The sequence below is a fragment of the Oryctolagus cuniculus genome, chromosome 5, assembly GCF_964237555.1.
Source record: "Oryctolagus cuniculus chromosome 5, mOryCun1.1, whole genome shotgun sequence".
In the NCBI taxonomy this organism is placed as follows: domain Eukaryota; kingdom Metazoa; phylum Chordata; class Mammalia; order Lagomorpha; family Leporidae; genus Oryctolagus; species Oryctolagus cuniculus.
The window spans coordinates 39187488-39259576 of record NC_091436.1 but is presented as its reverse complement, the minus strand read 5'-3'; positions in this window follow the sequence as shown (position 1 = coordinate 39259576).

The window sequence follows — 72089 nt, the reverse complement described above, 5'->3', positions numbered from 1 at the left end:
ATGTGTCCACGCTTTTTCGCGTCTATATTTCTGTGGTTATTTGCTGGTTTTTATGGGGTCAGTCTTTGGTGCCAATGATTAGAAGAATAAGCCATCCCTATCACAAGATTTTGTTGGAAACTGATTTCATTTTTCTGTTTTACTGTGAATCATGATAAATTAAACATAGTTTTAGGCTTTTTTTCCCATTGGTGAAATAAGGTCCAAACCGCTCATTTAAGAGAAAATGCTTGCCCAAAAGAAGCCTATAAAACCAGATTGTGTTTTTTGTTAACTCACAGTAAAACATGAACTCTTTATTTCAGCTTGTGATTACACAGAAACACATTTTTATGTATCATGTTGAATAAGCTCTTCTTCCATTGGATGGTATTGAATTTAATTAGAAAAAAATCATCGTGAAAATAAAGTTTTAATGATATATGGTTGCATTTGAAGACCATAAGTCATCAGATCCTCTAGATGGTGGGATAATGAACCTGAAGCAAAGCACTCCAGGAGGAAAAATTAGTTCATTTGGCAATCTGTCTTTCTGTGGAAAATGTGTGCATTTTGATTTTTTATCTTCCTTGTAGTCTTACTTCCAATTTCCCATATAAAAGAAGATTCTCTTGTATGCCATTTTTTGATTTTCCTCTAGATTGAGAACAATTTTATGAAAACAAACGTGCTTATCTATAATTCAGAAATCAAGCAGTCCTGAATGAAAGTATTCTAAGACTGCACTCTTGGCTTCATTATAAACGTCCCTCTATCCATCCACCAGTTCACTCAGCCATTTACCAAAACCTGTATGTCCATTGGCCTCCTTGGACTGGGGCAACGTGAGTGGGGAAGACAGACTCACACCTTCAGTGATCAACAGGGGAGGAGGAAAAAACACTTGAATAATGTAGCAGATGGTCCTGGCTGAAAAGACCTGGATTTGGCCTGATGTCTGGTTATAGGCCTCCAAGTCAAGTGTTGTACACAGGTGCACAACCAAAGGAGTAGGTGAAAACTGAGGCAACCCACAAACTCATCGCTGGGTATAAGATTTTTTTTTCCTTTGAATTTATTTATTTTCATTTTATGTAAAAGGCAGAGATAGATGGAGAGAATTTTTCCAGTCACGGGATTACTCCCCAAATGCCTATATCAGCCAGGACTGTGTTAGACCAAAACCAGGAGCCAGGGACTCCATCTGATTCTCCCCCATGGATGGCAGGGACCTCAGTACTTGAGCCATCATCTACTGCCTCCCAGAGTACACATTAGCAGGAAGCTGGATCCTAAGCAGTGTAGCTAAGACTTGGACCAGGCACTCCAATATGAGATGCAGGCATCTCCGGTGGTGACATAGCTGCAGCGCCCCAGGCTCATCTCTCTTCTTTCACTGTTTAAATGACAGTGGACCCTTGTCAGGGTTTACCCAAGTCTGGATACTTCTTTAGGGACTGTGTATGTCCTTAACTCACAGTTCATTCTACACAAGAACTCATCTGAGTCTAGCGTCCTAAGACAGATCCTACTGTCTGGAGTAGTTTTTTTTTTTTTTTTTTTTTTTTTTTTTTTCAAAAGAAGCATTTTATTTAATGAGTACAAATTTCATAAGTACAACTTTAGGATATAGTGCTATTTCCCACCTAACCTCTCCCACCCCCATTCCCAACCCACACCCTCCACCTTCTCCCATTCCCATGTTCTCCATTAAGAAAAAAAAAGAAAAAATTGTTCACCAACAGTCAGGACAAGGGATGATCAAGTCATTGCTTATTATAGTGTCAGTTTCACTTCTATAGGTTTCCTTTTAAGTGCTCAGTTGTCACAGATCAGGGAGAACATACTTTATTTGTCCCTTTGGGACTGCCTTATATCACTAAGTATGCTGTTTTCCAGTTTCATCCATTTTGTTGCAAATGACAGAATTTCACTTTTTTTTTTTTACTGCTGTGTAGTATTCCATAGAGTACGCATCCCATAATTTCTTTATCCAGTCTTCAGTTGATGGGCATTTAGGTATTCCATGTCTTAGCTATTCTGAATTGAGTTGCAACAAACATGAGAATACAGATAACTCTCATTTGCGGATTTCATTTCCCTTGGGTAAATTCCAGGAATGGGATGCCTGGGTCATATGGTAGGTCTATATTAAGATTTTTGAGGTATCTCCAAATTGACTTCCATAGTGGTTTTACCAGTCTACATTCTCACCATCAGTGGATTAGGTTACCTTTTCCTCCACATCCTCACTAGCATTTGTTGGTTGTTGATTTCTGTATGAAAGCCATTTTAACGCAGGTGCGCTGCAACTGTATTGTGGTTTTGATTTGCATTTCCCTGACATCTATTGATCCTGAATATTTTTTTCATGTGTCTGTTGGCCATTTGGATTTCCTCTTTTGAAAAGTATCTGTTTAAGTCCTTTGTCCATTTCTTCACTGGGTTGTTTCGTGTTGTGGAGTTTCTTGAGCTCTTTATATATTCTGGTTATTAATCCTTCATCAGTTGCATTGTTTGCAAATAATTTTGCCTATTCTGTTGGTTGTCTCTTCACTTTCCTGAGTGTTTCTTTTGCAGTACAGAAGCTTCTTAATCTGATGTAATCCCATTTGTCAATTTTGGCTTCGATTGCCAGTGCCTCTAAACTCTTTTCCAAGACTCTTTGCCTGTGCCAATGTCTTACAGGGTTTCCCCAATGTCCTCTAATAATTTGGTAGTATCAGAAGTTATAGATTTAGGTCTTTAATCCATTTTTAATCAATTTTTGTGTAAGGTATAAGGTAGGGGTCCTGAAAAGGTGTCCTGGAACAAGCTGATGGAGTAGGGGTTTTAACTTCATTTTCCATTTTGCAGATGAGCAAACAGAAGCACAAAGAGCTTCGATAATTTAAGATCATGCAGCCTCAAGGGCATAGCCAGGATAAAACCCAGCGAGTGTGTCCAGAGCCCCTCCTGCAGTGACCACAGCCTGCCCTAAGGAGAGAGGAGCAGCAGGCAGAGGCTGTTTTCCCAAAGGACTGCATGAGACAAATGCAAAGATGACCTGGAATCTGCGAGAGCAAAGCTCACCCTGTTTCTAGATACTGATGGTGTTGGCAACCCTGAGATGGAGTCATCTCAACATGGATTTTATTTTCATTTAGGATACCAATGACTCTGAGATGTCCTCTGCTAATTGCAGAAGCCAAGGACAATGACAAAAGGGAGAGGTTCTGGGAGGAATCAGGGTATGGGTGGAGCAGAGAAAGACACTTAGTGGGGACTCTTCTGGGAACCTGGACAGCTCCTTACAGCTCAGGCTATTTGTATTCAGGGATCACTTGCCTGGCAAAAGTGTGAGATCATTGTCTTATTTGTTGTTGATTTGTTTTCCCAAGCATCCCTGAACCTTCCTCTGCTGCACAGCCACAAAAATGATAGGAGATTGGTGTTTTCTATTGCACTGATGATGGTTGGAATATGCCTGGGTTTGTATGACTTTGGAACTGAAAAAAATTTCTCTCAGAATTGGATGGATTGGGATAACTTCTAAGGCAATAATAGTACTATTTTCCAAGCTCATCATTAGTAGTGGAGTTTTACAACATGAATTATACTTTTCTAATATTACCGAGGCAAGAGAGAATCATCTGAAATCCGATTGAGCATTATTGTGTGGCTGGACCCAGAACAAGCATCTCGTGAGTGGACCCCGTATTCTCATCCCCAGTGTCTTTACCTTTAATGGAGAGATGAGGAAATTGCTTTTGGCTCATTTGACATGCAAGTGAATCCTCAGAAATGAGCAGATGTATTACTTGGAATGATTGATGGCCTTTTCCAAGACGAGCGGGTGCGGCAAGCATTAGACTTTGTGACTTTGGTTCTGCCAGAGGCTCTGACCCAGCTTTCCTCCCATCTCTGACCCTCCTCCATCTAGACTGCCACCTGATCCATAGAGGTAAAACAAATGTGATGACTTTTCCCATGGTAGGGTAGCGGAAGCCAAAGAGTTCATTTTTTCCCATTACCTAATAATATACATTACTGAGAGGAAAACGCTGGGCTAAATCTTCATGCAAATGTGTCAGCAAAGGGCCCCTGCCTTGGAAAATTCAGGGCCCACATGACTGTCTTGAAGTCTCTGAAGTCAAAACAGCTGCATACCTGTGGCTGCTTCACAGTGGCGGCTCCAGAATGATAGTCATACGGCCCCTTGAAACGTCATGTACCTGCTGCCCATGTGAGATGCTCTTTAGATACTTCTAGGAATAACAGGACCAGGTTCTCCTAAAGAGCTCCACTCCAAGGACTGCCACTGTGGTTCAGTGGGGTACGCCCAGCCTGCAGTGCTGAAATCCTATATGGGTGTCGGTTCAAGTCCTGGCTGCTCTACCTGTGATCCAGCTCCCTGCTGGTGCTCATGGGAAGCAGCAGAGGATGGCCTAATTCCCTGGGCCCCTGCACCCACATGGGAGACCCAGAAAAGGTTCCTGGCTTCTGGCTGCAGCCTGGCCTAGCCCCAGTCATTGCAGCCATTTAGGGAATAAACTTGTGGATAGGAAATCTCTCGGTCTCTCCTTCTCACTCTGTAACCCTTCCAAATAAATAAATCTTTTTTTTTTTTTTTTTTGACAGGCAGAGTGGACAGTGAGAGAGAGACAGAGAGAAAGGTCTTCCTTTTGCCGTTGGTTCACCCTCCAATGGCTGCTGTGGCCAGCGCACTGTGCTGATCCGATGGCAGGAGCCAGGTACTTCTCCTGGTCTCCCATGGGGTGCAGGGCCCAAGCACTTGGGCCATCCTCTACTGCACTCCCTGGCCACAGCAGAGAGCTGGCCTGGAAGAGGGGCAACCGGGACAGAATCCGGCGCCCCAACCGGGACAAGAACCCGGTGTGCCGGCGCCGCTAGGCGGAGGATTAGCCTAGTGAGCCACGGCACCGGCCCCCAAATAAATAAATCTTTAAAAAAAGGTCCCACTCTGCATCCAAGTGGAGACCCTCAAGGCTTTGAAATGTCTGTATCAAAAGGCTCACACAACCCAAGTGCCAGGGAGAAGGCCCACAGAGGCTTTTAGAGGAGGAACGCTCCAGAAGAAGAAATTTTTATGTGGGGCAAAAATGATCTAGGGAAGTAGACGGATGGGGTATTCAGGAGAAAGGGGCAAGAGGAAGGAGGGAGGTGTTGCCGGCAGTCAGGACAATATCAACACAGACACAGGGATGGGAAACCAGATGGAGGACATTGCAGGCTATGCAGAGGAGGTCCCCGTTGCTCCCTATCTAATCTTTATTGAGCACCTGCAGTATGCTTGGCCACGATTTCCCTTCCCCCCAACAGAGACAACAAAATATATCTGGTTCCCAAATCAATTTCAAAATTCAAGTTTAATTTTAGCACTGTATGGCTTGCCCTCAAGTATTTTTCAAATGTTTAAGTCACCTTGATCTGAATTAAATAATTCAGAAAAAAATCCATTTTCCTATTTATATTTGAAATCACCAAATGCAGATAATTACATTAGAAGTACAAACACACAAAAAAATTGCTGCTCAATTAAGTATTAAGCATTTGCTTGGTATTCTGTAACTTTCTGAAAGGAAAACATCTGTAATCATTCCATTTTAATAATAATACTTTGTGCTCTGTAGAACTGGAAAGTGTGCTGAAGCATTTGAAATACTATATGTCAATCTTCTTACAAAATGAATCTTACCTGTGGACTAAGTACAGATGATTTTTCTGTAACATTACTACTAACCTGAATGTTCCCATGGTAACAAGACATCCAAAGGAATATAAAGCAGGTAAGTTTCAATATTTAAACATAACTCATAAATAAAAACATATTTATAGCTGCATGATAGTTACACATTAATCCTACCTATCAGGAACATTAAATCTCCTTAGGAATCATATTTTTAAATTTTTATGTTACTTTTTATACCTAATTTCTGAATACAAAAGTAATACACACTTTTTGTATTGTAAAACCCATCAAAGAAAGAAAAACACCCTGAGATGATAACCACTAGTATTTGTTTTAATCATTTTTGTATGTTGTTTTTTATTTACAAGTCTTTCATTTATTTTTACTCATCTGCAAAGCAGAGTGTCAGAAAGAAAGACAGAGACTGAGGGAGATCTTCCATCTGCTGGTTCACACCCAAAATGCCCATGTTGGAACAGGCAGGTCTAAGCAGAAGCCAGGAGTTAGGAATTCCACCCAAGTTTCTCACATAGGTGTCAGGGAGATGAGACATCACCTGCCACCTAGTAGGGTATACATTAAAAAGAAGTTGGCGGGGGGGGGGGGCAGTGCTGTGGCATAGCGGGTAAAGCTGCCTGCAGTGCCGGGTAAAGCTGCCTGCAGTGCCGGCATCCCATATGGGCACTGGCACTGGTTCGAATCCTGGCTGCTCCACTTCCAATCCTGCTCTCTGCTATGGCCTGGGAAGGCAGTGGAAGATGGCGCAAGTCCTTGGGCCCCTGCACCCGCGTGGGAGACCTGGAGGAAGCTCCTGGCTCCTGGCTTCGGATTGGTGCAACTCTGGCCATTGCAGCCAGTTGGGGAGTGAACCAGCAGATGGAAGACCTCTCTCTCTGCCTCTCCTTCTCTATCTGTGTGACTCTGACTTTCAAATAAATAAATAAATCTTAAAAAAAAAGAAGTTTGGGAGGAAGCCGAGGTGGGACTCAATCCTAGGCACTCCAATGTGTGGACTCAGATTCTAAGCAGTGGTAGCTTAACCTGCGGTGCCACAACGTCCACTTGTGTAAGTTTTTAAAACAAAATGTGGATCAAAATGTAAAGTAAGTCATGTATGCTTCATTTTTTCACATCTCACATCATTTTTTAAAATATTTTATTTATTTAAGAGGTAGAGTTACAGACAGAGGGAGAGACAGAAAGTTCTTCCACTTGCTGGCTCACTCCCCAAATGGCTGCAATGACTGTAGCTGTGCTGACCTGAAGCCAAGAGCCAGGAGCTTCTCGCACAAGGGTACAGGGGCCCAAGCACTTGGACCACTTTCTACTGCTTTCCCAGGCCATAGCAGAGAGCTGGATCTGAAAAGGAGCAGCAGAGACACAACCACTGCCCAAATGGGATGCCAGCACTGCAGGTGGAGGCTCAGCCTACTAAGCCATAGCGATGGCCCCCATCATTATTTTTGAAATGCATTTTGCATGGGGTAGATTCAAGATGGTGTCTACAATGTAACTATCACTTCCCGCTTAGGGAATTTGTCTTGTCCACAATAAATCTAATACCTGGAGTCGTGAAGTCATACTCTATGGAATTAAATTTTGTTATATCCTTTTTGACTGATTTTATCAGGTGATCTTCATATGCATCCAAAACTGACTGAGGACGTTCGAGACTATTTAGCCTTTGTGAAAGACGCTTTTGTGTATGTGTGTAGCTAAAGCAGAGTAACTGAGAGCACTTGTAGAAATATAATCCTAAAACAACTAACTTCTGAAGGAGAATGAGGGGATTGATTGCCTTCAATTTGGGCAGGCCATGGAGTGAAAATTTTAAACAGCATGTAATATTTTAATACAGAAGGAAAAAAGTTATAGCCAGAAAATTGCCCTACATATGGATCATTTTTACTATTAATTATACCTGTATCTGCATTATTTTAACTGTGAAATAGTGTCAAATTATTAGACACCTGCAGATTATAAGTATCCTATTTAATAGCATAAGGACAGTAAGACCTGACAAACCAAATTAACTGGAATCCACCCTCGATGTTGTCTTTTTGTTGCAAATAGCAGCAAGGAAGAGAAATGTACAGTAGGTTAGAAAAAGCCTACCCCCAAGGGAAGTGTAATTGGACACCAGGAAGTGTAGGAAGGAGGAATGGAAAGAATTGGGAAAACAGGAAGTGCTTTCCTGTGCCAGAAATCTCATCCACTGGCTCCCTCCCACTGGGCTGGTGCTTCCCCTCTGCCTCTGGAGAGAGAGCCTCCACTGCTCCTCAGCCCACGGCATGACGGGAGACAGCTCTGCAGCCCTGAAACTCACAGGGAGATGCAACACATGCAGAAACGGCGTCTCTCTCAGGCCCGTTCTCCAAGCACTTGTCTCCGCCTGACTCCCGTGCCCCATCTTGTGCCCGTCAGCTGTGACCAGGGTGCAGAGTTACCCTGTCAAAACCTGGCGCTCTGATTCCTCACTCATTACTGAGGACGAGGCCAGCTGATGGCCGTGACTTGGGCTGCTATAATCAGGTGGCTGAACAGTAGCTTCTGAGTTCATACAAAGTATGCTTTTCTTTTTACTGTTTTTGTCTTCGTGATTATACTAGCAGTATATGAATACACCTCCTGTACTCAGTATGCAAACTTGCAGATCTTTTTCCATGGAGGATGATGCTCTAGGTATTGTTCTGCCTTTTCTATTGTCATATAACATGATGTCATGCATTTTTACATTTGAAAAAAAAAATACTTATTTATGAGAGAGCTATCTCATTCCCTTGGTTCACTCCACAAATATTGTTAGGGGCCAAAGCCAAAAGGCAGGAGCTAAATTCAGGTCTCCCATGTGGGTGGCAGGGACCCAATCACTTGACCCATCATCACTGCTTCCCAGGATCTGCAATAACAGGAAGATGGAGCTGGGTATTGAACACAGGCCCTCCAATATGGACAGTAGGTATCTCAAACGGATCTTACCCATGAGGTCAAACACCTGCCCCAGAGCTATATATATATTTATTGAACTTATTTTTATAGATATACAAACAAAACACTAATGCATTTTTATTGTAAGAAAAATCTAATAATACAGATCACACGGATGAAAAACAGGGTTTACAAAACTCAATTTTTTTTATATTTCTAGGATCATGATTTTTATATATTGCTCTACAACTTGAATCAATATATTAACATATTCACTGTTAAAATACATTCCTAAAATATTGTTTAAAATACATATATAGAGTAAATATAAAATGACCTTTCAATATCCTCTACCTGCCAAAATCAACTTGTTTTCCTTAAATTAACATTTATAGTTGTGGATTATTTTGGATTTTTCTGTGTATTTATATATACATTCATAAAAATGTATCTAGGGAAAAATAAAAAATATATCACTTGTGACTTTTTCTGTTAACCTAATGGGAATAAAAGTATAAAGATTAAACAAAAATTTGCTTTTTTAAAATTTACAGATATGTGGAGTGGGCATTGCGCCTCAGTGGGTTAAGCTACCACTTGAGACACCCACAGCCCATATCAGAGTGTTGGTTTGAGTCCCAGCACCTGTGGTTTTTTTTTTAAGATTTATTTATTTGAAAGTCAGAACTACACAGAGAGAAGGAGAGGCAAAGAGAGAGAGAGAAAGAGAGGTCTTCTATCCCCTGGGTCACTCCCCAGTTGGCCACAACGGCCGGAGACGCACCAATCCAAACCAGGAGCCAGGAGCCTTTGCCGGGTCTCCTACACAGGTGCAGAGGCCCAAGGATTTGGCCCATCCTCCACTGCTTTCCCAGGCCACAGCAGAGAGCCGAATTGGAAGTAGAGCAGCCAGGATTTGAACCGGTGCCCATATGGGATTCCAGCACCGCAGATGGTGACTTTACCCGCTATGCCACAATGCCAGCCCCGCACCTCTGCTTCTGATCCACCTTCTTGCTGATGCGCTGTAGGAGGCCGGAGATGATGGTTTAAGTGCTTGGACTCCTGCCATTCATGGGAGAGACTAGGATGGAGTTCCAGGCTCCATCTCTGGCCTGCAGACCTGGCTAATGCAGACATTTGAGGAGTGAACCAGCAAATGGAAGATCTCTGCCCCACTCTTTTCCTCTCTGTCTCCCTATCATTCTGCCTTTCAAGTAAATAGAGGGGGAAAAAACACAGATATGTGTTGTAGATGGCTCCATGTCAGTACATAGACTTACTAAATTTTGCTTAACATTCCATATCAAAGATGTAGCCTAACTTAACTCTATCTATTGGTAGATACTTGTTTTCAATCTTTCACTATAAAAATATTGTGATGGGGAATGGGTGTTTAGCCCGGCAGTTAAGATGCTCCCACTCCACATAAGAGTACCTGGGTTCGGTTTCCAACTCTGGCTCCTGACTCTTCCTGTCAAGGAAAACCTTGGGAGGCAATGGTAATATTGCAGATAATCAGGGTTCAGCCATTCATGGGCAAGACCTTGATTACATTCCTGGTTTCTGGCTTCAGCCAGGGCTCTTAAATAAAAAAAAAAAAAAAGATTTATTTATTTATTAGAAAGGCAGAGTTGCAGAGAAGCAGAGGCAGAGAGAAAGAGGGTCTTCCATCTGCTGGTTTGCTCCCCAATTGGCCGCAATGGCCGGAGCTGAGCTGATCCGAAGCCAGGAGCCAGGAGTTTCTTCTGCGTCTCCCACATGGGTGCAGGAACCCAAGGACTTGGGCCATCTTCTACTGCTTTCCCAGGCCATAGCAGAGAGCTGGATTGGAAGTAGAGCAGCTGGATCTTGAACCAGTGCCCATATGGGATGCCAGCACTGCAGGCAGCAGCTTTTCCCCAGTACGCCACAGCGCCAGCCCCTGCCAAGGCTCTTGGAGACATTTGGGGAGTGAACCATGGCTGAGAATGCACTCATGGTTGTATGTTCGCCCTCTCTCCCTCTCTCTTGTTCCGTCTCACTGCCTCTCAAATAAATACTGTCACGAATATATTTGTACATATTTCTTCATGTTCATATGAGCATATTTGTTCTTTGCAAAAGGAAAACAAATATTATGAAAGAATTCTTCAGAAAATGTTGTAATTATTTTTATCCCCTCCAATACTATAAGGAGAATGTCCATTTCCACACAATTTTGCCAACCCTGAGGATCAGCAATTTTAAAAAATTTATTTAAGCTATAGAAGTTTAATATATTTCACATATACAGATTTAGGAACACAGTGGCTTTTCCCCCTCCCTCTTGGCATTCCAGAAATCCTTTTTAATTTTTGCTAATCTGAAAGAAAAAAAAATTTCCTCTTATTATAACTTGTGTTTCTTGATCATTAGTGAGAGTGGACATCTCCTTATATGTTCACTTGCTAGCCATTTAGATCTCTTTTTGAGTTGTCTATTCATATATGTTCTTTTTTTCTTTTATATTTTCTATCCCACTTTAAATAATCAATTTATAGGAATTTATTAATCTATCATTATATATTTTATAAGTATTTCCCATTTTAACTTTTGTTCTTTTATCATAAGAAGTTTTAATTTAGCAAGACAACACTGTTGTTGTATTTCTTCATGGTTTATATATATATAACATATATATAATCTATATATTTATATATTAATATATTTATACATAATCTTTAGGGAAGTTTTTTATCATATCAAGATTATAAGTATTCACTAATTTGTTAATATATTGATATTTTTTAAACCTTCAGCTATTAAAAGAATTTAGAGTTAGTTGTGCATATATGTGCTATAAGCTGGGAGATATTTTTTAAATGTATAGCCAGCTATCTTATTTATACAGTTTTTACCCCACCAACTTGAAAATCTACCTTTTTTTAAAGATTTTATTTTATTTGAGAGTTAGAGTCACAAACAGTGAGAGAGAAAGAGAAACAGTGAGAGAGAAAGAGAGAGAGAGAGAGAGAGAGAGAGAGAAAGGTCTTCCTTCCGTTGGCTCATTCCCCAAATGGCTGCAACAGCTGGAGCTGCACCAATCCAAAGCCAGGAGCTAGGTGCTTCTTCCTGGTCTCCCACATGGGTGCAGGGGCCCAAGGACTTGGGCCATCTTCTACTGCTTTCCCAGGCCATAGCAGAGAGCTAGACTGGAAGAGGGGCAGCCGGGATTAGAACCGGCACCCATATGGGATGCCAGCACCGCAGGCGGAAGATTAACCTACTGCGCCATGGCACCGGCCCCAAATCTACCTTTTTTGTAAATCATATTTTCATACATAACTTGTCTTATTTTCTACTTCTTTTTTTTACTCTTATGACAATAATATAGCATTTAGTTGTCATAACTTTATTATTACATTATGATATGTAGTTGTTCTTTTTTAACATTCTTTTAATTTTTTTCTTCTAGAACTTAAATATCTTCCAGTCAAGTTCTGCAGAACAATTATGTTTAGATTCCTTTCCAAGTTCCTTCTGATTGTAGCAAAACATTTCCTCAGAAGGATTGGCAGACTCACCTTTAAGTTCACCCGGGGCTGGTACCCTTCTAGTATTGACCTCTGGCTTCCTATGTCCTCTAGTCATTGGTCTCCCAGTGAAACACAATCATTTGCATTGTTCAGACAGCCTTCCAACTAGATTTTCAAGTACATTTATGTAAAGAAGTGTTTCTCACTCATGTCTTGTCTCTCCCTTTTGTCTGAAATGGACGTAAAGATTTGCTCCCACTTCGTGGCAGCTGGATTCCTCTGAGGTGTGGCCAAGCAGCCCCATCTTCAGAATGAGACCTCACTGTGTACAAGGTGAGGCCGGCAGGGCATTCAGATTGCCCTGTTCCATTCAGGCCAGGAAGAAGTCAGGAAAGCTGGCTACCTCCCTTGGCCAGTCACCAAAATTAAGAGGGCTTTGGGCTGGGGTGGTTCCCAGGAGTCTCATTAGCCGCATGGCCCCTTATCTTCCCCCTGCATCTCTGGTGGAGTTCCAGAGGAGTCACCTTCAGTCTGCTCTGCTTCTCCAAGGTAGGGTAGCTCTCCGGGGAGCCTCACCCTCCAGAGAGGGTTTTCCTGACTTTATCCAGCAACAAACACTGCTAATCCCCACCACTCAGAGTAAGTGGAAAGGGCGAGAGAAATAAGGTGCCCAACTGGCCCAGCTATTTCAAGAATGTGTTGACTCTGAGCTAGGATAATCACTGAAATTCCTTCAACACTGTACAATTTTCCCCTACCCCTGTTTTAGCCTGAGGTTTGCTCTAACCTTGTTTCTTCATCAACCTGATTCCATTTTATTTCTGTTTATCTTCCTAGAAACTTTCATTTTCTGGGCATCCTTTCTCATTTTCTAGCACTGATATAGATTTAGTCTTGAGAAACAAATAAACAAAGCTGTTTCTATCATTTCCTTAAGGGATTGGAAGTGAGAAAGAACGTATTTGTATGCACTCTTCTACCATTTTTAGCCTGTCTCTTTTTAAAAGTCTGTTTACACAGAGAGAGTAGTCCAAATAAGTAAATAATTTGATGAACAAAATGAGAACTGAATAAGGAACCCTGTTTTGTTCTCATTTCATTGCATACTTCCTCTGTGGTTTCAAAGGTACTTCAAAGAGCTTGTGGAATAATTGAATTAACAATATGAGTTTATTTTGGTGTAAGAATAATGTTTTAAAATTTTTATTGAATTTAATATTTAATTTTCTATTTTAATATTTATTTAATTTATTTAACTTAGTATTTTAATATTTATTACATTTGAAAGGCAGGGACAAAGGAGAGATTGAGAAACAGAGAGTCTCATCCACTGGTTTATTCCCCTAATGCTTATAACAACCCAGACTGGACCAGGCTGAAATCAGGAGCTGAGATCTCAACCCTGGTCTCCCACATGGGTGACAAGGACCCAACCACTTGAGTCATCGCTGCTGCTTCCCTGGGACCACCTTAGCAGGAAGCTGGAATTGGGAGCAGAATGAAGACTAAACCCATGCACTCCAATGTGGCATGTGGGCATTTTAAGTGGCATCATCACTATTGTGCCAAATGACTAACCAGGTACAAAAAAATTTGAAGTGCATAGTTTATAATATATATTTACCACATATTATGAAAAATGCACCAAAGTAAATTCACTCATTTAATTCCGTTTTTCACAAACTTTTTTTGCAAAAACAAAGACTGTGTCCCTCTTGTGTGCCAGTTGTATCCCTAGTGCACAGAATCACCTCAAACATAGTAAGTATTTCATATACATTGGTTAAATACATAATAGATAACTTCATGCATAAGCGAACATGTTGTAGAAAACTAATAAAAGAGAACTGGCATTGTGGCACAATGGGTGGAACTGCTGCCTGTGAGGCCAGCATCCCATATGGGTGCCCATTTGGGCCCTGGATGCTTCACTTCCGACCCAGCTCCCTGCTAATGTGCCTGGGAAAGCAGCAGCTGCCACCCATGTAAAATAACCAGAAAATCTGGGTGCCTAGCTTTAGACTGGCCCAGCTCCAGCCACTGCAGCTATCTGGGGAGTGAATTAGTGGATGGATGATCTATAAACTCTGCCTTTCAAATAAACAAACAGATATGGGTCGGGAAGGGAAAGGAAGGGAAGGGAAGGGGAGGGGAGGGGAGGGGAGGGGGAGAGGGAGAGGGAGAGGGAGAGGGAGAGAGAGAGAGAGAAAGAAAGAGAAAAAGAGAAGAGAGAGAGACAGGAAAAAGAGAGAAAGAAAATCATCAGACGAGATTGGGCGCGTTCAGGGTGGTATGGTGTGAGGGCAGCCTGTTGAAATCCTTATTTAGTGTATACTAAGTTGATCTTCTGTATATGAAGGTAACTGAAAATGAAACTCAATGAAGGGCGGGATGGGAGAGGGAGTGGGAGAGGGGAGGGCTTCGGGAGGGAGGGAGGTTGGTGGGGGGGAAGCCACAACAATACAAAAGTTGCACTTTGTAAATTCACATTTATTAAATAAAAAAAAGAAAAAAGAAAATCATCAGAGATTTCCTACACAGGGCAAGATGCAACTTTAGAGCTACTGACAGGACCTGAGGGAGGGCCATGTCTGACTCCTCCTCCACTGACTTCGTCAGGCTGTTCACTTTGTTAATGCCTCTTTCCAAGTCATCACTTAGACAAAGACAAGTGATAGGAAATCTGACCTTACCTGAGGATGGCAGAAATTGTCACCCTGCCTAACCACCAACATAGACATCACTTCCTCCATTAGCACCTCAGGACAGCACCTTGGATAGCGCCAGCCCCTCTCCCTGTGCTGTTGTGTCCCCTATAAGAACTGTAAACAAGCTCACATCACCTCTCTGATGACATTATAAACTTTGTTAATATTTCTGGCTTTTACTGCCTTTGCAAAGGAAAGATGACAGCAAGACTTTGTGTGTGTTTGACAGGGTGGAGTGTAGGGCTTGTTTGTTGTTTGAAAATTTAACATTTGAGTTAGGGAGAATATTAAATTGGCAAGCTGTTGGATTCCTAGAATAAAATGGTTCCTTTCCAGGGAAGGGCAAACTGGTCCTTTTCTATTTTGTTCAGGCAACATAATAGCCCTGGGTCTTTGAAACTAATAGCTAAATTGTAGTAATCAAACAGAACTTTTCTAAAATACACTTTGATATTAACCCATGTGTTGGCCATATCTAACCATGCCTAACTTGATATTTTTCTTGCCAGTGATTTCGCTGCTCATCAGTCTAATGTGGATGATAGGCTGGACTTAGCAAAAATATTTTTCTTTGCTTTCATTGTCATTTTTGCTTCCTTACTTTTGTGTAAACTAGAGCCATAAATTTGTGATGTAGAATTTTTTACTTTAATCTGTTTTTGCATCACAAATAAAATTATTACTATCAAATTGTCTACCAAAACATGTCACATAGTGTTGAGTCCTTCTTGAGATTGTCCATGGGAACACTTATCATTTAAATCAAATTTTAATTGATAGGTATAATAATTTTCATTCATTACTATAAGGAATCTGGCATCTTGTCAGGTTGCAGGTTCTGATAAAGTTGAATATATCTGTCTTATACTATATTAAGAAAATAGTTGACATTAAAACTTAAAAATTATTCTAAGAATTGGCTTTCACTAATTTCTATATTCAATAGTTATTTTCTTTAAGTCACCTAAAAATCCAGAGTCATATAAAGCCCAATTGCATCTGAGAAAAAAAACAACTAGTTTTAATTTTTCAAATAGGGCACATAATTCCAGGTTAATGAGAAAAGGCACCAGGAAACAAGATGAGCTACCCTAATGACTCAGGCTTGTCAGAGCAGCATAACACCATAGCATGTTTACAGATGGAAGTTGCCTAGTACCATTTTATATGTAGAGCTGTGTGAATTTTCTCTGTAACCCTTGCATAAGAAAAAGATAACATTCCTTAACCTTTCCAAGTCCAACAAAGCTTTGCTAGGGCCACACCTGTTAGAGTTGTTGAAAATCCATTTATTATCATAGAGGATAGTGGCCCTTTCCTTGAGCTATGGAAAAATTCAGGGTCATGGACGGTCCAGGAACTCTGGGGGTGGTCTTCTGGCCCTCCATCCAGGTCCCTGTGATTATCAGTCTGTCCGCTTGGCGAGGTTAGGTGAACAGCTGTTCAGCCAAGCACCACTCTAGACATTGCTGTGGAGATATGTCTATAATTGCTATTTACATCAATACACTTTGAATACAGTGGATGACACTCAATAGCACGGGTGGGCTGTTTTCGATCAGTCGCAGGTTTTAGGAGCAAAGAGTAACACTGCCCCTAAAAGAAGCAGTTCTTCCTCCACAGACAGCAACGTAGGCACCTACCTATGTTTCCAGCCTGCAGAGTTTGGCCTCAAGATTGAAATAGGAACTCTAGTCTGAGTTTCCAGACTGATGGCCTGCACTACAAATTTCAGACTCACCAACCTCCCACAATCACATGAGCCAATTCCTTAAAGTAGATTTCCGTTGGTTCCATTTTTTCGGAGAACCCTGATTAATACCTGTGAAGGTGGCCCATTCTGCTGTTCTCAACAGCTTTCTCCCGAGGCTGCCCCTCACCACTTTGTTGCCTGTGCATGGCAGACACTCTTGGTGTTTAGTCCTAGGACTTCACATACTGATTAGGCAAAGGTGCCGCTACCTTCTGGAGCCCTGCAATGGCACAGTACTAGTCTCTGTTTCTTTAGTGAGACACTCCGCCCTCTCAGACTCTGGGCCCAGCAGTACCCAGGGTTGAGTCATCACCCCAACTACCACCTTCATATCCAAACATTCAAACCTATCCCTTCTCTCCCAGTTCAATCCCCACCTTCTGGACAAAACTAACCATCTCCTAGAAAAGATTTAAGTGGCAAGATATTGAAGAGGCTTTTGGCTGGCGCCCGCAGCTCACTAGGCTAATCCTCCACCTGTGGCTCCAGCACCCCGGGTTCTAATCCCAGTTAGGATGCCGGATTCTGTCCCGGTTGCTCCTCTTCCAGTCCAGCTCTCTGCTGTGGCCCGGGAAGGCAATGGAGGATGACCCAAGTGCTTGGGCCCTGCACCCGCATGGGAGACTGGGAGGAAGTACCCAGCTCCTGGCTTTGGATTGGTGCAGCGCTGGCTGTAGCAGCCATTAGGGGAGTGAAGCAACGGAAGGAAGACCTTTCTCTCTGTCTCCCTCTCTCACTGTCTAACTCTGCCTGTTAAAAAAAAAGATATTGAAGAGGCTTTTAAAACACAGAAAGTCTGGGATAGGTATTTGAACAAGCAGTCAAGGTGCCTTCCTTTCACACTGGAGTGCCTGGGGGCAAGGCCCTGTTCTGCTCCTGACTCCAGATTCAAATACTTTGGATCAAAAGAAGAGACTTTTCCAGAACAAGCATAGAGTTTGAATCCAGAAAACTGAAGGAATATTACAGTGTTCTAGATCAGTGTTCCTAACAAATCCAAGTATAAAACACACACTGGGGGCCCTTCATTTTTGTTGGTTTCACATCTGCAGATTTAACCAATCATGAACTGAAAACATTTGGAAACCTATTACATATGTACTGGACATGTACAGACTTTTTGTTCCTGCCATTATTCCCTAGATAATACGGGAAAAAAACTATTAATGTAACATTTACATCCTACTAGGTGTGAGAAGTAATCTCAAGGCGATTTAAAGTATATGGGAGGCTGCGCAGATACCACATGCAAGCATGACACCATTTTCTATAAGGGACTTGAGCACCTGCAGATATCTGGTTTGGGGAAGGGTGTCCTGGAATCAGTGCCCCATGGATACTTAGGAACAACTATAATTTTTTCCCATATAAACTCTACTGGAAGTCTTCATAAATTTCATGGAAATGCATTTTATAAAAAAGTTACGCATGAATTTCAAAGTTTTTATGTATTGATACAAATTTATGTTTTAATTCCCTTGTCTACAAACTATTGAGGTACCCTATATTTTAGTTTTGTGTAAAACAGCAAAAAAGCTCTCAAATCCCTGGGTAATGATAACTCTAATTCCATGCTATAATGTGCCAAATATTTTTCTGTGGGCTTGACATGCATTAATTGACCAACACCTCTCAGAACCTCTAGGATATAGGTTCTTTGTTTTAAATCTCTAATTTACAGGGGAGGAAACTGAGGCACAGAAAAAAATAAACATGACTTGTACATGGTTTATAAACAGATCGTGATCAGTACAGCCAGGATTTGAACTTTGGTGGCCTGGTTTTAGTGTCTGCACAACCTGCTTATAGTAATTCCAATGTATTGCCCCAAGGCCATGGGCACAGGTGCTAATCTGGCAGAAATAAATTTTGGAGAAATATTGAGCTCTCTATGCCTGGCAGATGTACTCTGTGGTTTCAGGCCAGGAGGACATACTCTGATTCCGAACAAATCTATGTCCTCCTGCTTATCTATACACATATGCTTTTCTCTTAGAATTAGATATTAACAAAATAAAATCCAAGGACACAACATGATAACCTCTATAGAAAGCAGATTTCTAAAGCGAACAACTGGAACCTAGAAACCATTAGCTACAAAAGTAGATAAATAATGTGAGCAAGACTGAGAGTGGGTGAGAAGTAGAGAGAGGAAGGACAGAGCTGGTGACTCGCAAAACTGACAGTTTTATTGTGACCCTAAGGGGCACAGCCTATTATAGGCAATGAACTATATTGGTTTACAGTCTGAATTTTATTTTGATCAAAAGCAGATACTTTCTCAAGCAATCCCTTGCTACTGCCTTCTTTACTGCAAAAGCAAATGCTGGCCACCCGTGGACTATTGAATGTCTGAGTGAGTTTAGACAACTGAGAGTAACCAGAGAAAGTCACAAGTCAGCCATTTATTGCTCCTGTATCAGCAGAAGAAATAAGCTACATAATGTGCCTGTGAGATCAATAGGAAGAGCTCAAGTTATAATGCCACAGCCAGAAGCCCATTTTGCATCCATCTTCCAATGCTAAATGTAAACAAACAAAAAAACCTGAAGGGAGATGGTTCACCCAGATGAGAGATAAATAAAGTGGTTACGGTTAGTCAAGCTTTCTAGCCACTGATGCCAGGTAGCGCCCACTGACTTTCCATCTTGAAGTAAGTTATTTTGCAAGCAACTGTCTACCCTCCAAAGCTTGTGGCTGAACTATTTGGAGGAAGCTGGTGCTGCCAATAGCCACAGAGACTGCGATCCATTTAAGCATCAAATTCCAACCTGCCATTGCATATCGAGGGAGTAAAGCAGTTTCCACACTGGGGCTCTGACATATGCACACACAAATAGGCAGCAGCATACAGCCAGATGGAAGGTGAAGTGGTGGGGAGAAGAGAGGGTATGACATCAGAGACCACCTTATTCTTTTTATATGAGTGTTCTGGCCAGCTTTGCAGGTTTTTCCTCCTTTGCTTTTCCTTTCTCACACAAAACATAGTATTCTTTAGCTGGAATAGAGTTGATCCTATATCTATTAAGTTAAATGAAAATAGATCTTAGTAAAAAAAAAAAAAAAGACAAGGAAAAGGAGAGGGAAGAGGAACAGTGGTGAGCAGAATGGGTGGGAGGGCAGGCACAGTGGGAAGAATTATTATGTTCCTACTGTTGTATTTATAAAATGCATGCAAATAAATAGAGGAGACTTTGTGGTCAGACTACAAGTGGTTAGACTACATGTCTATGCTACTCCCACGCATTGGCATAATTGGATGAAAATGATTAAACATTTAATTTCATGTCTTTCTTATTAGTAAATTAATTTGATAAATAACTTATTTAATAAATAAATGCTTTAGTTTTTACCCGTAAAAAAAGAGCATTCTGGGAATCTTGAGGAAGCCGCTGTGCTTCTCTGGGTCTTGTTTCCTACCACGCACAGAACAATTTAATGGGACCTTATTAGGTCATGTCTAGTCTCATTGATGCAGGACAATCAGGGAATAAAGAGGTTATTTCCAAGTACTTAATACTAAGCTTTGTGGTCTAAGTTTGGTGTCTAATGAGAAATGAATAGCTTTTCTTTTTAAAAATATTTTAAAGACACATTTATTTATTTTAGATGTAGAGAGTCAGAGATAGAGAGAGCTTGCATTGACTGGTTTACTCTCCAAATGTCCTGGATGCAGGCCAGAAGCCTGAACTTAATCCAAGTGTCCTGTGTATGTGTAGGAATCCAATCTTTATTTTAAGATTTATTTATTATTTTATTTGAAAATCAGTTACACAGAAGGAGAGACAGGGAGAGAGAGAGAGAGTGTGTGTGTGTCTTCCATCTGCTGGTTCACTGCCCAATGGGCTGCAAAGGCCAGAGCTGCACTGATCTGAAGCCAGAAGCCAGGAGCTTCCCCTGGATTTGCCACGTGGGTACAGGGGCCCAAGCATCTGGGCCATCTTCTACTGCTTTCCCAGGCCATAGCAGAGAGCTGGATTGGAAGTAGAGCAGCCAGGACTCGAACTGGTGCCCAGATAGGATGTCGGCACTGCAGTCTGCAGTGGCGGCTTTACCCACTACGCCACAGCACCGGCCCCAGGAATCCAATCACTTGAGCCATCACCTGCTTCTTCTCAGGGTTTGCATCTTCTGGAATTGAGATACACTCTAAGGAAGCAGATTTGGGGATCACTGTGACTTTGAAAATTCTTTAGAATATCTAGATTCCCACTCATTTTCTTAAGGTTTGAAAGAAAAAATATGAAAGAGGACAGGAGAGGAGAGGAGAGAAGGGAGGGAGAGGGGATGAAAGGGGAAAGGAATGGATTTGACTTAAGTGGCAGAATAAGTTCTAGGCTTTATCTGTGGAAGAAGATATTTCCAAGATTCACTTTCCTAATCTGTAAACTGAGAGTGTCCCTGCAAAGAAGCTTTCTAGAAATAATTCCATTGGAACCATCATTCATAGCTTAGGTAATTTTAAGTTCCAGATATATAGAGAGTGAAATGTAAGAGCAAAGCTATTAAAGGATCAGCATGAAGCACAGATGAACATCGGATACTGCGTGTGAAAGATCTTCCCAAGAAACATCTCAAAATGGAAGAAATTGAGTTGATTATCAAATTTTAAAAAGTTTTAAAAACAAATTAAAAAATTTAAGAAAATGTAAAGGCAAATAACACACATAGTATTAATATAGTATTTTATCAATGTAATGGAAATATATGTACTGTATAAACAATACTTGGAAACCAATACTTGGGGCCAATGGTGTGGTGTAGTGAGCAAAGCTGCCATCTGTGAGGCTGGCATCCCTATATAGGTGCCAGCTGATGCTCTAGCTGCTCCACTTCCCATACAACACCCTGCTAATGCACCTAAGAAAGCAGTGGAAGCTGTCCCAAGTGCTTGGGCCCCTGCACCCACGTAGAAGACCTGGAAGAAGCTGTTGTCTCTTTGTTACAGTCTTAGCCCTGGCTATAGCAACAATTTAAAGAGTGATGATGGACTATCTCTCTCTGTGTAACTCTTTCACAATAAATAAATAAAATTTAAAACAAAACAATGAAAAGGATGAGAACATAGTTATCCAAATGAATAAAGAAGATTGAAACCAATCACAATAAGCAAACATTGTTTATATCTTGATTCCAACAAGCAAAGTGGAAAAAAACTTAACAAACATAATACAACTGGAGATTTTTAAGAATGTTGTTAATTTCTTGAAGTATGACACTGGAAAGGGTTTGTTTACATGTGTCTCTCCTTTTTTTAAAAGATATATTCTGAGACATTTAAATGTTTCAGATGAAATGAAGTGAAATGGTTGGTATCTGGGATTTTCCTTGGAATAGGTTGTGGAGTTTACGGCTATAACTGAAACAAGGCTGGCTGTGAGTTAATAATTGTCGAAGATGCATGATGAGTTTCTTATTCTATCAAATTGTCTTATGTTTGAGATTTTCCAAAGTATATATAAGCTATTCTCTTTAGGACAATGAATACCGAAATCAAAACAGTATGTTTACAGAGATGTGTGTGTGTGTGTGTGTGTGTGTGTGAAGCTCCTCTCCTGTGAAGAAGAGAAAAGGCACGCAATCAAGGAAGGGTCCATGGAGCCATCAACTCTACCGGTGGTTTTATCATTTCTTAAGCTGGGCAAAGCTTAATATTATGATTGCTGCATTATCCTTCATTTAATTTTTATATCTTTGCTATTTGTGTATATTAAAAACAACTTAAAAACAGTTCTGTCTCTAATGTCTTTTAAAAAGTAAAAAAACATGTTTTTTCAACAAATAAAAAACCTAAAGCTAAACATTAGCTATTAGGAAAAATATTCAACCATATTCTTTCTAAAAGAAATACAAATTTGATAAGGTGCCATCTTGGTTCCTCCCCCCCACCCCAGCAAATTGGCAAAGATCAAAACCATTACAATACTGTGTTGGCTAAGCCATAAGGAATAAGACACTCTTACCCACTGCTGGAAATAAAAATTATTTCAAACTTTCTGGAAAGCAACTTGATGTACAAATCAAGACAAAGTAATTCCACTCCTAGGTATTTATTCTGTAGAACTAACCAGAGAGAAACACACAAGATTTTTATTATTAAAAGATGTTCATCACAATTATGTTTTACAGGAAAATTGGAAATCTCCACATCTAGCAATAGAAATTTAGTTAAATATATGATGGCACACTCATAAAACAGAATTCTATGTAGCAAGAAAAAATTATGTTTTTAATGACATGGAAAATGCACTTGACATAGTATTACATTTTAAGAAGTGAGATGAAGACTGTGCATATCATATGACTCCACTTTTGTAGTCAGCAAACAGCATATGAGTATGAATGTGGGTCGCCCTCTGAGACGAAAGCAAGTCTGGGCAGGCCTCAGGAGCTGGTGGGTGGCCTTCTGGGCTCCTTCAGTTTGCTTGGGGGAGTGAAGGAACCTCAAGGAAAAATAACTCACTCTAAGCAAACAGGGGGCTGTAAAAAACAAATCTGCCTATACCATGGGAGGAGAGGTGGCAGCAGGTCTGGGTGCAGTGGTGCCTGAGGTCTACAACTGCACAGGCTCAGTCTCTAGGTTTCTGGAGCTGTGCTCAGGAGACCAGAAGACAGTGAGCCAAGCTGGGAAGAGCTGCTTAACCCACAACCTTGCAACACCAGAGAGCACCAGGCTGTGCGTAACAGAATGGAAGCCAAGTGTGAAGGGGGGCTTTCTTTGCTGCTTTTCTGTTGCCCAGAGCCCGGCTCAGAGCCTTAAAGGGATCAGTTGTGCCAGAGGGCTTCTTAATAGTCCCAAGCAAGCAGGCAATGCAAAAGTAGCACGTGGGGGCCTGGCCCTTGCCCTGTGGGAGACACCAGGGGCTGGTGCCTGGGCACCTGTATGACACCATCCAGAAACCGCAGAAACATGCTAGAGCAGAGGAAGAGTCTTCCAGAGGCCTGAGGTCTTGCATTTGAAGAAGACATCAGAACACAGAAAACACATTTGAAGTGATCCTATACTTAACACCAGACTGCAGTGGCTTGAGGAAACTCAGATTATGCATATACAAATCTAGGAAGGATCTTCAGAAAACTCACAGAAAATACACTTAATGAAAAACTGCAGGATTTCAATTTTTTTTTAAATAGCAAAAAAAAAAAATGTCTTTTAATTCTACAAACTTTTTGAAGTCCCCTCCTGTTTATTACTGTGTGCTCAGCATGGAACAGACATTGCCCCAAGTCACAGGAAGCCAAACTGGGGACAGCTTTGCTAGTCACAGTCATTCAGGGACATAATCATAATGCCCTCAGAGATATAAAAGAAAGCACTGGCTGGGGCTTGAGGCCATGCAACAGGGAGATCTGGTCCAGCCTGGGAGCTGAACGTGGAGGGGGAACAAGAGGGAGAGGAAAAGCCAGAGGAGTCCCCTCTATTGGTTTTATCATAACTTTAGTTTTAGCTCTGTTGCTTTATATGCACATGGGTGAACTTTCCCATAAATACAAGCATACTTCAAGATGTTCATGTACAACTGAATTAAAAGATATGTTTATTTTGGTGCAAAAGAAAAAAATGTAAGGGGCAGGAATTGTAGCACAGAGAGTTAAGCCACCAGTTGGGATATCTGCATCCCACAAGGGAATACCTGGGATTACCGCCCACTTCCAATTCCAATCCCAAAGCTGCTTCCAAACCAGCTTTCTGCTAATGCACATCTGGGAGGCAGCAGGCAATGGCCCAAGTACCAGAGTCCCTGCCACCTATGTCAGAAACCCTGGCCAAGCACTGGTGGTTGCAGTCATTTGGGAGTGAACTAGCAGATGGAAAATCACTATCTGTCTATCTCACCATAATCTCTCTCTCTGCTGCTCCCTCACTCCCTTCTTGTCATTCTGCTTCTCAAATAAATTGATGTTTAAAATGTTAAATACATGTATGTTTTTTCATAAAATGCATTATGTAAACTTTTGGAAGACCCTTGATATGTCCAAAAAATAGCAAAAGAAAACAAAATTAATTCTTATGTAACATCGATTTTCCTCTTTTATGTGTGAATTGTGATGGTGTCACTTTAAGATGAGTGATTCCTACCACTGAGCTCCAGGTCTAACTGGGCTAGCTTGACAGACATTATGGTGAATGTTCTACAGTGACTCTGGAGAAAAATCCTGGTTCCTGGGAAGATCAGCAAAGACTTGAGGATTATGCTAATAAATTTTACTCTAAATAGGGAGAAAACATATTTGATTTTCTTTTCCTACCTCCATCAAGAAAATATGGAATATGATATCTCTATTTCCTTTTAGGCTACAAGTACACTAATTTTATAATTCTGTGAAAATGTCTATAGGCTCAAGATTAAATATCACCTGGGAATATAAACAGATAATAAATAACTTCTGTTATACAGGTTGTGTTTTGCTCACCAAATTGCATTTTTTCTCCTGTTGGAATTCACAAAAATAGTCTTGGAGACCATTGGTTTAAATACGTTTACATAAGATATCCAAAAGCTAAAAATGTCTATAGCAATAAAAAGCAATAAGACAACTTACTTAAATTGTGTTTCTATTTGTGCCAATCTTTTCAATTCCTTTTATATATATATATATATATATATATATATATATACACACACACACACACACATATATATAGAAAATTCTGTCTTTAGTTATTAATATATTAAATTGGCTTTGGTTTGTAAAATCAAACTGAAATATGAAAAATGACGATTTTGTACCAGGTCCGATTCAACAAGCAATTTCACATGATAACATATAATAAATGAATAAATGCTCAAGGGGAGGGAAAGATGGACTTGCAAGTTACAAAATTTGACAAAGGCAATTTGAAAAGAATATTAATAACATATTTGAAAGCTGTCAAAGAAATGCATCTAGGATACATAAACTACTCACAGAAAGGTACCACACAAAGAATCCTTTACTTGTTCAGATTTTTAACTTTTAGAGTATCTGCTGAATTTAACTGAAAAGTGATCTCCATTAAATACAAGAGTGGGAATAAGAAAGGGAGGAGATGTACAATTTGGGACATGCTCAATCGGACTTACCCCAAACAGTAGCGTTAGAAATGTGCCAGGGGATTCCAATTCAATCCCATCAAGGTGGCATGTACCAATACCATCTTACTAGAGTATCTAGAGTATCTGTTGATATGTAAGAACTGGTCTTTTTTTTTTAAGAGTTATTTATTTATTTATTTGAAAGAGAGTTACAGAGAGAGAAGGAGAGACAGAGAGAGAGTGATCCTCTATCTACTGTTTTCACTCTCCAAATGCCCACAACAACAGGGGCTAGGCTAGGCAGAAGCCAGAAGCCAGGAGCTTCTTCTGGGTCTTCCATGTGGGCGCAGGGACCCAGGGACCTGGGTCATCTTATGTTGCTTTCCCAGGTGCATTAGCAGGGGGCTGGATCGCACGGGGAACAGCTGGGACTTGAACTGACGCCCATATGGGATGCTGGCACTACAGGCTACAGCTTAACCCTCCGGGACACAGCACCAACACTAGAATTGACCTTTTTATTAAGATTATTCCTCAGACCTAGTGTTGTGATGTAGTGGGCTAAGCCACCTCCTGCAATGTTGCCATCCCATATGCCACTTCAAGTTCCAGCTGCTCCACTTCCAACCCAGCTCCAGGCCAGTGCACCTAGGAAATCAGCAAAAGCTAATTCAAATACTGGGGCCCCTGCACCCATGTGAGAGATCCAGATGGAGTTCCAGACTCCTGACTTCAGCCTGGCCTAGCCCTGGCTGTGCAGTCGTTTGAGAAGTGAACCAGCTGATGCAAGCTCTCTCTCACTTGCTCTCTCAATGTCTCCCTTTCTCTGTAACCCTGCCTTTCAAATAAATAGATCTTTTTACAAAAAATTATTTCTGTTATTCTTTATATTTTCAATTGCCTTATAAATATTATTAATAATATGACAATGATGTTTTGGTAATAGCCTTTATCCTATTTCCTTTGATTTAATTTTATATTTTGCATTAGAAGGTTCTTTGTCAACACGCTTCTACATTTATGACCTATTCAGATTTTTTTCCTTTAATTTTTTTGATATACTGATTATATTTAAAAGTTTTTTGAGTTTGAATCATTCATATATTCTTGGAATAAATATTTGTGCATAGCATTCTTTTTATGTAGTATGTTTCACTTGCTAATCATTTTAGAAAATTTTCATCTATATCTCTTAGTAAATTTGGCCTACATGACTTCTGTTTGTTGCTCTACTCTCTCTATTGAGGGTTAGTATGATTGTTAAATTGGTTCCATAAAATCAACTGAGAGGATTTATTTTTTTCCTCTATAAATTGGTATAGCTCAGATTAGTATTACTTACACTTCAAATGTTACTGTCAGTGTCAAATAAACATGGACCTCATGTCTTCATAAAGTGGTTAAGTTTTATAATCTTTCCAAGATCTTATAAGGATTTTTTTCTGCTTAAGTTTCTATTTCCTCTTGGTCAAATGCTGTATTAGGGTTGTTTATGCTAGCCTATATAAACAAAGCCATCTCAGACGCTTAACACAATTAAAGTTCATTTCTGGTTCATATCATAGACTGAAATAGGTCAAAAAGCCATCCTCCTCTGATACTTAAGCTGTCTGGATGCGCATCTTCGAAAGTCATCATGTAAGAGGAATAAAGGACTAAGCAGGGTATGTGTCAGTGTCAGAGTATGAGAGTAGCTTATGTGTATCACCTGCATCCTTACTCTTTAGGCCAGATTTCAGTCTCATGTTCTCAACCTAACAAGGAGTCTCTGTTCCCCCAGAAAAGAGCGAGCAAGTCAAACAGTGTTCCTCTGCCATAGTAGGTATATTTTTGCAAGAAAATTATTTAATTTCTCTAGAATTTCATATTCACCCCTGTAGAATTGCATATAAGGTTCTTATATAATCATTTAAATGGTATCCCAATCTTTCATTAATGTCTTTTTTGTCATTCCTAATTGTTTTATGATTAATTTTTTGCCCCATCTGGCTTACACATATTCATCTCTCAATCTGTACAAAAAAGTAAGATTTTGCTTTTTGCTTTTATTTATTCCTTCTATGTATATCACAAATTATCGAGCATTGTTCCAAATACTTTGTGACAATAAACAAAAAGTCCCTGATCCCATGCAATTTCTAATTCTCTGGCTTTCTTTAAATCTATCTTTTGTTCATATCATAAGTTGGATTTTTTCATTATTTTTAATCTTTTTATTTTTGATAAAAGCTTCTGAGGTTACAAAATTTCTTCCAGTTTTAATATGTTCCATAGGTTTTATATTAACAGCTTGCATTTTCTTTTTAGATCACTTTTTTCCTTGGGTTTTGATTTAGTATTTTTTTAAAGCAGCTCATTTTTGCTATGTTGAATTATTATCAGAAATTGTGGCCTATAAAATCTCTATATTTTAGAATTTATTATTGTGCTCTTTGTGTCCAAAAACATGATTGATTTTTTTGAAATGTTCCGTGGATCTAAGCAGAGAATATATGTTCTCTGATGTAAGACAAGAGTTTTATACAGTTTGTTGATTGTACCATTAAAATAATCTATGTATTTTTATTTAACCACTTGAGCTATCAAATTCTGAGAAAGGCACATTAAATCCTTCTATATTTCCTTAAAGATTTTGCTGTATTTATAGAACCATGTTACATCTCTGATGGCAGTGGTATTCTATGCCTAAACTTTTATGCATAAATGGTGGGAGAAGACTTTCCTGAGCATAGTTGAACTGTATCTCTCACTGTTTGCTAATGTCTCTGTCACTTCTATTTAATGCCTTTGTCCTTGTTGCTTACTGAAATTTGAACACCTGTAATCTATTTGGTTGTATTTACTGGTATATCTTCACTTTAAATTTTTTTATTTTGTTTTAGATGAGTTTCATTTTAAAATCATTTTGTAATATACATTTTGCAATACTAGCATATTAAAAAATTAGTCAGACCTGATTTACTTTATTTTACCCCTTTTTTATTTTGTCTTTTTTTATATTTTACTAACCTGTTATCATTATTTTCTATTACTTCTCCCTCTGTGAAATTTTTCTTCATTGCTTTTTCAAATTTGGTAATTTGGTATTTATTCTCATTTTTAAATTCTGCAACTGGTTATTTGTGCTTCTCTATGAGACCAGAATAGAGCTACTATAATAAATTCTATATATTTTATTTACTGATTTCTCCACTCCCCATAGCTGACAATTCCAATGTTTTTACTTTCTCACTCTTCCACATGCTCTTATCTTCCTGTCTTGGAGATTTTTATTTTTTGATGTTTATTTTATTACTGTTTTCATCTACTTGAAAGGCAGGGTGACGGGATGAAAGAGAGGAAGATCCTTTATCCACTGGTGCACTCTCCAAATCCAAATGCCTGCAACAGCCAGGGCTGGGCTATACTGAAGCTAGGAGTCAGGAAACCAATCTGGGTCTCCCATGTGGGTGGCAGAGACCCAAGTACTTAAGCCATCATCTGCTGCCTCCCAGGATGTATCAGCAGGGAGCTGGATTGGAAACAGCAAAGCCAGAAAACAAACTGGCCCTCCACATGGGATGAAGGCATACCAGCATCAGTTTATTCCACTGGGTCACAATGCCTGCACCAGTTTTCTCTTCTTAAAATTTAGGGATTTCATTAAGATACTCAAACTCTCTCTAGAGAGTAAGCAGGGAGATTTGTTAAGCCCACCATTTTCTGAGTGGTCACATGTTGGTGGTTTTCTAATGATTTAATGAGAGGATAAATTCAATCCCTTTAATACCAACATGGCCAGAAGAGAACATGTGTATATGTGTCTTTTTTAAATAATCATTTTTAAATGTAGTGAGTTTTATTAACTGGTATATTCAACTCTCTCGCTACTCATAAGTTAATTTTTCCTCCAATGTGCCTCCACCTGAGTTTTCGCAGGAGCTAAAAATGTTGAGTCAGTCCCTTATTGGGCCTCTTGGATTGTCCTCTTCTTTTTGCCCTCATTAATTCCACCTTGTGGAATTTTGCTTGGTGAGATGACACTTTTCCCTGTAGAATTTCTGCACTACTAATTTGCTTCTCAACAGTAAATGTGGCCTCAGGTGTATTGTTTGCTTGATCATGACTTTGGGTTCACTCATCACCTTGCAGGTTAGGCTGCAGGCTCTCAAGAGCAATGACAAACTATCAGATGGTCTGAAGCAGAGCAGAACTCTTCTGTCATGGGGAAGGAGCAAACAACTCCTTTCCAGAGCACAAAGAATAAAAGCCAAGATTGTAAAGCTGTCATTTTGGAGGTGTTAGGTTCTTTCTGAAATCCCATGGTATACAGTAACATGACATTACATTCCAGGCATAGGACTACCCAACCTCCTTTTAATTGAATCTGACATTCTGCTTCTGAGGAATCCAAGGTCAGTTTCTCACTCACCAAATACCTATTGAGCACCTGCTATTTGCCAGGTATTATTTCTGTTACCAGGGAAACATCAATGAACAAAGTCCTTGCTTCACTGACACAATCTAAATGAGAGAGACAGAAACAGAACAAAACAATGCATATTTGAAGGTATTATAAGTCCCATGCAGGAAAATATAGTATAGGGAAGGGGCATGTGTGATTTTGTTGGCTATTTAATTGAAGAAGGTCAAGGAAATCTTCCTTTAGTAAGGTTCTGAAAGAAATGAGGGAAGAGATTGATATGGGAATTGAAGGAAAACTTTCCAGAGGCTGCAGCAGATTATGAACCCCTGTGGTGGGAACAGAATTGGCAAGGCTGGCAGTGGCAATGCTGCGAGTAAAGAAGCAGTTTGGGATTGAGAATGCAAGGCAGGCTCGACCCCAGCACGAATTAGATTCACCTTTGGAGCTTCATCCAGAAAGAGTCTGATTTAACTGCTCCAGGGTGAAGGATGTTCATGGATATCTTTTTAAAAATTCCTGAGATGGTTTATGTGTGCAATTGGAAGTTAGATCCTCTGGTGTAAAGTTGTGTAGAATAAGCAAAGCTTTGGATTGTATACTCTATATGAACTAAGGAAACAGTGGACGTTTCTGTTAATGAACAGACAAGCATTTTATGATGGTAGCTAATGGGAATCCAAAGGAAGCCCAGTGACAGTGTGAACATATTAGGGAAGGTTTTATTCGTATAGGAATTAGTCAGGGAAGACTACATGTCAAGTGAGAAAAATTATTCACAATGGCCAAAAGATAGCAAGAACACACATATCTAACAACAGACGGCTGGATAAACAAAATGTGGTGGATACATACGACGGAGCATCTTTCGGTGTTATAAAAAATTCTAACACATGCTACAACATAAATGAGCCTTGAAAATATTATACTGAATGAGATAAACCTGTCACAAAAGGACAAACATTGAGGAAGGCATTGAGGGGTAGTGGATAAAGCCTCCATCTCTGTGCCAGCATTCCTTTTGGGTGCTGGTTCAAGTCCTGGATGCTCCACTTCTGATCCAGCTCCCTGCTAATTAACCTGAGAAGGCAGTGGAGGATGGCTCAAGTGTTTGAGCCCCTGCACCCTCATGGGAGGCCCAGATGAAGCTCCTGGCTCTTGATCAGCCCTACCCTGGCTGTTGCGGCCATTTGGGAAGTGAACCAGTAGATGGAAGTTCTGTCTCTTCCTGTCTCTCTCTGTAACTCTGCCTTTCAAGTAAATATATAAACATTTTTTAAAAATTTAAAGGACAAATATTAAATAGTTCTACATATAAAAATCTCCTAGAATGGGCAAATTCACAGAGACAAAATGTAGATAGCAGTTGCCAAGGGCCATGGAGAGGGGAGTGGGAAGTGACTAGTGACTGTTTAGTAGGTGCAGTGTCAGTTTGGTATTATGAAATGCTCTGGGATGGATGATGATGATTGAACAACAGTTGTGAATGTACTCAATGCCACTGAGACATATACCAAAAAAAGACTAAAATGGTAAGTGTTGTAATATTTATATATTTTCTCTAAATATGAGTTTATTTTAAAAAATTTATGAAAAAGTATATTATAAAAAACTATGTGTATTATTTCAAAATATTTTGTACCAAAATAAACTTAGTAGTTTAAGAATATTTTTTTAAAATGTTTGACATACATATAAAATAATACATTTTAAAAAATTTTTATTTATTTGAAATGCAGAGGAGTAGAGGGAAAAGGAGAGAGAGGGGGAGGAAGGGAGACAGGGATAGGGAGGCAGGGAGGGAGAAAGAGAGATAGGGAACTCTTCCATCTGCTGGTTCACTCCCTGAATGGCTACAACAGGCAAGCTAGTCTAGGCTGAAGCCAGGGACTCAGAATCCATCTAGGCCCCCCTTGGAAAGCAGGGGCCCAAATAGTTGTGCCAAACTCCTCTGCCTTCCCAGGTGCATTAGCAGGGAGCTGAATCCTAAGCAGAATAGATGGGACTCAAACTTGTTCTCTAACAGGGGATGACGGTGCTGTAAATTGTACTTATTTATAATAGCTACTATGTGATGCTTTGTTACATGTATGCATTGTATAATGTCCAATAAGGGAAGTATATTTGTCCTTTCAAGCATTTACCATTTTGTAGTGAAAGCAGCAAAAAAATCTATTGTAGAGAAATATACAGCAAATTAACATTATCTATCTTCACCCTGCTTTTCAATAGAACCCCAGAAATTCCTTACTCTTATCTAGCTGTAATCTAGTATCCAACAACCACCCTTTCCCAGTTCCTCCCTCCTCAACTTTCCCCCACCCCAAGCTTCTGGTAACTACATTGTGTTTTTAACTTCTAGGAGATCACCTAAATTTGTAGACTGCACATATGAATGAGATTATGTGGTATTTGTCTTTTTTTGTGCTTTGCTTATCTTGCATAACACAATGACCTTCAGCTCCATCTAGGTTGTCGTAATAACCTTTTTTATGGCTGAGTAATATTCCATTATATGTATATACCACATTTTCTTTATCCATTAGTTGTTAGACATCCACATTGTTCCTATATCTTGTCTGTTATTAATATGGTTGCAAAAACATGGAAGTGCACATGGCTCTTCAACAGATGGATTTCATTTCCCTTTAATACATAGCCAGAAGTGGGACTACTGGATCATATGGTATCTCTATTTTTACATTTTTGCAGTGCCTCATGCTGTTTTCCATAATAGCTGTACTAATTTACATTCCCACCAATCATGTAAGTGTTCTCTTTTCTCCTAAACCTACCTTTTAATTTCATTTGTCATGAACTTTTTAAAAGCATTTTCCTATGTAATAATGTATAGTACAAATAAAGAATTGAGTATATGAGAACTCTCCATAAATTTTGCCATTAATAGAAAACTTCTCTAAAAATTAAACTATTTTTCAAAAAGATTTATTTATCCATCTATTTATTTATTTATTTATTTGAAAGGAAGAGTGACACAGAGAGAGATTGTTCTTCTGTTGTTTCTCTCCCCAAATGGCAACAATAGCCTAAGGGCTGGGTTAGGCCAAAGTCAGGAACCTGAAACTCCATCTCTGGGTCTCCCACATGAGTAGCAGGTCCCCAAGCACTTGGGCCATCTTCTGCTTTCCCAGAGGCATCACCAGGGAGCTGGATTGGAAGCAACAGAGACTTGAATTGGCACCCTGAAATGCAATGACAGTGACTTAACCCACTGTGCCTTACACCTGTCCCTTAAAGTCTACTGTTTTAGGTTGTTGTTGGCAAAAGGTGTGCAGCCGAGGACCACAAAGCACAGAAATATGTGTAGGACAAAGCCTGGGTTTTTTTAAACAATTAACTGTTGGGAAAATAGGAGCAAATAAAGGAAAGTAAGTACACAGCTACACATTCATTCATTGTTTGGAGAAGATAATATTGCATCTCTTGTATGAATGAAAGGAGAGTGCGATTAGAGGCTGCTCTCCTGTTGGTCTGTAGAATTTACTCCCAGTCTCACTTGAATATTAGGCCTCTAAATTGTCAAGTCTCAGCAGTCCCAAGCACTGATAATTCCAATATTCAAATAAGCAGAACTCTACTGGGTGACAACAGAATACAAGGTTATCCTTTGCACCCTTTAAACCATTCCTGGCTTTTTGAAAATTTATTCCTCTTATTTATTTTAAAGGTAGAGAGATGGACACAGACGGAGGTCTTCCATTCATTGGTTCACTCCACAAATGCCTACCACAGCCAAGGCTGGGCCAGGCTGAAGCCGGGAGCTCAGAATTCCGTCCAGGTCTACCACATGGGTGGCAGGGACCCTGATACTCGAGCCGTTGCCTGCTCCCTTTCAGGATGCATATTAGCAGGAAGCTGGATCAGAAGGATAGTCTGGCCTCAAACTCAGGTACAGTAGGAGAGGCAGGAGTCACAAGTGGCATCTTAACCACTGAGCCAAATGCCTACTCCTGTTCTTTGCTTTCCCTGTTGCTCAACTCATGTCTAGTCAGCAGAACAAACAATGTGCATATTTCCAAGCTCCACTGAACATTTGAACTTCTCTCAAAGCCCACCTGGACCCACTGGGCCCAGAAGCTTTCCTCTCTAAAAGGCCCTGCCTTTCATTTTCCCTCTCACTCCAGGAAGCCACAGGCTGGGAAGGAGCAGCATACAGAAATTGAAGAACAGAGAATATCCTACCAAACAGCGCTGACGTCATCAGGTCCTGGCACCCTCGGATAGAGCAAATTCTTCCTCTGATGGGATGATTTCCTGTTCCTGAAAGAATCTCCTCACTGGAGGCCTTCCTGTGCAATTCCTCTAATTGGAAGGCACATCGCTGAGAATCCCTTCTGGGCAGTGCTCTTGAACCTGACTCAACAGGGTCTAAGCCAGCTTTCTCCCACATGGCCTAAGGCTCACACACTAAATACCACTCAGGTCTTTAAAGAGCAGGTTCTTCCCAAGTACATGTTTCCCCTCATCTTCTACTCCGTAACTCTAGGTTTCCCACCAGGCATCACTTCAGGAAGCCGAGGTCAAGTCTGTTGAGTGGTTACCTTGAAGCCCCTCTCTAGTTTGGCTTAACATAGCAGGGAAGGGCAGTGGTCACCTTCACCTTCTGCACTCACAAGGTATGGCCAGGACACCCCATAGCAGACCAGCCACGCTCTCCAAAAACATTCTCTTTCTTGCTCCCTCTACGTCTTTAACTTCAATGAGTTAATGCCTTCAAGTGAATAATGGGCAGGGGTTCATTGTCTAGTTTTTAAAGGGCTGGTCTAGCCCCTCTGTCTAGAATATCAGGGTTTCTGGAAACCACCGTTTTGTTGTTGATCTTTGCTACTTCAGCCCAAGTTAAGACTTTAACCTCCTGGAAGAGGCAGAGCGCTTGGTGCAGCAAGGAAGACAGCTCTTCAGCTGCCCCCACTTCATCCAAGTGCCTTGGCTTGAGTCATGGCTGCACCTTAGACTCAAGCTTCCTGCTCATGTGCACACAGAGAGGAAGCAGATGAGTGCGGGAGACCTGGAATTGAGCTTGGGGCTCCTAACTTCAGCCTGGCCAAGCCCCAGCAGTTGTGGGCATTTGGAGGTAACCAGTAGATGAAGATCGATCTCAATCTCGTTTTTGCTCTGCCTTTCATACACACACACACACACACACACACATATATATACATATGTCTATGCATTTTATATATGTATATACACATATAAAATCCTGTTAATTTAGTTCTACCCACAGTAAATAGAATACACTAGTTACATCAGTTTAAAAATTGACTCAGGTAATATATTTTACTGCCATTGCTTGCCTCCTCTCTGTTCCTATAGTTTTTGTGGTTTAGTAAATGACCAAAAATTTAGGAAGATAAACAGGAGAACTCTAATCATATTGTTGCAAAAGTACCAAAACCCCTTTTACTCTAGCTAGACGAATCATTTAAGAATGATCCCTCCACTATATGAGTAAGAACAAAATGTTGGATTAGTAAGTGCAGACCTAAAGCATAATTAAATCTTGCTTAACTGAAACATTTTGAGTGAACTACTCAGCTAAATTCAATTTTCAGGTTAAGCAGCAACCCTTGTATGTTTCAATGTTTATTATTAAATATCTTCCTTAAATTCCTTAGCCGCCTGAAATTCCTTTTGGAAACAGGCAGTATATAAATGAAATTAAATTAGAATATGTCATTTTTCTGCCTCAATAGGGATTATAAGAAACTTAATTTAGTATTTGAGAAGTATAGGATATGTCAGGTAGCCCCTGAACCTCTGGCCTCTTCCCTTGCCTTTGCTACCCAACTCTGGACCTGGGGATACCCACACTATGTTGGAAAGTAGACAACGGACAGAGGGAGACACCAGGCTAAGAAAGCAGGAGTCAAGTCCCGCACTCAGTCTCTCTACCTAGGTGCTGCTCTGTGCACTGGAGCGTGGAGAACTACCTTTCCAACAAGGACCTGGGTCCCACCCTCCTTGGAGACACCTGGACAGGGGAGAGCTGCAGACTACGACACTGACATTATTTATCTGTCCTTCTACATTCTTCACTCATGCTATTTCCCGCAGGTAACTAAGGTTTTCAATTCCTTGAAGAAAGATTTGGCAGAAGATCCCTGAGGCCCACAATCTTTTCTAACACTCATCGATAGATTTTTGAGATCAGGTCACAAGAGTAAGAAGAGTGATTCTGAGGCTGACAGGGCGGGCAGGAAGTCCTGTGACTTGTGAAGGAGTGAGGGGCTTCGGGGAGTCAAGTGTCTGAACAAGGTGGCTTCCTGGTATGCCTGGGAAGGAGGGATTCTGTGCATGGATTTCCAGCTTAAGCAATGGTGCCCGCACTTCCTCCGGGATAAAAGTAGAACTTTGGAATAGACTGGAGCCATATATACAGGAATATATACAGAAATACAGCCATATATACAGGAGTATTGGGAACAAAAATCAATAAGGTCTAATAACTGGAAGTGTTTTCACATGCCTTTGTTTCATCTAAGACTCCAAAACCTCTGTACAACTTAGGGTGTGAGAACAGGTAAGTCAGGAAGAGAGGCATCAAGTTGACTAAGCCTGATAGGATAGATGCTTGAAGTTAAAACCAAGTAGATTTTGAGAAGTGTGCCACTTGTTGTACAGTAGGTGTGCGAGCAAAGATTCCTTGATCAATGTCTCTACATTCAATGATCTTAAGATCCACGATTGCTTTTCTTCACCACTGAATCCCCTTGCCCAGTGCTTGGCATCTGGAAGATGCACAGTCAAGCAGAAATACATGAGATCTCCATTAAAATCTGCAATTATGTGGCCACTGTCTGGATCTCATGATATCTCTAAACTGTTGACAAGAAGTTTTAATCTCAGAAGAGTATAGTAGAGACTTAGGAAAAACAACAACAACAACAACAAAGGGTTATTAGGCAGGCTGGGAAAGTGTCCCTGAAGACCTTGAGGGGTTTGCTTTGTCCATGCTCCCCTTGAATGCATCCCAGTTGTAGTAAAATCTCCCTGGGCCAGCAATATGGTAAGGAAGGTTTAGACTCTGTCTGCAGTGCTAACACCCCCCCTATGAGCACTGGTTCAAGTCCCAGCTGCTCCACTTCTGATCCAGTTCCTTGCTAATGCACCTGGGAAAGCAGTAGAAGATGGCCCAAGTCCTTGGGCCCCAGCATCCACATAGGAGACCTGGAAGAAGCTCCTGGCTTTGACCTTGCCAAGCCCCGACCATTGTGGCCATTTGGGGAGTGAATCAGCCGATGAAAGATCTATCTATCTCTCTCTCTCTCTCTCTCTCTCTCTCTCTCTTCCCCTCTCCCCCCCCCCGACTCTCCCCTTCTCTCTTTGTATCTCTGCCTTTCAAATAAATAAATAAATAAATCTTTTAAAAAAACTCACAAATTGGAGAGCTGAGTTTGTCTTTTCCCAGGTTTCCCCAGAGGCCACGATTACTGCTGGCAAGGTTCTGAGGTGGCTGCCATTACCAAGATGACCCTCAACCCCTGTGAAGGACTAGACAGCAGGTCAATACTCTGTGAGGTGCCTGCAATTATCTCTCCCCCCGGCAGGAGCACCTTATTCTGGAGGGTGACTGATTTAACTAATGGTACCGGATGTCTTAGAAATTCTAAGTACAGACTCCTAGTGAGTCACTAGATAGTAATAGAAGCAGAAATCCATCCATCCACCCATTCATTCAACAGTTTTTGAGCCTCTATTATTTTCCAAATGCTTTTCTAGATGATGAAAAATAGCCAATGAGCAAAACAAACCAATTTCCTGACCTCCTAGAGCTCACATCCTGGTGAGAGCAGCATTCAGTAAACACATACTATATTTAATTAATCTGAGGACATACAGTTTGTACATTTGTAGATTTCTGAAAAAGGGAATGCATGTTAAAATTGCTGGCATCTCCCAAGCACATTTGGCCAGGCAGCAGTCATAGAGTGCTTTTCCTATGTGAACTTAGTTATAGCTGTTTATAACCATAAACTCAATTAAATTATGTGCATTGTTGGTACTGCACATGTGGAGTAAATATCATCTAAATGACTTCAAAAGATGGTATTTTTGTTTGGCTGAAAAAGCAAAGTTATTATGTAGCCAGGCTCAGAAATAGAGCAATGGTATATAAATTTGATATTAGAAGAATAAGAATTACCACTTGAAAAGACCGTAATTCCTTGCATTATAGATTCTCATGAAGGAAGATACTCACAAGTAGATAAAACTATGCTGCATTTTATTAGTGAAATATTATGGGGAAAAATATTGACATTGACAAGGATAAGTTGAAGAGTGAATCAGATTAAATTCAACATAAAGATGCTTTCCTTGGGTATAATGTAGCTGATTTATTTTGCTTGAATTTCCTTTTTGTGGGCAAAGGATATATGATTTTTAAACCATATCTAAATAACTCTAAAAGACCTCTTTCATTGCATATAAAATAAAAATTCTAAGTGATAAGAAAGATGATGTCAATTTAATTTGTCAGTTCCTTTTACTTAATGGTTCTATAAAATAATGGTACATGATTCATATGATAACATCTCAGGGTTGATGAAATTAAGTAGCCATATAGTGTCAGCACTAAGTGCCATCAAGAACAATAAAGCAGGTAACAGGATAGAGTAATATGCAGACTGCGTAGTGTTTGGATGGTGCGCAAGAAAGACCTTTCTATTCAACAGGCTTTTAAAAAAAAAAGCGTATTTCTTTGAGAGGCAGAGTGACAGAAAGAATAAAGAAGAGAGAATCTTCTTTCCACTGGTTCATTCCCCAAATGCCCACAACAGCTGGGGCTAAGCCAAGCTGAAGCCAGAAGCCAGGAACTCCATCCAGGTCTCCTACACAGCTGGCAGGAATCCAAGCACTAGGGCCATCACATGTTAGCTCCTTGGAACGTTAGCAGGGACTCAAACCAGGCATTTTGGGATGAGATACAGGCATCTCAAGCAGCAGCTTAAGCCACTGCACCACGACTCAGCAGACCAGATCTACTAATAGATATTTGAGCAGAAAAAAGAAATAAGTGAGGCAGTGAGCATGCAGCCATCTAGGGAAGGCTCCTCCACATGGAAGGAACTGCATAAGCAAACGGTCTGCAGAGAGAGCATGTGTGAAGCATTGAGGCATTAAAAAAAGTTCCCTATAGCTGGAGAAAAGGGAGTAAGGCAGGGAGTGATAGCTGAAGCCTGAGAGTTGGTGGTGGCAGGGGGTGGGGATACATGTGGAAGACCATGGCAGGGACTTTGGATTTAATTCTTTAAAAAAATCATTTTAATTTTTGATTGGTACATAATTTTAGATGCATGCATGTATAGACTACAACGTGGTGTTTTGATATATGTTTCCTCGAACTAGAGTAATTAGCATAGTCATCACCTCAAACATTTATCATTTCTTTGTGGTGAGAACATTAAGATCCTCTTGGGAGGCAGGCATTTGGCACAGCAGTTAAGCCACTGCTTGGGACGCCCACTCCCATGTTGGAATGCCTGGGTTCCAGGCCAGAGTCTTCTCCCAGTTCCCAGGAGGTAGCAGATGATGATTCCGGTGGTTGAGTCCCTTCCCCTACGGGAGTCCTGTATTGAGTTCCTGGCTCTTGGACATTTGGGGCATGAACCAGCAGGTGAAAATTCTTTGTCTTTAAAATAAATTTACTTTAAAAAAATGTAAATAACACTTGCAGTTAAGGTGTCCATGTCCCACATGAGAGTACCTAGGTTCAACTCCTAGCTCCAGCTTCTGATCCAGCTTCAGGTTGATGAACACACTGCGGGGTAGTAGGTGATGGCTCAATTATTTGAATTCCTGCCACCCAAATGAAACACCTATGTTGCATTCCCAGCTCCGGGCTCTGACCACAACCCAGCCCCAATCATTGTGGGTATTCAGAGAATGAATTAACAGATGGGAGTTTGTTTTTATGTTCTACCTCTCTCTCTGCCTATCCAATAAATGCATATTTAAAAATAAATAGGGACCAGTATGTGGCTTAGCAGGTTAAGCTACCACTTGGGATGACAGCATCCCAAATCTGAATGCTGGTTCAAGTTCCAGCAGCTCTACTTCACATCTCTTCCTGTTAGTGCTCCAGGGAAGGTAGCAGATGATGGCCCAACTGTTTGGATCCCTACCACCCATGTGAGAGACCCAGATGGTCCTGGCTCCTGGCTCTGGCCTGGTGCAGCCCTGGCTGTTGCAACCATTGGGGGAGTAAATCAGCAGATAAAAGCTCTCTCTCTCTCTCACGCTTTGTTTTTCAAATAAATAAACATAAATATTAATATACAATGTTATTTTTAACAGTCATCCTGCTGTGCAATAGAACTTATTCCTGCTATCAAATTGTGACAGGTACTCATCTCCCTATCATCCTACCCCCTCCTGAGCCCATCTCTAGTAACTAGCATTCTGTTCTCAACTTCTATAAGACCAACTTTTTAGATTCCACATGAATGAGGTTACATGGTATTTGTCTTTGTGTCTCTGAATTATTTCACCTAACATAATGTCCTCTTACTATTTATAGAATTTTTTGTGTGTATGGTTTTATGAGTTTTTTTTGTGGGGGGGGGTTGGTTTTTGGTTTTGCTTTACAGTTTAACCATAACGTGCCTCGGATTGTTTCATTTTTTAGCCAAATATAACAGGGATCCTTTGGGCTTCCTAGAAATAGATACCCATATCTTTCTCAAGATTTAGGGAATTTTCAGGAATTATTTCATTGAATAAGTTTTCAATGCCTTTCCCTTTCTCTTCTCCTTCAGGGACACCCATAATGCAAATGTCTACTTGCTTAATGGTGTTCCACAATTCTCAAGGTCTTTCTTCATAACTTTAAAAATTTTTTTTGTCTGATTGGGTTATTTTTAAAAGACCTGTCTTCAAGCTCAGAAATTCTTTGTTCAATTCTGTTGAGGGTCTCAACTGTATTTTTAATTTCTAATATTGAATTCTTTAGCTCTAAGATTTCTGATGAATTCTTTTTAATTATCTCTTTTCTGAATTTCTCATGCTTTTCATGATCATCTACTTAATATCATTGAATTACCTGTATTCTCTTGTGTCTCATCAATTTTCCTTACAAATAATCTTTTGAATTATTTGACAAATTCATCCATTTCATCTTTTGTGGTCTGTTGCTGGAATTATTGTGTTCCTATGGACATATCACATTACCTTGTTTTCTTGTGCTTTTTCCTGTGTTGGTTTGTGTGCATCTGGTGGGACATTTGCTTCTACAAATTTCATAGGGTAGCTTTCATAGTAAAAGACTTTAAGCTGGGAACATATCCTAGAATGTTGGTTGGATATGCTGTGTTGACTCTTTTCCCCACATCAAAGCCTTAGTGTAGTATCTGTGTAGCTCTGTGTACTCTAAGCCTAGATGCAGGTGTTGAGCTCCCATCAGCTTCTGCAGGTTGTGTGAGGGTAAGGCCGTCCTTACTGGTCCATATGCATATAGTTCAGTGTGATCAATAGTAGACTGGGGTGACCATCAGTGACTGAGAGCCACACAGGGGCCTGGCCACACAGCAAGCCCAGAGAGGCTTGCCCACAGATAACTTCACAGGGCCTCCAGGGTATGCCCTTCTCAGAAGAGCCTGCCCAGCTGCTTCTTGTGGTTAAGAGTGGTTAGACAAAGCTAAGCTTCTGATTCTTAGATCTCAGTGGCTAATATTCTAAGAACAAGCTCTCAACTGCTTCTTAGAGCCACAGAGGGGTGGGTGAGACCTTCAGTAGGCAATGTCATCAAGAAAAGACTGCTCAGTTGCTTCCCAGGGTTGTGGGTGTGTGAACAGTGCTGCTTATTTGTTTCTGCACACAGGCCAAGGATCTCAGGCTTGGGTGTTTAGTTGTTCCCAGGGCTGAAGGTTCATGGGTGGGGACAGCCAACTGCTCCTGTAGGCCAAGCCATCCAAGAGAGTACTGCTCAGGATCTTACCAGGACAGTGGCAGAGCAGACAGTGCCTCCTGGCTGGCTCACAGGGCTGGGTGTCTGGAACTGCTAGGAGCAGCTGCTTCATAGGACACCAGGTGGGTGATTCATGATGTCAGCAGGAGCTCTAGGTGGGGTGGGTGTATCCTGTGCGGGGCTCTTTCTCAGGGGCAATGCAGATGTGGCAACCCCAACCTGGCTCAGGTTCTGTAAGGGCTGTGGGATTTTCTCAGGCGTAAACATTTCAGGTATTTGTGTTGGAATGGAAACCACTAAGGGACCTCCTGTATACCTTTTTCCTGCCAGAATGAAATCTTCTTCGTTCAGGGCTGAACTTGAGAGATGGAACAGCAAATGCTATGTGCTTAGTTTCCATCATTATAAGGACATGGTATATCTCTGTTCTCTATATCATCTAGTCCTGTGCTCATCTTCCTGTCCCATCCCTCAGTGGGTGGGGTCGTCTTCTTTGATGCCTGAGGTTGCGGGAGAGGTACTAGAAGCAGTCCCATGGCTACTTGGCTAATGCAATCCCAGAGCCTCAATTCAAAAGGTACCAGTTTGGAGGTAAGGACTGTGGGGTTCTACTTGGCACTGGGTTTTGACATAGCAGGCCTGGGAAGGGGCCAGACTTTATTCCCTCTTCCTTTTCAAAGCAGAAGATGTTTTTTCCAGGCTGTGCTGCATGGCATTGACTCAGGCAATTCTTTCCGGACTGCCTCCCTGAGTCTCTTCTTATTTTTATGCTTAATGCAGGCACTAGGGCCCCTCACCTGGCTTCCCCAGCTCCTATAAAAGTAGATTAGTGCATGAACATCTGTTCAAGTCACTGTCTTTGCAGAGAAACATCTAGATTTTATTCATAGTGTGATAGAAAGTGATTGAGAAATTTTAAATACTGAATATTGCATGAAGAATAGAGTAGGACGAAGTTAGCAAACTTTGCAATACTCCATGGAAGACGTGATGGCAGCTTATACAGGTATATTAGTGGTGTTAAGTGGTAATTGGATTTTGAATACATCTTGAAGGTACAATTCACAGATTTGCTGATGCAATGTCCATGGGGATGTGAGAAAAAGAACCAGGGAAGGCTCCAGGGTTAAAGAGTGGTATCTTTTATTGAAATTGGTAAGACTGTAGGAAGACCATGATCTGCAGAGGGTGTCAGGAGAAAAGTCAGTAGAACAAGCATTTGATTTTGGATCTGTGAAATACAAGCATCTATGAAGAAAAGGTTGATACACAACACAGTCCTGTGTACAACCCTTTGGTCAAGGGAGAGGCTCAGGCTGTAGAAATCCACTGAAAAGTCGGAGTATGAATGGTATTGAACCTCATGAGACCGAATGAGATCACCATGAATGTGAGTAAAGGAGACTGAGAGGAGAAAAGCAGACACAGAAATGATGCCCTGTTCTTTCCAGGGCCTTGTATCATAAAGTACATGATGTCAGTTTACCCCAATATTTGGGGTTGTGTTTGATCTCCTAATTAAGGTGGCTTTTGTCAGTTTCTTCATATAAAGTTATCATTTCTTTTTTTTTTTTTTTTGAAAGGGAGACTTAGAGACACACACACAGAGAGACAGAGAGAAAGGTCTTCCTTTTTCTGTCGGTTCACCCCTCAAATGGCTGCCACGGCTGGCGTGCTGCGCCGATCCAAAGCCAGGAGCCAGGTGCTTCCTCCTGGTCTCCCATGCGGGTGCAGGGCCCAAGCACCTGGGCCATCCTCCACTGCACTCCCAGGCCACAGCAGAGAGCTAGACTGGAAGAGGAGCAACCGGGACAGAATCTGGTGCCCTAACCATGAGTAGAACCTGGGGTGCCGGCGCCACACTCTGAGGATTAGCCAAGTGATTCATGGCATTGGCCTAAAGTTATGATTTCCCCCCTTTGTAATCAATAAAAAGTCCATGGGGAAACATTTGGAGACCTTGTACTTCTTCTGCTCCTCCTCTTCCCCAATGTCATTCTTTATGTCTCCTCTCAAATGAAAATACTGATTTCCAGCAAAATCAATACATTGACTCATTTGTCCTATCCTTTAAACACAGGCAGTATTGTTTTAGAATCATCACACTTATGCCACCAACACCAACTAGTTACTGAGTTAAATTTAAGAATTCTTTTTTTTAACTTTTATTTAATGAATATAAATTTCCAAAGTACGGCTTATGGATTACAATGGCTTCCCCCCATACCGTCCCTCCCACCCACAACCCTCCCCTTTCCCACTCCCTCTCCCCTTCCATTCACATCAAGATTCATTTTCGATTATCTTAATATACAGAAGATCAGCTTAGTATACATTAAGTAAAGATTTCAAAAGTTTGCTCCCACACAGAAACATAAAGTGAAAAATAATAGATGATTTTTTAAATGATGATGAAATCAGATCAGACCTATTGTCATGTTTAATCCCAGTGAGAGTCAAGTTGGGAATTGATAATTTCTTTTTTCTTTTTTCCTTTTTTTTTTTTTTTTTTTTATACAGAAGATCAGTTTAGTATACATTAAGTAAAGATTTCAACAGTTTGCACCCCCATAGAAACACAAAGTGAAATATACTGTTTGAGTACTCGTTATAGCATTAAATCTCAATGTACAGCACATTAAGGACAGAGATCCTACATGAGGAGTAAGTACACAGTGACTCCTGTTGTTGACTTTACAAATTGACACTCCTGTCTATGGCATCAGTAATCTCCCTATGCTCCAGTCATGAGTTTCCAAGGCTATGGAAGCCATCTGAGTTCTCCGACTCTTATCTTGTTTAGACAAGGTCATGGTCAAAGTGGAAGTTCTCTCCTCCCTTCAGAGAAAGGTACCTCCTTCTTTGAAGACCTCTTCTTTCCACTCATAGAGATCTTTCATTTAGGTGTGTGGTGTTTTGTTTTTTTTTTTTTTTTTTTTTTTTTTTTTGCCAGAGTGTCTTGGCTTTCCATGCCTGAAATACTCTCATGGGCTTTTCAGCCAGATCCGAATGGCTTTAGGGCTGATTCTGAGGCCAGAGTGCTGTTTAGGACATCTGCCATTCTATGAGTCTGCTGAGTATCTCGCTTCCCATGTAATTCAAGAATTCTTTACAGAGGCTAGTGTTGTAGCAGGTTGAGCCATCACTTGTGACCCCAGCATCCCATACTGGAGTACCAATTCCAGGCTCAACTACTCTGTTTCCTATCTAGCTCCCTGCTAAAGCACCTGGAAAAGCAGAGAACAATAGCCCAAATTTTTGGGCTCCTACTACCCTGTAAGACACTAAGATGGAGTTCCAGGCTTGTGGCACAAGCCTGGCCCAGCCTCAGTCATTGCAGCCATTTGGGTAGTCAACTAGCAGGTAGATGTCCGCGTATCCCTCTCCCTGTCACTCTTTCAAATAAATAAAATAAATCCTTTTAAAATGTTATTTACAGGGCTGTCATTGAGGCCTAGTGTATAAAGTCACCATAAGCAATGACGCCAGCACCACCTATAGGCACTGACTCAAGTTCTGGCTGCTCTATTTCTGATCCAGCTGCCAACTAATGCACCTAGGAAAGCAGCAAAGGATGACCCAAGTCCTTAGGCCCCTGCCACCCTACATAGGAGACCCAGATGAAGCTCCTAGGTCTGGACCTCCATCCAGACCTAGCCAGGGCCAATCCTGGCCACTGTGACCATTTGGGGAGTGAACCAGCAGATAGAAGATTTCTCTCTCGCGCTCGCTCTCGCTTGCTCTCTCTCTCTCTCTCGCTTGCTCTCACTCTGCCTTTCAAATAAATAAAAATAAATATTTTTTTAAAAGTTACGTACCATTCTTTTTTCCCTAGGCTGCTTCTTGTTGAAGGTGTTCAGAGGACTGTGTTCAAAGTCACTTGAATTATGCTTTTTTCTGTATAATTATTTTATAGTTTTGATATGTACTTAGGTTTAATTGTTTCATACTAGTTTTTGGCTTTTTTATCCTTTAAATATATAAATATTTAAAATAGTAAGTTGGCTTGTCCTGTTCCCAAGTACCTCTAAGAGAAATCGTTTTATAAGTTTGTGTTTATTCTTTGTGTTTGTATTAGCAAAAATAAGCAGATACCTGGAAATGTTGGTCTTATTTCTCAAACAGAAGTTAGTATATGAGGGTACTTCAAAAAGTTCATGGGAAATATAATTAAAAGAAATCAATTTAGATGAAAAAATTGAAATCCAAACATAGTTCCTTCACAATATGCATTTTCCGTGAACCTTTTGAAGTTGTCTGGTACTATACCAGCTCTTTTGAATGGTGTATTTTTTGTTTAAATGTTTCATAGGAATCTATAGACTTGCAGACATCCTTCTCATGCTTTTCTATCTCTTCACAGTTCTCTCTTGCATGGAAGTTTGATAGTTGAGTCAACCAGTGTCCCACAAATGCTATGTTTGTTTCACTAATTTACAAAGACAGACAATGCTGCAATAAATAATATTATATAAATGAACTCTTTTTGAGGTGTCACATCAGGATAAATTTCTAGAAGTACTCTTTCTGCATTTAAGTATACATAGGTAAATAGTTTTTAGAGGTAGCTGAATTCTCTGCAGTAAAGCTGATACTATTTTACATTCCCACAAGCAATATCTGACTGTGTCCTAGGGCAATGTTTCAGCAGGCACTGTTCCCTCACCTGAAGACTTTAACCTATTAGAGAAGGCCAAGGAAAGAAGGAAGGGTAAGCAGACATGTTGTGGGGGCATCTAAGCACTGGCTGCCACGGAAAATAATGAGAATTGATCGGACAGAGAATAAGATGATAAACAAACTGTGGAGTAAAACATAAATATGATATTTGAAACTTGTGTGAAAAGGATACATTTTTAAACAAGTGCTATTAAGCAAGTGGTTCATCATTTGGGGAAAGAAAAACCAAAACTTGTCAAATAACAATTACATTTGTCAAGAATTGATCTGAGTTGATGCAACGAATGGGCTTAAATAAAATGTAGAAAACACCTTCTTCAAAACATAAAAGAGATGATGTGACAGCAAAAAATTTCTAGGTCCAAACTGAAAGCAAATAACACATATTAACTCTCAAATGCCTTCCCTCTGATTCTTGAGAAGTAAAATGCCTTGTTTTGATGATTCAAGGGATGAGGGAAAAGGAAATGCAAACCCATAGATCACCCAAGGTGGAAGCTCTCCTTGCAATAATTTGGCAACCCCATGAGCCCGACTGTCAGGGTAATTGTGACCCAGAAGTTAAATTCTGGAGTAGAATTAACCCAAATTCAAATTACTTGGATGAATTTTAATACAGTCCTAGTCAGTCGGGCAGTGCCCCCAAGTGTCCGACAGAAGCAAATGTAAATCCTATCTGGAAGAAGGTAACTTCATCATAGGTATGAGATTATTCCCATGAAAAGTTTGCAAACATCAAATCCAACACACAATGAAAGATAAAGAGGCAAAAAGGAAATGACAGTTGGTGACTGAGATCCAACAGAAACAACAAACAACAGAAACAGGTGCTCAAGGACTACAGATATTATAATTATCAGGCAAAATATAAAACAATGTTCATAATTTAAAAAAAATTCTTGAAGATATCTGTGGGCAAGAGAAAGGTACAAAGTGACATTGTAGATTTAGAAGTTTCTAGAAATAAAGAAAATAAGTAAAATGAAAATGAAATACATACTCAAACTACACACAAAAATTAACTCAAGATAGATCATGGATTTACACAAAATTAAATCCATTAGGTTTTTAGAGAAAAACATATGCCGACATCTCTAAGACATAGAGTAAGGATATTTTCTTTTAGAAAATCTAGAAAGCAATAAATATAAAAAAATTCACTAGGGCAGACCTTGTGGCAAAGCAGGTAAAGCCAACACCTGCAATACTGGTGTCCCATATGGGCGCTGGTTAGTATCTGGGCTGTCCCACTTCTGATCCAGCTCCCTGCTAATTTGCAAGCAAAGCAGCACAAAATGGCCTAAGTACTTGAGCCCTTGCATCCATGTGGGAGGCCTGGATGAAGATCCTGGCTCCTGACTTTGGCCTCCCTCAGTGCAGACTGTTATGGCCATCTAGGGAGTTAATCTGTGAGTGGAAGATTCTCTCTCTCTCTCTCTCGCTTTCTCTCTCTCTAGCTTTCTCTCTCTCTCTCTCTCACTCTCACTCTCTCTTACTCTCTCTCTCACTCTCTCTCACTCTCTCTCTCACTCTCTCTCTCTCACTCTCTCTCTCACTCTCTCTCTCACTCTCTCTCTCTCTCACTCTCTCTCTCACTCTCTCTCTCTCTCACTCTCACTCACTCTCACTCTCTCTCTCTCACTCTTTCTTTCTCTCTCACTCTTTCTCACTCTCTCACTCTTTCTTTCTCTCTCACTCTTTCTTTCTCTCTCACTCTTTCTTTCTTTCTCTCTCTCTCTTTCTTTCTCTCTTTCTCTCTCTTTCTTTCACTCTCTCTCTTTCTTTCACTCTCTCTTTCTTTCACTCTCTCTTTCTTTCACTCTCTCACTCTTTCTCTCTCACTTTCTCTCTCTCTTTCTCTCTCTCTTTCTCTCTCTCTCTCTTTCTCTCCCTCTCTTTCTCTCCCTCTCTCTTTCTCTCCCTCTCTCTTTCTCTCCCTCTCTTTCTCTCTCTCTCTCTTTCTCTCCCTCTCTCTTTCTCTCCCTCTCTCTCACTCTCCCTCTCTCTTTCTCTCCCTCTCTCTTTCTCTCCCTCTCTCTCACTCTCCCTCTCTCTCACTCTCTCTCTTTCTCACTCTCCCTCTCTCTCACTCTCCCTCTTTCTCTCACTCTCTCTTTCTCTCACTCTCTCTCTTTCTCTCACTCTCTTTCTCTCTCTCTTTCACTCTCTCTTTCACTCTTTCACTCTCTTTCACTCTCTTTCACTCTCTCTCTCTTTCTCTGTCTCTTTCTCTCTTTCTCTTTCTCACTCTCTTTCTCTTTCTCTCTTTCTCTCTCTCTCTTTCTCTTTCTCTCTCTCACTCTCTTTTTCTTTCTCTCTCTCTTTCTCTCTCTTTCTCCGTGTCTCTCCCTCTCTAATTCTGAATTTCAAAGTAAATAAATAAATCGTTTTTTAAAAATTATCCAAATTGACAATTGCTTTTTATCAGACATCCTTAAGAAAATAGGCAGGGCTAGTGTTGTCCGGCAGCAGCAGGTTAAGCTACCACTTGCTGCTCGCACATCCCATGTAGGAGAGCTGTTCAAGTACTGGCTAGTCCCTTCTTTTTCTTTTATACACCCAGGGAATGAACTGGCGTCAATATGGGAGCCTGTGTCACAGGCAGAGGCTTAACCTGCCACACTGCAATGCTGGTCCCATCCTAAATAAATAAATAGATTTATTTATTTGAAAGAATGAGAGAGAGAATGAGAATGAGAATAAATTGATCTTATATCCACTGGTTCACTCCCCAGATGGCTGCCAAGGTCAAGCCAAAGCCAGGAGTCTCTTCCAGTTCTCCCACATGGATGGCAGGGTCCCAAACACTTGTGCCAGCTTCTGATTCTTTTCCCAGGCTCCTTAGCTGGGATCTGGATCAGAAGTGGAGTGGCTGGGGCTGGGGCTGGGGCTGGGGCTGGTGCTGTAGTGTAGCAGGTAAAGCTGCCACCAGCAGTGCCAGCATCCCATATGGTCACTGGTTTGAGTCCCAGATGCTCCACCTCAGATCCAGCTCTCTGCTATGGCCTGGGAAAGCAGTGGAAGATGGCCCAAGTCCTTGGGCCCCTGTACCCAAGTAGGAGACCCAGAAGAGGCTCCTTGCTCTTGGCTTCAGATCGGCGCAGCTCCAGCCGTAGTGGCCATCTGGGGAGTGAATCAGCAGAAGGAAGACCTCTCTTTCTCTTTGCCTCTGCCTCTCTGTAACTTTGTCTTTCAAATAAATATATCTGTTTAAAACATCTTTAAAGCAAATTAAAAAAATAAAGTGGAGTGGCACCATATGGGATGCCAGGATTGCAAGTGGCAGTTTCACCCACTGAGTTATAACACAGGTCCCTGGCCATTCCCTTCTGATTTGGCTTCCTGCTAATGCTCCTGGAAGGCAATGGATGATGGCCACTTGGGTCCCTGCTACCCACATGAAAGACAGGGATGGAGGTCTGGGCTCCTGGCTTTGGTATAAGCCAACCCTGGTTGTTGCAGGTATTTGGGGAGTGAACAAGCAGATGGAAGATCTTTCTCAATCTTTCCCACTCTGTCATCTGCCTGCCAAATAACAAAAATAATCTTTAAAAAAAAAAAAGAGAAAATGAAAATGGATATACAGGCCACGAAGTGGGAGAAAATATTTCCAAAGCATATAAAGGATTGGCATTCATCATCTACATATAGCTCCCATAGGTAATAAAAAAAAAGATAATAAACTCAATTTTCAAATGGGACAAGGAGTTTTTTTTTTTTTAAGGCAACTAACATAGAAGGAGATTGATGAGTGTATAACAACTTAGAATTCTTCAGCCAGCCAAAAAGGCCTATACACCCCCCCCCCCCAAAAGCCTCATATCTACACAAAGAAATGATGAAGAGTTATGGAAATGTAGCTGGCCGGCGCCGCGGCTCACTAGGCTAATCCTCTGCCTAGCGGTGCCGGCACACCGGGTTCTAGTCCTGGTCAGGGCGCCGGATTCTGTCCCGGTTGCCCCTCTTCCAGGCCAGCTCTCTGCTGTGGCCAGGGAGTGCAGTGGAGGATGGCCCAAGTGCTTGGGCCCTGCACCCCATGGGAGACCAGGAGAAGCACCTGGCTTCTGCCATCGGATCAGTGTGGTGCGCTGGCCACAGCGCGCTGGCCGCAGCGCGCCGGCCGCGCCGGCCATTGGAGGGTGAACCAATGGCAAAGGAAGACCTTTCTCTCTTTCTCTTTCACTGTCCACTCTGCCTGTCAAAAATTAAAAAAAAAAATAGGAATGGTAGCTATTTCAGTAAACATAAAAATTTTTCTGATTTAATTCTTAAATATTAGTTAAAGCAAAAATGACAATATGAGGAAGTTCTAACTTATGTAAAAGTGAAGTCTATGAAGATAATAGTAAAATGAATAGAAGCACATTGTTGTACCTCATGTCTAATGTGTGGGAGACCCAGGTACATAGCCAGGCTCCTGGTTGCAGACTGGCCTAGCCCCAGTGATTATGGCTATCTGGAGAGAGAACCAGTGGATAGAAAATCTCTCTCTGGGTCTCTGACTCTCTCTCTAACTCTGCCTTTCAAATAACTAATTAAATGAATATTTAAAAATAAAGATGAAGAGAAAAAATTATTTGAAAGAAGACTAAAACAATAAAGATGCATATAATAACCCATAGAACAACTTCTTAAAGATGTACAGCTAATATAAAAGTGAACAGTGGGTGGGGGCTGGCACTGTGGCATAGAAAGTTAACCCTGTGTCTGCAGCGCCAGCCTCCTATATGGACACTGGTTCAAGTCCCAGCTGCCCTACTTCTGATCCAGCTCCCTGCTAATGTGCTTGAGAAAGCAGTGGAAGATGGCCCAAGTGGGGCCCTGCCACCCACATGGGATACCCAGAAGCAGCTCAGGGTTCCTGGATTTGGCCTGGCCCAGCCCCAGCCATTGCAGCCATTTGGGGAGTAAACCATCTATTGGGAGATTGCTCTTGCTCTCGCTCTCTTTCTCTGCTTCTAGCTCTCTCTGTAATTCTGACCTTCAAATAAATAAATATTTTTTTTTTTACAGGCATAGTGGACAGTGAGAGAGAGAGACAAAGGTCTTCCTTTGCCGTTGGTTCACCCTCCAATGGCTGCTGCGGCCAGCGTGCTGCGGCCGGCGCACCGCACTGATCCAAAGGCAGGAGCCAGGTGCTTCTCCTGGTCTCCCATGAGGTGCAGGGCCCAAGCACTTGGGCCATCCTCCACTGCACTCCCTGGCCACAGCAGAGAGCTGGGCTGGAAGAGGGGCAACCGGGACAGAATCTGGCACCGTGACCGGGACTAGAACCCCTGGCGCCACTAGGCAGAGGATTAGCCTATTGAGTCACGGCGCCGGCCATAAATAAATAAATTTTAAAAAGAAAGTCAACAGTGGAGATAAAATGGAATTGAGAACATATAAAAGGTAAGACAAGAAGAAAGAAGGCAAAGAATACATGAGACCAAGAAAAAGGAAATACATGATTGTAGAATTCAACCCAGTCACTTTGGTGATCACTTTAAATGTCCCTGGTCTAAACACTCCAATTGAAAGGCAGAACTGTCAAACTGGATAGAAAGGTCCAGATATAGTATATCTACAGATAAACACACTTTAAGTATAAAAGCAGACATGTATTCACCCTCACGTTTAAGCTTTGCAAGCTGCTGGTTGGGACAACATTTTCCCTTGTCAGAGTACCTGGATTCAAATCCCAGCTTTGGCCCCAGAGTCCATTTTCCTGCTAATGCAGCCTCCCAGGAGGCAGCAGAATCATGTGGTTGGATTCCTGTCACCTACACGGGAGATCTGGATTGAGTTCCTTTCTCCTAAATGGGAACTCTTGCAGGCATTTGGAGACTGAACCAGCATATAGCAGATTTGTGTCTGCCAGTGTCTTTCTTTTTGTTTTTTAAACTAATAAAGATGCAGGTTAGAAATTAAATGCCATACCATAAGAACACTAATCATAAGAAAGCTGGAGCAGCAATACTAGTATCAGAAAAAGCAGATCACAGGACAAAGAACACCTCCAAAGGTAAAGGAGAATATCTCAAAATGATAAAAGGAGCAATGTATCAAAATATGCATCAACCTCAACTGTGAATGTAACTAATAACAAGCTTAAAATGTAAGAGGCCCAAACTGAAGGATATATGAAATCGAAGACTTTAGTACTCTTGTCTGAGAGATTAAGTAGAGAAAATTAGCAATACAGAAGAGCTGAATTCCACGACCAACCCACTTGACCCACTTGTTAGATAACACTGTAAGAAATGCAGACAGAATATACATTCTTTTCCAGCACACATGAAACACTTACAAAATAGACTACATACTGAGCCAAGAAAAAAGAAAGCTCTAGGCTTAAGTAGATTAAAACACATAATACTTCCTCCTTTATTCATAATTTTACTTGCTGTAGTTTGTTACCTATAATCAAACACAAAGAAAAAAAGCAGAAGTTTCCAGAAATAAATACAAAAGTTTAAATTGCACAACATTCTGAGTAGTGAGTTGAAATCTCCCATCTTCCTACTATGTTCAGCTAAGACATGAATCATCCTTTTGTCCAGCATAAGAACACTGTATATACCACCCACCTACTAGTGACTTAGTATCCCTATTCATCATCAGATTGAATGTATTGATATCTCAGTGCTTGTGTTCAAATAACACTTATTTTGCCCAGTAATGGCCCCAAAGTCCAAGACTGGTGATGTTGGCTGTTTGGATAAACCAAAGAAATTACGTGCTTTAAGTGAAAAAGTGAAAAGTCTTAACTTAAAGAGTGAAAATCATACAGTGAGGTTGCTAAGATCTACTGTAGAATGAATCTTCTAATCATGAAATTGTAAAGAAAGAAAAAGAAATTCACGTTAGTTTTGCTTTTGTACCTGGAACCAGAAAAGTCATGGCTAAGGTACATGACAAGTGCTTAGTTAAGATAGAAAAGGAATTAATTACAGGGTCCAGTACTGTTCAGAGTTTCAGGCATCTACTAGGAATCTTGGAAAGTATCCCTCATGGATAAGGGGGGACTACTGTCAGGGATTCCATAAAAGCAATATTATTAAAATTGTAGCAGAAATGTAGATAATTTTTTAATTATGTGAAAATTAAGCAAAACATGAATAAATAATCCTTGGTCAAAAATCAATCACAGGCCAGCGCCGCGGCTTACTAGGCTAATCCTCCGCCTTGCGGCGCCGGCACACTGGATTCTAGTCCCGGTCAGGGCACCAGATTCTGTCCCGGTTGCCCCTCTTCCAGGCCAGCTCTCTGCTGTGGCCCGGGAGTGCAGTGGAGGATGGCCCAAGTGCTTGGGCCCTGCACCCCATGGGAGACCAGGAGAAGCACCTGGCTCCTGCCTTCGGATCAGTGCGGTGTGCCAGCTGCAGCGCGCCGGCCGCAGCGCGCCGGCCGCGGCGGCCATTGGAGGGTGAACCAATGGCAAAGGAAGACCATTCTCTCTCTCTCTCTCTCTCTCTCTCTCACTGTCCACTCTGCCTGTCAAAAAAAAAAAAAAAAATCAATCACAAGGAAAGTCAAAATATAATTGAACCGAGTAAACATGTAATGACAGCAAACAAAATGTATGCAACATAGCTAAAGTAGAACTTAAGAAAAGTTGGCCGGCGCCGCGGCTCACTAGGCTAATCCTCCGCCTAGCGGCGCCGGCACACCGGGTTCTAGTCCCTGTTGGGGTGCCGGATTCTGTCCCGGTTGCCCCTCTTCCAGGCCAGCTCTCTGCTGTGGCCAGGGAGTGCAGTGGAGGATGGCCCAAGTGCTTGGGCCCTGCACCCCATGGGAGACCAGGAAAAGCACCTGGCTCCTGGCTCCTGGCTCCTGCCATTGGATCAGCGTGGTGCACCGGCCGCAGCCATTGGAGGGTAAACCAACGGCAAAAGGAAGACCTTTGTCTCTGTCTCTCTCTCTCACTGTCCACTCTGCCTGTCAAAAAAAAAAAAAAACTTAAGAAAAGTAACTTTGAATGCTCGTGCTAGAAAAGACAAGACTCTAAAATCAATTATTTAAGATTATACACTGGGGCTGGAGTTGTGGCAGAGAGGGTGAAGCCACTGCCTGCAATGCCAGCATCTTATATATTGAGTCCCATTTGTTCTATTTCTGATCCAGTTCCCTGCTAGTGTGCCTGGGAAAACAGCAGCAGAAGGCCCAAGTACTTGGGCTCCTGCCACTCATGTGGGAGACCCAATTGGAATTCCAGGCTCAGGGCTTCATTCTGGCCCAGCCCTGGCTGTTGCTGCCCTTTTGGGAGTGAACCAGTGGATAGAAGATCGCGCATGCTCGCTCTCTCTCTCTCTTTCTTTCGAACAAATCTTTAAAAAAGAATAAAAGACTTCACACTAAGGAACTAAAAAAAGATAAGACATTTAAAATAAAAACAAATTGAAAGGGAGGAAACAATAGATGTACAAGCAGATTGACTGAAATAGAAAAGCATCAAAGAATAAAGAACATGAGTGAATCAAAAGCTGGTTATTTGAAAATGTCAATAAAATTTATAATCCATACAGACTTATAGAAAATAAGAAATTAAAATAACCATTACCTGAGCTATTAGGAATAAGAGGAAAAATCACTACAGAGCCTACAAATATTAAAAGAATCATAAGGCTTATTATGAACTTTATGGGTAAATTTGATAATTAGATAAAATTTTATGAAAGATGTGATTACTAAATCTTTTAACAAATAAAAATTCTAAATTGTACCATGTAAAGAAAATGAATATGTAATTTTAAAGCTTTTCACAAAAACATTAGGGACCAAATGGCTTTACTGATAAATTCTATCAAACTCAAAAGAAGTCAAAGTGGCAGGCACTGTGGCACAGCAGTGTATTACACTGCTGCTTGGGATGCTTGCATCCCACCTAGAAATGCCTGGAACCGAATCTCATCCTGACTCTGCCTTCGATTTGAAGTGTCCTGCTCATGTGCCAGGAGGCAGTGGATAATGACTCCAGTGCTTGAGCCCCTTCCACAAACACAGGGGACTTGGATAGAGTCACTAGTTTCTGGCTTCCACCTGGCCCTGTCCTAATTGTTGCAGGTATTTGGGGAATGAATCAGTAGATGGAAGTTCTCTCTCTCCCTCTTTCTCTCTCTCTTTCTCTCTTAAATAAATGACAATGAATATTTTCAAATGAATAAAAATAGTAAAATTCTAGATAAGCTCATTCAGAAAATCCTATTACAAAAGCAGCATTCTGATACCAAACCAAAGACATTATCAGAAAGGTAAATTATAAATTAAAAATATAAAAATCATTTTAAAATATTTAGCAAATCACAGGGTGAACATTGGGCAAAATGGTTAAGATACTGCTTGGAACATTCACATCCCATATCAGAGTACCTGCCCCCAATTCCAGCTTCCTACCAGTGTGCACCACGGTAGGCAACAGGTAATAGCTTAGATAATTGAGTCCTTGCCACCCAAATGTGAGACCTAAATTGAGTTCTTAGTTCTCAGCTTTCACCTGGACCAGCCCCAGCTTTTGCAGGCTGTTAGAGAATAAACAAGTAGATGGGAGGTATCTGTTTGTCTCTGTCTCTCTGCCTTTCAAATAAAATTTAAATTGTTTTTTAAATATTAGCAAACCAAAAGCAGTGACACATAAGATAATAGTACATCATGACAAATTAGTATTTCGCTCAGGAATGTAAAGCCAGTTTAATATTTAAAATGTAATCAAGATAATTCACCATGTTAACAGAATAAACAAGGGGAAGTCGGGGCAGCACTGTGACATAGCAAGGTAAAGCCACTGCCTGCAACACCAGCATCCCTTATGGATGCCAGTTCATAGCCAGACTGCACGACTTCCTATGCAGCTCTCTAATGCATCTGGAAAAGCAGCAGAAGATGGCCCAATTGTTTGGACCTCTGCCACCCATGTGGGAGACCCAGATGAATCTCCTGGCTTCAGCTTGGCACAGCCATGGTAGATGTAGCCATCTGGGGAGTGAACCAGTAAATGGAAGATCTCTCTCTGTGCTCTCACTATCTCTCTGTAAGTCTACCTATCAAAAAAATCTTTTTTTAAAAATAAAAGTAGAAATATGAGGAAGTCATATGATGATCAAGAGATGCAGAAAGAGAATTTGTCATAATTTGACTATTTGACTATTTTATTAGGGAAAAAATTTCGTAAACTAGAAGTAGGAGGGAACAAGGCCAATGCTGTGGTGAAGGATACCAGCACCATCAGAGTTGGCATCCTGTATTGGTACAGTTCAAGTCCTGACTGCTCACTTCCAATCCAGCTCCCTGCTAATGTGCCTGGGAAAGCAATGGAAGATGGCCAAAGTGCTTTGGCTCCTGCAGCCATATGGGAGACCTGGAAGAATCTCCTGGCTCCTGGCTTTGGCCTGGTCCAGCCCCAGTCATTGTGGCCATTTTTGGAGTGAATTAGCAAAGAAGATCTCTCCCCGCTGCCCAGCCCCCATCTCTCTGTATCTCTGCCTTTCAAATAAAATAAAATAAAATAAAAATAAATAAGATGGGACTTCCTTAAAGGAGCACAGGATTCCTATGAAAACTCTACAATAGGCATCATACGTGGTGCTCACAGACTTGGTTGCCTTCCTTCTGAAATCAGACAAGGTAAGGCTGTACATTTTCATCCTTGTTATTCAACTGTCATTCAATTAATATATTGAACCTTTTGGCCAGTGCAATAAGACAACAAAAAAGGCATATTCAAAGAAAAATCAATATATTTTAATTCATTGATTATATGACCATATTTTTATGTATGTAGAAACATCTTAAGGAACTTAAATCTAATAAAAAGGTTTTAGGATAATAATTTAATTCAACAATGCTTTATGATACAGGATCAACACACAAACATCAATATACCAACAATAATATCTGGAAAATAATTGTTCAGAAATACTGCCAAGGGCCAGCACTCTGGTGTAGTGGGTAAAGCCGCTGCTGTAGTGCCCGAAATCTCATATGGGCACTGGTTCGAGTCCTGGCTGCTCCACTTCCAATCCAGCTCTCTGCTATGGCCTGGGAATGCAGTGGAAGATGGCCCAAGTTCTTGGGCTCCCGCACCTGCATGGGAGACTCAGAAGAAGCTCCTGGCTCCTAATACAGGAAGCTCATAGAACCCCTAGGAAACATGACCAAAAGAGATCCTCACCACGACACGCTGTAATCAAACTCACCACAGTTAAACATAAGAAAAGATTCTAAAATGTGCAAGAGAGAAATGTCAGATTACTCTCAGAGGATCTCCAGTTAGACTCACAGCAGACTTCTCATCAGAAACCCTACAAGCTAGGAGGGAATGGCGAGTTATAGCCCAGGTACTAAGAGAGAACAACTGCCAGCCCAGAATATTATATCCTGCAAAGTTCTCACTTGTGAATAAAGGTGAAATAAAGACCTTTCATAGCAAACAGAAACTGAAAGAATTTGTCGCCACTCGTCCAGCCCTGCAAAAGATGCTTAAAGATGTGTTACACACAGAAACACAGTCATCAATATGAAAGAAGGTAAAGGAAGGAAACCTCACAGCAAAAGATCACAGGAAGTTCAAAGCATATATTAGAAAATGTCTATGGGAAATGGCAGGGCAAAGTTACTACTTATCAATAGTCACATTGAACATTAATGGCTTCAACTCTCCAGTTAAAAAACACAGACTGGCTGAATGGGTTAAGGAACAAAACCCATCTATTTGCTGCTTACAAGAAACACATCTTTCCAACAAAGGTGCATACAGACTGAAAGTGAAAGGCTGGAAAAAGATATAACAATGCCAACAGAAATGAAAAAAGAGTGGGCATAGCCATCTTAATATCAGACAAAATAAACTTTAACACAAATAAATAAATAAATCTTTAAAGAGTGAACAGTTTGGTCAACTAATTCTATAATTTAGATGATGATACAAAGGACTGAGAATAACAAATAATTTTGAAAAAGGAAAATTGGGAGAGGGTTCACTTTCTGGCTCTAGAATTTAATAAATAGCTGAATTAAATGAAGTATAGAGGAATGTGTGCAAAGATGGACTTCATGTGGATTAATGGAATAGAACCAAGTTTAGAAGGAGACCCAAACATACTCATATATAATCAGTTAATCCACAATCAAGCTTCTTTTCAAGAAACAGTGTAGAAAGATTGAGTATCCATGGGAAGAAATGTGAACTTCACTTAAAAATTGTATGGCACAGTTTAATTTGAAGCATAACACCTCTGAAAGGAAAACTTAAGTGATGGTTTTCATGATTTTGCAATAGTCAGAGACATTATGAGTCACAAAACTTGATAATTCAGATTTTATCAAAATTAAAACCCTTGCTCTTCAAAAAAAAATCACTGAAATTGTTTCCAAATCGTCCAAGAAAAACTCTAAACTTATTCATTCCATGGATACTATAGATAAGGCACAGACAAAATATTATTTATAACTACCTGAGAACTCTTAGAAGAAAAGCAGGCAGACTGTGGAGAGGAATTAACTTAGAGAAGTGCCTAGCACAGGGTGAATTTGCTATGCCCATTGCTGTTGATTATTGTGGTGGTCAGGTTGGGAGTATTCCTAAAGACAGAGACACAGCCATGGAGTACTGTGAGCAATTAAATCTCCCTCAGAAATATAGAAAACATCATGCTGAGTGAAATAAGCCAGTACCAAAGGGACAAATATATTTTCTTCCCGATCCGTGACACCTAACTGAGCACCTAAAAGGAAACCTGTAGAAGTGAAAAGGATACTATGAGAAACGACTTGATCAGCCCTTGTCCTAACTGTTGAGGAACAACTTACTAGTTTATTCATTTTAGTATTTTTTTGGTTGTACTTAATACTGTTGGTTGAACTCTTTAATTAACACACAATTATTCTTAGGTGTTTAAATTTAACTGAAAAGTGATCCCTGTTAAATATAAGAGTGGGAATAAGAGAGGGAGGAGATGTACACTTCAGCACATGCTCACTCAGACTTACCTCTAATGGTAGAGCTAGAAACATGCCAGGGGATTACAAATCAATCCAATTAAGGGCCGGCACCGTGGCTCAATAGGCTAATCCTCCACCTAGCGGCACCAGCACACCAGGTTCTAGTCCTGGTCGGGGTGCCGGATTCTGTCCCGGTTGCCCCTCTTCCAGGCCAGCTCTCTGCTGTGGCCTGGGAAGGCAGTGGAGGATGGCCCAAGTGCTTGGGTCCTATACCCCATGGGAGACCAGGAGAAGCACCTGGCTTCTGCCATCGGATCAGCACGGTGCGCTGGCTGCAGCGCACAGGCCGCGGCAGCCATTGGAGGGTGAACCAATGGCAAAAGGAAGACCTTTCTCTCTGTCTCTCTCTCTCACTATCCACTCTGCCTGTCAAAAAAAAAATCCAATTAAGGTGACATGTAACAACGCCATCTTACTAGTCAAAGTGATCAGTTTCAGTTCATAACTGATCACAATGATCGGATTAAGTGTCAAAGGGATCACATAAACAAGACTAGTGTCTGCTAATACTAACTGATAGAATTAAAAAGGAGAGAACCATCCAACATGGGAAGCAAGATACACAGCAGACTCATAGAATGGCAGATGCTCTAAATAGCACTCTGGCCTCAGAATCAGCCCTTAAGGCATTCAGGTCTAGCCAAAAAGCCCATGAGAGTATTTCAGGCATGGAAAGCCAAGACACTCTGGCAAAAAAAAAAAAAATTACCTAAATGAAAGATCTCTGTGAGTGAGATCCCAGTGGAAAGAATGGGCCATCAAAGAAGGAGATACCTTTCTCTGAAGGGAAGAGAGAACTTCCACTTTGAATATGGCCTTGTCTAAATAAGGTCGGAGTTTGTGAACTCAAGAGGCTTCCATAGCGTTGGCAGCTCATGAGAAGAGCCTTGGGTGATTACTATGTTATAAATAAGAGTGTCAATTGGTGTTTTTTTTGTTTTGTTTTGTTTTTAACTTTTATTTAATGAATATTAATTTCCAAAGTACAGCTTATGGATTACAATGGCTTCACCCCCATAACGTCCCTCCCACCTGCAATCTTCCCCTTATCCACTCCCTCTCCCCTTCCATTCACATCAAGATTCATTTTCGTTTCTCTTTATATACAGAAGATCAGTTTAGCATACATTAAGTAAAGATTTCAACAGTTTGCTGCCACACAGAAACATAAAGTGAAAAATACTGTTTGAGTACTAGTTATAGCATTAAATCTCAATGTACAGCACACTAAGGACAAAGATCCTACATGAGGAGTAAGTGCACAGTGACTCCTATTGTTGACTTAACAAATTGACACTCTTGTTTATGGCATCAGTAATCACCCTAGGCTCTTGTCATGAGCTGCCAAGGCTATGGAAGCCCCCTGAGTTCACCGACTCTGATCATATTTAGACAAGGCCATGGTCAAAGTAGAAGTTCTCTCCTCCCTTCAGAGAAAGGTACCTCCTTCTTTGATGACCCATTCTTTCCACTGGGATCTCACTCGTGGAGATCTTTCATTTAGGGTTTTTTTTTCCCCCCAGAGTGTCTTGGCTTTCCATGCCTGAAATACTCTCATGGGCATTTCAGCCAGATCCGCATGCCTTAAGGGCTGATTCTGAGGCCAGAGTGCTGTTTAGGACATTTGCCATTCTATGGGTCTGCTGTGTATCTCACTTCCCATGTTGGATGGTTCTCTCCCTTTTTGATTCTATCAGCTAGTATTTGCAGACACTATTCTTGTTTATGTGATCCCTTTGGTTCTTAGTCCTATCATTACGATCAATTGTGAACAGAAATTGATCACTGGGACTAGTGAGATGGCATTGGTACATGCCACCTCGATGGGATTGAATTCGAATCCCCTGGTATGTTTCTAACTCCACCGTTTGAGGCAAGTCAGCTTGAGCATGTCCCTAATTGCACATCTCTTCCCTCTCTTATTCCCACTCTTAGATTTAACAGTGATCACTTTTCAGTTAAGTTTCAGCACTTAAGAAGAATTGTGTATTGATTACAGTATTCAACCAAAAGTATTAAGTAGAATAAACAAAAAAAAATACTAAGAGGGATAACATATTAAGCTGCTCATCAACAGTCAGGGTGAGGGCTGATCAAGTCACCGTTTCTCATAGTGTTCATTTCACTTTAACAGGTTTCCTTTTTGGTGCTCAGTTAGTTGTCACCTATCAAGGCAGTCAAAGCCAAAATTAACATTTGGGGTTGCATCAAATTGAGAAGTTTCTGTACTGCAAAAGAAACAGTCAGGAAAGTGAAGAGACAACTGACAGAATGGGAAAATATATTTGCAAACTATGCAACTGATAAAGGGTTGATAACCAGAATCTACAAAGAAATCAAGAAACTCCACAAGATCAAAACCAACAACCCACTTAAGAGATGGGCCAAGGACCTCAATAGACATTTTTCAAAAGAGGAAATCCAAATGGCCAACAGGCACATGAAAAAATGTTCAAGGTCACTAGCAATCAGGGAAATGCAAATCAAAACCACAATGAGGTTCCACCTCACCCCAGTTAGAATGGCTCACATTCAGAAATCTACCAACAATAGATGCTGGAGAGGATGTGGGGGAAAAGGGACACTAACCCACTGTTGGTGGGAATGCAAACTGGTCAAGCCACTATGGAAGTCAGTCTGGAGATTCCTCAGAAACCTGAATATAACCCTACCATTCAACCCAGCCATCCCACTCCTTGGAATTTACCCAAAGGAAATGAAATTGGCAAACAAAAAAGCAGTCTGCACCTTAATGTTTATTGCAGCTCAATTCACAATAGCTAAGACCTGGAACCAACCCAAATGCCCATCAATAGTAGACTGCATAAAGAAATTATGGGACATGTACTCTATTGAATACTATACAGCAGTCAAAAACAACGAAACCCAGTCATTTGCAACAAGATGGAGGAATTTGGAAAACATCATGCTGAGTGAATTAAGCCAGTCCCAAGGGGACAAATATCATATGTTCTCCCTGATTGGCGACAACTAACTGAGCACCTAAGGGGAAACTTGTTGAAGTGAAATGGACACTGTGAGAAACAGTGACTTGATCAGCTCTTGTCCTGACGGTTGATGTACAATGTAATACTTTATCCATTGTAGTATTTTGTTTTTGTTCTAGTACCATTGGTTGAACTCTGTAATTAACACACAATTGTTCTTAGGTGTTTAAATTTTAACTGAAAAGTGATCCCTGTTAGGAATTTGGAAAACATTATGTTGAGTGAAATAAGCCAATCCATGTTCATGAGTTAGAAGAATCAGTATCATCAAAATGTCCATTCTTCTAAAAGCAATTTAAAGACTCAATGCAAAACTAATAAAAATACCAAAGACATTCTTTTAGATCTAGAACAAAATGATGCTGAAATTCATATGGAGGCACAGGAGACCTCAAATTGCTAACGCAATCTTATACAACAGAAACAAAGATAGAAGTATCACAATACAAGGTTTCAGACATTCTGCAGGCAGGTATAATCAAAACAGCCTGGTACCAGTACAAGAACAGATGGATAGAACAATGGAACAGAACAGAAATACCAGAAATCAATCTAAGCATCTACAATCAACTTCTATTTGACAAAGGAGCCAAAACAAATCCCTGGAGCAAGGACAGTCTCTTCAACAAATGGTGCTGGGAAAACTGGATTTCCACATGCAGGAGGATGAAGCAGGACCCCTACCTCACACCTTACACAATAATTCATTCAAAATGGATTTAGGAACTAAATCTGTGACCTGAAACCATCAAATTATTAGAGAACATTGAGAAAACCCTCAATATTCAGCACAGATCAGCATATCAGCACAGGCAAAGAGTTCTTGGAAAAGACCCCAGAGGCACAGGCAATAAAAGCCCAAATTAACAAATGGGATTACATCAAATTGAGAAGCTGCTGTACTGCAAAATAAACACTCAGGAAAGTGAAGAGGCAACTGACAGAATGGGAGAAATTATTTTCAAACTATGCAATTGATAAAGGATTAATAACCAGAATATATAAAGAGATCAATCAAAGGACTTAAATAGGCTTTTTTCAAAAGAGGAAATCCAAATGGCAAACGCACATTAAAAAATGCTCAAGATCACTAGCTGACAGGGAAATGCAAATCAAAACCACAATGAAGTTTCACCTCATCCCCATTAGAAGGGCTTTAATACAGAAATCAACAAATAACAAATGCTGGCAAGGATGTGGAGGGGAAAAGCACCCTAATCCACTGTTGGTGGGAATTTAAACTGGTAAAACACTATAGAAGACAGTTGGGGATACCTCAGAATCTGAATATAGACCTACCATATGACTCAGCCATACATCACTGAGAATTAACCCAAGGGAAATTAAATCAGCATATGAAAGAGTTATCTGTACCCCCATGTTTATTGCAGCTCAATTCACAATAGCTAAGATATGGAATCAACCCAAATGTCTGTCAACTGAAGACTAGATAAAGAAATTATGGGATAGATACACCATGGAATTCTATACAGCAGTTAATAAAATCCTGATGTTTGTAACAAAATACATGAAACTTGAAAACATCATACTTAGTGAAATAAACCAGTCCCAAAGGGACAAATATCAAGTGTTCTCCCTGATTTGTGATAACTAATAGAGCACCTAAAAGGAAATTTGTAGAATTGAAATTGACAGTTTGAGAAGCAATGAACAGCCCTTGTATTGACTGTCAAGGAACAGTTGTGTTTTTTTTCTCTTCTTCATACTATTTGTTTAACTCTTTACTTAACATAGAGTTAATCATGTGTATAAAATCAATTCAAAACAGATCTCAGTAAAAAATAAGAGTCGAAATAAGAGAAGGAGGAAAAAGTTTCTAGCTTTAAAGCTCTATAGTTCTGCATACATTCCTACAGACTTACTTCTAAGGGTACAGTTTAAAAATCTGCCCTAGGATCCCAAATCCCATTAAGATGGGTGGTAAAAATGTCATTTTAAGTGTTAAAGTGACCATAGTAAGTGTTAAAGTAAACATATAGATAGGATTACATGTTAAAGAGATCATATTAGTAAGATCAAGTGTCTGGTAATAATAATAGATAGAATTAAAAAGTAAAGACTGGCTGGCGCCGTGGCTCACTTGGCTAATCCTCCACCTGCAGTGCTGGCACCCTGGGTTCTAGTCCCGGTTGCTCCTCTTCCAGTCCAGCTCTCTGCTGTGGCCCGGGAGGGCAGCAGAGGATGGCCCAAGAGCTTGGGTCCGTGCACCTGCATGGGAGACTATGAGGAAGCACCCCGCTCCTGGCTTCAGATTGGTGCAGCGCCGGCCGTAGCGGCCATTAGGGGACTGAACCAATGGAAGGAAGACCTTTCTCTCTGTCTCTCTCACTGTCTAACTCTGCCTGTCGAAATAAATAAATAAATAAATAAAGGAAAGACTATTTCAACAGAGGAAGCAGTCCACACAGCAGACTCATAGAATGAAAATCACTTTACATAGCACTCTGACCTCAAAATCAGCCCTTACAGCATTCTGGTCTGGCTGAGAAGTCCATAAGAGCATTTCAGGCATGGAAAGCCAAGACACTGTGACAAAAAAAAAAAAAAAAAAAAAAAAAAAAGTCCTACATGAAGGATCTGTGAGAGGGACCACAATGAAAAAAAGTGGCCAAAGAAGGGTATACTTTTTTCTGAATGGAAGATAGAACTTCCACTTTGCTTATGGCCTTGTCTAAATACTGACGGACATTGTGGATTCAGAAGGCCTCCACAGCCTTGGCAGCTCATGTCAAGAGCCTCTGGTGATCACTGATGTCATACATAGGAGTACCGTTAAATTAATAACAGGTGGCCGGCGCCACGGCTCACTAGCTAATCCTCTGCCTGTGGTGCCAGCACCCCGGGTTCTAGTCCCGGTTGGGGCACGCACCGGATTCTGTCCCGGTTGCCCCTCTTCCAGTCCAGCTCTCTGCTGTGGCCCAGGAAGGCAGTGGAGGATGGCCCAGGTGCTTGGGCCCTGTACCTGCATGGGAGACCGGGAGGAAGCACCTGGCTCCTGGCTTCAGATCGGTGCAGCGCGCCAGCCGCAACATGACAGCCGTAGTGGCCACTTTGGGGGTGAACCAACAGAAAAAGGAAGACCTTTCTCTCTGTCTCTCTCACTGTCTAACTCTGCCTGTCAAAAAAAATAAATAAAATCCTTAAAAAATTAATAAGAGGTGTTATGGGCACCAGGTTCTAGTCCCAGTTGCTCCTCTTCTAGTCCAGCTCTCTGCTGTGGCCCAGGAAGGCAGTGGAGGATGGCCTAAGTCCTTGGGCCTCTGCACCTGCATGGAAGACCGGGAGGAAGCACCTGGCTCCTGGCTTCAGATCAGCATAGCTCTGGCCGTAGCAGCCATTTGGGGAGTGAATCAACTGAAGGAAGACCTTTCTCTGTCTCCCTCTCTCTCTCTCTCTCTCTTTCTCTCTCACTGTCTAACTCTTTATCTGTAGAAAAAAAAATTAACAACAGGTATTATTGTGCACTTACTTCCCATGCAGGACTTCTGCTCTCAATGAGTTGTATTATGAGAATTAACTAAAATTTGTTCTCAGTTTTTTTGTGTGTGTGCAAATTGTTGAAATCTTAACTTAGTATAGAGTTGGTCTTTTGTATATAAAGTTAATTGAAAATGAATCTTAATGGAGGATGGGACTGGGAATGGGAAAGGGAGGAGGTTGTGGGGCAGGAGTGGGGGTGGGAGGGCGGGTATGATGGCAACAATCACTATGTTACTAATGTACTTATGAGATTTGTATTCACTAAATGAAAGGTTTCTTTGGAAAAAAATAGAGGTTGGCACCATGGCATAGCATGTAAAGCTGCTGCGTGCCGTGAGTACCATATGGGCACCAGTTTAAGTCCCAGCTGCTCCACCTCCAATCCAGCTCTCTGTTATGGCCTGGGAACAAGTAGAAGACGACTCAAGTCCTTGGGCCCCTGCACCCTTGTGGGAGACCTGGAAGAATCTCCTGGCTTCGAATCAGCCCAACTCTGGCCATTGCGGCCATCTGGGGAGTGAACCAGTGGATGAAAGTCTTCTCTCTCTGTCTCTGCCTCTGTCTATCTGTAACTCTGCCTTTCAAATAAACAAATAAATAAATAATTTTTAAAAAGAAACATAAAGAATAAAAATAATGAAGAAAATAAATAAGCATAAAAGAAAAAAGAATTAAAAGCATAGATCCTTGAGGGGACCTGTGGGAAAATATCAAAAGAGCTAATGAACACCATCGGAATTGAAGGAATATGGGAATAAAAATTGTGACAGAGGAAAAAATTGAAATAATGACAATCCAAACTTCCTGACTTTAAAGATGTAAGTTAGTAGATTAAAGATGCTCAGAGAACTCCAAACACAATAAATTCCCAGAAAACCATACCTCAACACAGCATAATCAAACTGCTGAAAATCAGATTTTTTAAAAATCCTGAAAGTGATATACAAATGGAACATTCATGCAGAGTAGTAACTATTCAAATTATTAGATTTACTATCAGAAACCATGGAGATCAGATGACATGGGACAATAATCATGTACTATGTCATCCAGCATCTCTTGGTTGCCATCAGTCCAGAATTCTATATCCAGTCAAAATGTCTTTCAGGATTTAGAACAAGGTAAAGACTCAGATGAAAAGAAAAACTGAAGGGCTACTGTTATGGTATAGTGGGTTAAGCCGCCACCTATGGTGCCAGCATCCCATATGGGCTCCGGTTTGTGGCCCAGTTGCTTCACTTCTGATCCAGCTCCCTGCTAATAGCCTAGGAAAATCAGCAGAAGATGGTCTGAGTGCTTGGCTCCTGCCATCCATGTGGGAGACCTGGATGAAGCTTCTGGCTCCTGGCTTCAGCCTGGCCCAGCGCTGGCCATTGCTGCTATCTGGGGAATGAATTAGTGGATGAAAGATCTCTCTCTCTCTCTCTGTGTCTCTCCCTCTCTCTCTGTAACTATGACTTTCAAAATAAATAAATCCTAGAGCAAAAAAGAAAAGAAAAAATAAAAACATTTGTTGCCAACAATCCTGCACCATAAAGCATGCCGAAGGAAATGGTCTTCCGGACTGAAGCAAATGGTGCAAAAGGGAAATTCAGACTTCAGTATCAAATAGAAATCCTCAAAAATAATAAATATTTGAATATAAGCATCTGCTTTTTCCTCTTGAGTACTTTAAACTACATGCAACTTTTTAAAGAAAATTATAAATACTGTTATATTGTCTTCAGTGTACATAGATATACTACATAAGACATTTGTCAAAGGAAGGCAGTGGGAACGGAAGCAATTTGTACTATTGAAAAGTTTCTACATTTCACATGCAGTTGTGAATATAATATCATCTTGAAGTAAAGAACAATATACTTCAATTATACAAACACATACATGTATATCTGTATACAAACACACATATATGGATGTACACATACATGCAAACACAGAGAAACACATATGTATATACACAAACACACACAATCATACATATACATATGTACACGCAAACACATAAGAGATCTTAAAAAAGTTCATATAAAGCATGTATTATGAAAAAAAATGTAAATATTTCAAATTTTAAACAAATTAAGCTTTTCTTTCAATTCCATTTTTGGAGTTTGCTTTTTTCTTCTTAGGCTTTTTGTTTCTTGGTTGTTTTTTTTTTTTTTTTTTTTTTTTTTTTGAGACACAAAGAGAGAGAATCAGACAGAAAGACGCCTATCTGCTGTTCACTCCCCAAAGGCCTGCAGTGGCTAGGACTGGGCTGTACCAAAGCCGGGAGACAGAAATTTGATCTAGGTCTCCCAGCTGGGTGGTAGGGACCCAATTTCTTATGCCCTCATCTCATCCTACTGGGCAGGAAGCTGGGATTACTACTCTGATATGGAACACAAACATCCTAGCTGGTATCTCAACAATCAAGCCAAACGCCTGCCCCATAGAGTCTTCTAAAATTTCGTTGTTTGGGGCCAGCATTGTGGTGTAGTTGGTTAAGCCACTTCTGGCATCCAAAATGGGTGCTGGGTCAAGTTCCAGCTGTTCTACTTCCAATCCAACTCCCTGTCAATGCATCTGGGAAAGGCAGTGGAAGGTGCTTGGGCCCCTGGCACCTACACAGAAAACCTAGAAGAAATTCCTAGCTTCTGGCTTCAGACTGGCCCAGCCCCAGCCTTTGTGGCCATTTGGGGAGTAAACCAGCAGATGGGAGACCTCTCTCTCTTTACCTCTGTCTGTCTGTTTAATCTACCTTTAAAATAAACAAATCTTTAAAAAAAAACTTCATTTTCTCCCAAAGTTTTTAGTGTCTTCATATACTTTAAAAATTGATACATTTTTAAAAGGTTTATTTTGAAAGAGTTACAGAAAGAGACGAAGAAACAGAAGCAACGGTTGGTTCACTCCCCAGATGGCAGCAATGGCCAGTGCTGGGCCAGGCAGAAGCCAGGAGCAAGGAGCTTCATACAGGTCTCCCAGGTGGATGCAGAGCCCAGTCACTTGTGCCATCTTGTGCCACTTTCTCAGGCCATTAGCAGGGAGCTGAATGGGAAGTAAAGTAGCTAGGACATGAACCAGTGCCCATATCAGATGCTGGCATTGCAAGCAGTGGTTTTACTCACTATGTCACAATGCCAGCCCACTAATAGATACATTAAAATATAATGGTCAAAGAATATTAAAGTTATCCAAAATTAAATAAAATAGCAAGGACAAAAACACATGGAAAAAATGACAAATAAAATAAGCTGGCTTATAAAATCTACTTATATCAATAATTGTATTAAATGTTAATTGGAACTTAAAAACCCCAATTAAAAGAAATTGCCAACTTGGACCAAAAAAAACTCAATTATGTGCTGCCTAAAAAGGACACATTTTAAATATAGAAACTTAATTAAGTTGAATGTAAATAGATGAAAAATAATCTGTGCAAAGAATAAGCAAAAGAAGGCTGGAATGGTTATATTAATATTACAAAATAGTGTTTAAGACGAAGTTTATTAGCAGAAGTGAAGACATTGCATAATAATAAAAGAGGAAGAAATAAATGCATGAGGACCTAGAATCTGACTCTCAAAATGTATTAAAAACTATGGTATCTTCATGCAGTATAATACAACTTAGCAGTAAACATATATAAATGATAGATAAACATAAGATTATTCACCATTGTTAGTCATTAGGGAAATACAAATTAAAACCACAATCCAATAGTACCACACACTCACTCGAACAGCTAAAATGATATACTGACCACATCAAGTATTAAGATATAAAGCCACAGGAACTCATAAAATGATACAACCACACTGAAAAACTGGGCAGTTACTTGTAAAATTAAATATACAGCTTCTGTATGATCTACTAATTCTATTCTTAGTTACCTTCAAGATTTGACATCAGATGCCTACACAAAGATAACATATAAATGATCCTAACTGTGTTATCCATAACACCCCAAACTTTGAGCTAACCAAAATGTTTAAAAAGAGGTAGATTTTAAAGCCATGTATTTTCATTAAAAGTCATACTATTGAACAGTAAAAAGGAACAAACTACTTATACTTGCAATAAGGTGAACCTCAAAAACAATATGCTGAGTTAAAAAAACCCACAAAAATGTACATGCCATAAGAGGCTGTTTACATGGTATTTTAGCATAGGTAAAATTAATTTGAAATAACAGAAAGCATTTCAGTGGTTGCCTGGAGCCAGGAAGCAAGAGGTGATGGAACTCTGAGTGATAGAAATGTATTTCTTGATTGGGGTGATAACTACACATGTGTGTACATTTGCCAAAACAGATTATAGACTTTAGGTGAATCTTTTATTTTATACAAATTATCCTCAATGGAGTTGATTCGAACATAAAAAAATAATTTGAAGCTTGTTTCTTGTGAAATTTAAGGTGTCTTTTAGAAAATCTTATTGGAGTTTCTTTTAGATTTATATTCTTAAAAATAGATATAATTTACCTCCCTTCCCCTCCCCTGTCTCTACCCAAAACTCGTTTGAACCCAGTGGTCTAGTACATGGAAGAAAACATTTTTCTTCTCATTGGAAAAGCAGCTCATCAGAGGTTCTGGCTTCAGAGTTACATGTAAATCCTATCATTGAAATTCTGACACAGCTCCAGGCAAATTACTGTTCTGGAGTTTCTGGCTTCTTGTACATAAAACAGCAGTAATATCTGTCTTACTGAACTACCAGGATTAAATGAGACAAAGAATGGAAGACAGTGTTTTGCCTAGTGGTTAAGACATCCATGTCACATATGAGTACCTAGGTTCAATTTCCAGCTCCAGCTCCTAATTCTAGCTTCCTGCCTGTGTAGATCCTGGGAGACGGTGCAATGGCCCAAGTGGTTGGGTTCCTGCCACCCATGTGGGAGACCTGGATTGTGCTCCTGGCTGTGGCATTGACCTGGCACAACTTTGGCTGTTGTGAGCATTTGGGGAGTAAGTAAGCAAATGAAAGAGCTAACACTTTCTCTCTCAAATAAATTAGAAGAATCTCTTAAAAAAAAAAAAAACAAAGAGGCAAGGTATGTAAAGTACTAGGCACAGAGAAGAGATTTGAAAATGGTTTACCCCTTTAGAAGAACCACAGGACCTAGGTTTTTAAAAGCAAGCTCAATTCCAAATGTTCTATTAACCCTATCATTTCATTCATGCGTATCCTGTGCATTCTGCCTTTTTAATATTGTTTAGAAAATAGGGGACTATGGACAGACATTGTGATACAGTGGATTAAGTTGATGGTTGTGATGCCCACATCTCATATAGGAGTGCCAATTTGAGTCCCAGCTGCTCTACTTCTGATCCCTGCTAATGTGCCTGGGAAGCAGAGGATGATGGCTCAAATACTTAGATCCCTGCCATCCATGCAGGAAACCTGGATGGAGTTCCTGGCTCCTAGCTTTCCCTTGACCCAGCCCTGGCTGTTGTGGCCATTTGCTGAGTAAACTAGTGGATGAAATATGTCTCTCTCTCTCTCCCTTTCAAATAGATAAATAAATCTTTTTAAAAATAGGTGATTATGTTTATGAAGAAAGAATTTGCTGTTTATTTTAGTTATTAGCAAATTTAAAAATCTGTAGGTTACTCTGTCACCAATAATTAGTGACCATTCATTATTAGTCTGGTACTTTTTTAGGGTGTAGGAATACTGTTGGGGACTATGTAGGGTATAACTAAGATGTTTTCAGCTAGTGATACAGATATTGATTATATGAATTCATTGTATGATTATATTATATATGCATATATATAATGAATATAATCATGAATATATATATATGCATAAATGGAGTACAGTGAAACTATATACAGTATACTATTTTGTAGCAAAACATTAAGGTCTAGAGTTTCCAAGATGGCAGAATAGGGAGGGAGCTTACTGCTCTAGTCTATGGGAAGGTAGTTTAAAAAAAGTTGAAAAAATTCCATCTCAGGGAAGAAATAGGGAGAAAACTCTAGAGGAAACTGTAGATCTACATGGAAAGTGTGGATGTGTACAACTCAAGA